The sequence below is a fragment of the Amblyomma maculatum genome, chromosome 4 (assembly GCF_055883805.1).
Source record: "Amblyomma maculatum isolate TAMU_Amacu chromosome 4, ASM5588380v1, whole genome shotgun sequence".
NCBI lineage: Eukaryota > Metazoa > Arthropoda > Arachnida > Ixodida > Ixodidae > Amblyomma > Amblyomma maculatum.
The window spans coordinates 186902196-186974284 of NC_139347.1; positions in this window are offsets into that span (position 1 = coordinate 186902196).

The window sequence follows — 72089 nt, forward strand, 5'->3', positions numbered from 1 at the left end:
GGTTGCCCTCAACTTAAGTAGAACTCTCTTGGTTAGCCTCCACGTTTCAGCCCCATAGGTGAGTACAGGCAAGATGCAACTGTTGTATACTTTCCTCTTGAGCGATACCGGTAAGCTGCTAGTCGTAATCTGCTAGTGCTTGCCAAATGCGCTCCATCCCGATCTTATTCTTGTTATTTCCTTTTCATTGTCCGGATCTGCGGTCACTACATGCCCTAAGTAGACATATTCGCCTACTACTTCCAGTAATTCGCTACCTAATGTAAACTGCTGTTCCTTCCCGAGGCTGTTGAACATTACCTTAGTCTTCTGCATATTGATTTTCGAGCCTACCTTTCTACTTTTCCTGTCTAGGTCATCAATCATTATTTGCAGTTCATCCCCCGAGTTGCTTAGCAAGGCAATGTCATCAACAAATCGCAGATTACTGAGGTATTCTCCATCTTCTCTTATCCCTAACTGCTCCCATTCCAAGTCTCTGAATACTTCCTCTAAACAAGCTGTGAATAGTACTGGGGAGATTGTGTCTCCTTGCCTAACACCTTTCTTTATGGCAATTTTGTTACTTTCCTTATGCAGAACTATGGTTGCTGTGCAGCCACTATATATATATCTTCCAGCACTTTCACGTACGGCACGTCTACCCCCTGATTTCGCAATGCCTGCATCACGGCTGAGGTTTCAATTGAGTCAAATGCTTTTTCGTAATCAATGAATGCCTTGTATAAGGGCTGGTTATATTCCGAGCATTTTTCTATCACCTGATTGATGGTATGGATATGATCGATAGTAGAGTACCATTTACGAAACCCTGCTTGATCCTTTGCTTGATTGCAGTCTAAGGTTGTCCTGATTCTATTAGCGATTACCTTAGTAAAAACCTTATACGTAACAGACAGTAAGCTGATTGGCCTGTAATTTTTAAGGTCCTTAGAGTCCCCTTTCTTGTGAATGAGGATAATGTTTGCATTCTTCCATGGTTCCGGTACCGTCGATGACACCAGGCACTGCGTATACAGGGTGGCCAGTTTTTCTAGCACAATCTCCCCCCCCCCCCCCGTCCTTCAGCAAATCTGTAGTTAGCTGATCCTCTCCAGCTGATTTCCCCCTTTTCATAGTTTCTAGTGCTTTCTTGACCTCGTCCTTCGTCACTGGTGGAACGTCTGACTGTTTTTCCCTACCGCCAATCTCATTACGGTCCTGACTGCTTTGGCTACTGTAGAGATCTGTATACAACTCCTCGGCTACTTTGACTATCTTGTCCGTATTAGTGATGACGTTGCCCGCCTTGTCCCTTATCGCATACATCTGGTTTTTGCCTATGCCCAATTTCTTCTTTATAGCTTTAAGGCTTCCCCCGTTCTTTACACCATGCTCAATTTTCTCCATGTTATACTTCCTTATATCGGCCACCTTGCTCTTATTGATTAGCTTTGATATCTCGGCCAATTCGATCTGGTCGGTTGGATTGGAAGCTTTCATACTCTGGCGTTTCTTAATCGAATCTTTCGTCTCCTTAGACAGCTTACCGGTATCCTCTCTAACTATCCTACCGCCTACTTCTACCGCGCACTCAGTAATGATATCTCTGAAATTATTGTTCCTTGCCTCTGGGGTAATGTCGCCATCCTCAGAGCTGAATACCTATTCTGTTACCGGGTTATGTGGAGAAATATGGGAGAGGCCTTCGCCCTGCACTGGGTATAATCAGGCTGGTGATGATGATGATGATGACCTATTCTGTAGCGATATCTTGAACTCTTTTGCCCTCCCCCTCACCGCTAATTCGTTGATGGGTTTCTTTCTTACTAATCTGTTGCGTTCCTTCTTCAGATTTAGGCTAATTCGGGACCTCACCATCCTGTGGTCACTGCATCGCACTTTCCCGATTACCTCTACTTGCATAATGGCGGGGGTTGAACACATTATGAAGTCGATTTCATTTTTAGTCTCTCCGTTAGGACTTTTCCATGTCCATTTCCAGTTCTTCGGTTTGCTGAAGAAGGTATTCATGATTCGTGAGTTATCACGCTCTGCAAAGTCAACTAGTAACTCCCCCCTGCTATTCCTTGAACCAATGCCATAGTCACCTACTGCGTTGTCTCCTGCCTGCTTTTTCCCTACCTTGGCATTGAAGTCGTCCATTAGTACAGTATACGGCCTCTTTACTTTTCGCATTGCCGATTCTACATCTTCGTAGAAGCTTTCAACTGCCTGGTCATCATAACTACATGTAGGTGCATAGGCCTGTACAACCTTCAGTTTATACCGCTTATTAAGCCTAATTACGATGCCTGCAACCCTCTCATTAATACTATAAAATTCATCTATATTATCCGCTATATACTTATTGACAAGGAAACCTACTCCTAGTTGTCGCCTCTCTGGTGAACCTCAATAACACAGTACATGCCCATCCTTCAGTACAGTATATGCCTCATTCGGCCTCCTAACCTCACTAAGCCCTATGACATCCCATTTCATGCCCTCTAGCTCCTCTAACATCACTGCTAAACTAGCTTCACTAGCTAGGGTTCTAGCATTAAACGTTGCCTGGATCAATTTCCAATGGGGGCCTGTCCAGCGGAGCCAGGCTTTCTTAGCACCCCGTGCCGCGTCACAGGTCTGACCGCCGCCGTGGTCAGTTGTTCCGCAGCCGCTGGTGACTGAGGGCCGGGGTTTTATGGAGCTTATCATAGGAGGTTGCGGCGAATTAGTGCACCAGGGTGGCCAACTCCTGTTATGGTGAGGGAATGCATTGCCGGAGATGTTCACCGGCATCAGGTCGCACCCCAAACCTGTTTATGCAATTCCATCGACACGCAGATTTTTTTTTTCATCCGGTGGAGAATGGCGCGGCACCGGGATTCGAACCCCGGTCCTCCTGCATGCGAGGCGGATGTTCTGCCGCTACGCCACCGCTGCACCTCCATAGGCTTGCAAATTCACATACATTACAATGGACCCTGAGTATCTTGCGCTTCAAATCTCTGGCGAAGCAACGATGCCGAGTTGGCAGACGTTGGTATGCGGATATCAGTTGGCTTGTCGTCTCCTAACTGTACAAATTTCCAGGGAGGGAGAACTGGCGCAGGTGGCTGAAGAATAATGTGTGACGTCGCTTACGCCCTCAGTGCTTGCGTGGATTGTGACAAAGAGGCCTTGAGTCTGCGAGCATCACTGAGCTGCTGCACCAGTTCATCAATCGTGTTGAGCTGCGCATTCTCTTGTAACGCAACGACCGGTGTGAGTCGTGGAAGGCATGTTATGGTCCTCATAGCTTCTTGATTTACGGCTTCAAGGCGATGCCATTGTGTTTTGGTAAGATCCTGGAACTGGGCCTAATAAACAAACGTGGCTGCAGAAGCGCCCTCAATAACTGGCGTGCAACCGACATGCCAGCACCCCCCTTTTAGGCGCAATTCTCCTTATCAAACTCAGTTTGAAGTACTTTCTTTTTTGCCTGAGAAAGCCAAGGAGCCACTGATCCTGACTGGTGAATTATTGAGCCCAGAATTCTTATTCTCGGACTTTCTTGTAGTAGGGTGCCTATTAGAAGGAGACGAAATGGATTTGAAGTAAGTTTACGGCATCGCCAGCGGTTGGCGACAGACGTGTATGTAGTTTTACACACAAAACATTGAAGTCCAGGGACTCCGGAAACGGGGGGGGGGGGCCAGGGGGGGCCCAGGGGATTTTTATTTATTTTTTATTTTATTTTATTGTTACCATCAATGTAAAACATTACAGAGGGGAGTGGGGATTGAAACAGGTTGTGCGCGAACTTTTTCCCGTGTACATTGTTCGCGTGTATACTTGTTAGAACTTTTTTGGTGTATTTCATACCAAATTAAGGATCCAGGTAGAACGAAAGGAAGAATATGGATTGCACGGTATGAAAAAGAACTGAACAAGGGTAAATGGTGTACGCCTCAGTCCGCAGATGAGCCAACGTTTCGACAAGTGGACTTGTCTTCGTCTGGGCATAGCGATCATCACTGGCAGGGGTTTAAATACGCTTTTGCTTCCGAAGAAGAAAACCTGCGAAGGGGAAAGTGGGTGTGAAGGAGTGGGGAGGAGAGGATGGTTGAGAAGAAAGTGGGTCATGAAGTGAAAGAAAAAAGAGAAAAACTAAAAATTATTCAGTATGTACTTATCAGCCTGGAACCAGGGATGCTGTGGCCTGCAAAAGAAGTAAAAGCGGCAGTACAAGGAAAAACTACAATACCGGGTAGGTGATTAGTCACCACTTAAGCAGGTTCGGTGCAGATACACCTTACAAAGGGACAGGCTATGCAAAGGGCCCTGATAAGGCATTTATCTAGGGGGACAATTTATAAAACTTTCTGCAAAGGTGTGTGTGTGTGTGGGGGGGGGGGGGGGGGGTACAAAGTCACAGGATAATAACAGCACTGGGAACCGCAACTAAAATTGAAAACAAAAATAATAATAAAAAATGTTTCAGGACAAATTCAATCAACAAGTGATAAGGAGGGAATGTGTTTAGAGGAACGTGTAAGATTATGCTATTGAGGAAGGGAATAGAGTGTACATGCGTTGTGAATAAAGTGTACAATTAAAGCTATGTGAGATTGTTTTCCCGAATAGTTATGATGCAGAGGGAATATACCTAAGGGATTCTAACATTCCCTTAAATATATTTATTCCTGCTGGTTCCAATGTTCTAAATTTATGAATTAGATATGCCTCTCTATATTTTCTGTCCCTTGCAGATTGAAAGCCTGACTGGAGAATATATAAGTTAATTTCTTCAAACTTATGGTCTTTCTGATTGAAATGCTGGGAAACTGTTTTCGGGAGGATTTTGCCTGCGTCTGCCCGATGTCCATTAAGCCGCATGTTCATTGGTTGTCCTGTCTCTCCGATGTACTGTTTATGACAGAAGGAGCACTCTAGAAGGTAGATAATGTTTGAAGATGTGCAGTTAAAGCCTGATTTTATATGAAAAGTGAAATCACTTCCATTGTTTTTAACCGTGGTGTCTTTTTGTATATGACGGCACGTCTTACATCTAGGTCGAGAGCAAGGGTGTGGTTGTGTAGGATGCTTGTTGTCGAGTTTAGAATGCACTAGAATATCTCTGAGGTTTGCGTTACGTTTGTATGTTACCCTTGGTGCCTCCGGAAATATTTTCTTGCGGCGTTCATGACACGTTAGCACGGATTGGTATTTCCGCAGAAAATTGTTTATGTTTGGAAGGGCATTGGAGTATTTAGTTACAAAAGAAGGCTGGCGTTCAGTGTTGGCCTTTGGTCGTTTCGTGAGCACATCGTTGCGGTTTAAAGTGCTCGCTTTTTCGAGGGCCGTATTAAGGGAATTACCGGGATATTTTCTCTGTATTAGTGTTGCTTTCAATGAATGTAGTTCGTTTAGGTAGTCACTATCATCGCTACATATTCTTCTAAGCCGTGTCGCCTGTCGTACAAATATTCCTTGTTTACAATGTCTCGGATGATGACTCGTAAAATTTAGGTATTGTTGCTTATCCGTTGGCTTTCTGTACAAAGAAGTTTTAAGTTTTCCATTTTCCACTGACACCGTGGTGTCGAGAAAGTTGACTTTTAATTGCGATGACTGACAAGTGAATTTAATGCTAGTGTGATGATTTTTTAAGATGCGAGACGAACGACTGAAGTGATTCTGATCCATGCTGCCATATCATGAAAATATTGTCAATATAGCGAAGGTATATAAGTGGCTTTTCCGGGAATGAATTTAGTATATTATATTCTATAACTCCCATGAATATATTCGCGTAAGTCGGCGCTAATGGAGTACCCATGCTGGTTCCAAATATCTGCAAATAATAGGATGAATCGAACTCGAAATAATTTAAAGTTGGGACTAGTTTAAGGAGCGAGAGATAAACTTCAGAGGCATGCGGATGGTGGTTGTTGATTAATACTTGGGAGAAGGCGTCGATACCTTCATTGATAGGAATATTAGTATAGAGTGCCGCGACGTCAAGTGCATTAGCAACTTTCACGTACAGTGCCGCCACCACGCGGCCGCTTCCGGTACCGCCCTTGGGGGGATACTCGGAGACCGGCTCGTGCTCCTCCAGCTTGCTGCTGCGTCTCCCGCGAAAATTTGTTACGTGGAGCTCGGTACTGCAGCTCCTGTAGTGTGTAACTGCTTTTTGAGTTGACTTAGGCTCACAGCCATGACAACAGATTAGTAATATAACTTCTAGTTTGGTGTGTTGGGCACGTATACGAGGGGAAAACATAAAGCATGAAAAGCATCGTGATAAATCCTGGCCGACGAAGAAACACCCCCTTAGTGACAGTATGAGCGGTGTAGCTATCTCATTTCTGGGGTTATGCATGGGTCTCGTTTTTCCTTGCCGCTCTAAACTCTGAGCAGAACCAAGTTTCGCAAGAAAAAAGAGAGACTGCGACTAAAGCTATGACGGTTTTCGGTGCGCGCATTTCTAATGTGAGAAGTTAGACTGACGTAAGTTGCGAGCATTACGTGATAACATTTTTGACTGCCGACCAATTCATGGCCCACACATGTTTGAGAAATTAAGTATGTTTGTTTCCTACTCGGTTGAGTAAATGCAGAGTTTGCAATCAGCAGCTGCCAGATGAACGCTAGATTAGGAGCTTGTATTGAACGTTGCGGAGCATACACTCGCACTCCATATTCGGACTGTTCTCAAAGCCAGCGCTCTAGCTATCTTGCTTTTCACGTAATTGTTCGCGAAAAACTGTCTGTGTCAGCACTGGGTCATCACATGCGAAAGTCAAAATCACTGCCTATTAGAGGTGCTGCAAAAAAAAAAAAAAAAAGAAGAAAACAGGTTGGTTAAAGTGATCGCAGTCGACCATTATTTGTACCGTGTAGTGATGTTTTGTGCACAAACAAGGTAGTACGTACTTCGATGCGACGGCGTATATTTTGAAGTGAAAGAAAAAATTTGGCCGCATAAAGTGCGGGGTTTTGGCCGCTCGGCATGCCTGTGCTACGCGCGTAAATACACAGCACTTCTTGAAATGCTGCAGTTCGCGAGTGCCCGTGATCCCTAGATAAAAGTAGAAAATTTTATCTATATTCATGTTTATGTTTCTCTGTAGCACTTAGTGGCGCGATTAGAGTCACCTGGGAACCTGTCGTACTTGCGCACAACACAGTCAGCAGTAGGATGTTTCACATACCCGACCAGTCACACTCGAGGGGTCCTTCGTATCGTACCCCTGCAACGCATGATAACAAAGGTCTTGCATACGCAGGCTGGCAATACCGTGCATACCTTCGCACCGCAGCCCAGCGGCCCAGCACGACGCACTTGAATCGTGACAGCCGGATCCCCTCAAGGGTAGCCATATTGGATTTCGAGTGGCGCCGCCTATAGCTCGTGAAAGTTGCGAATACTTTTCACACTGGACGTCGTGGCACTCTGCACTAATATTCCTAAGGTGTATCCTAAGGTGTATCTAAGGTGTAAGGTGTATCTGCACCAAACCCACCTAAGTGGTGACTAATCATCTACCTGGTACTGTGGGATTTTCCTGGTACTGCCGCTTATACTTCTTTTGCAGGCCACAGGATCTCTGGTTCCAGGTTGAGATACATACTTAAGATTATTATTCTTTTTTTATTTGTCAGTTGCGGTTCACTATGCGGTTATTATCCTGCGACTTTGTACTCCCCCCTCCCCCCTTCTTTTAACAATTGTCCCCCTAGATATATGCCTTATCAGGGCCCTTTGCATAGCCTGTCGCTTTGTAAGGTGTATCTGCACCAAAGCCGCTTAGGTGGTGACTAATCACCTACCCGGTATTGTAGTTTTTCCTTGTACTGCCGCTTTTACTTCTTTTGGAGACCACAGAATCCCTGGTTCCTGGTTGATAAGTACATACTGAAGATTTGTTTTTATTCTTTCACTTCATGACCCACTTTCTTCTCACCCATCCTTTCCTCCCCCCTCCTTCACACCCACTTTCCCCTTCCCAGCTTTTCAAGCAAAAGCGTATTTAAACCCCTGTCAGTGATAATCGCTCTGCCCAGACGAAGACAAGTTCACGTGTCGAAACGTTGGCGCATCTGCGAACTGAGGCGTACCCCATTTACCCTTGTTCAGTTCTATTTCATACCAAATTAAGGCCCTTTAAGTGTTTCGTTTCTTTGCCAAGCTCCATTCAATGGCGAATCGTATAGGTTAAAATATCGTGCGGGATTTTATACCCTGCGTTTGGCATACAGATAAGAAGAAGTTTGTTGAACAATTTATTTTGTTTTACTCAGTTTGTCTTCATAATTTTCGAGTTTTTTAGTGTATACGCTAATAGAAGAAAAAGCGAAAACGTTAGTAACAACAAACGATAAGAAAAATAGCAGCGGCAATCTTTATTATTTGTGTTTAATGCATCTTTGCGTTACCCACATTTTAGTTTAAGTGAGCTGTAAATTTCTTCCTGAGAAATCATATATGCAAACAGTGATAGCCACTGGATGTAATGTATACATGCATTACATCGTTTCCTCTTTAAAAAAAGAAAGGTATATGCGGTATATATGTAGCCAAACTGAACTAACTCAGATACCCGCGCGCCGCTCACCTTGGACTGTTATGATCTTACGTCTTGCGAATTCAACGCCTGTTTTAAGAATTGCAACGACTGTGATCCCGAGGAGTCAGTTGATAATTCACCCGAGCGATGGCAGCGATATGGCAAGACACTGGCCGCTTGCCCTTGATCGGCTGAACGAAGCGCCGGTATAAATAATATAATTGGTTCACAGGAAGGGAAAGGCGCAGTATCTGTCACAGTTGTGTCTGTGGGCACCTGAACCGCGCCGCGAGGAAAGGGATGAAGGTGGGAGTGAAAGTGGGAGTGAAAGTGGAAAGAGAGAAAGAGGAGCCGTAGTGGAGGGCTACGGAGTAATCTCGACCACCTGGGGATCTTTAACGTGCGCTGACATCGCACAGCACATGACGCCTCTTCGTTTCGCCTCCATCGAAACGCAGCCGCCGAGGTCGGGTTCGAACCCGGGTACTCCGGCACAGTAGTCGGGCGTCTTACCACTGCAGCACCCAGGCGGGGAAAATACAAAAACAATTCTTGGTTCCGATCTTCCGATCTAAAAAATTAGAGGGGCACGTAAGACCCCTTCCTTTCCACGACAGCATTCTCCACAAGGAAGTAGAGAACCATTTCAGCCTGGATGTACGGCGCCGTTACAAAAGAAAATAAAACTGCTAGTGACTGCAAAACGGCAATATTTATTCTCGTGTGCTCACATATGTGTCTGTAGTCCCCTGGAGAAAGCGGACAGCGGGGGGGGGGGGGGGGGGGGGGTAAGTATACTCTCAGATACTGCATATCTGAGAGTATACTTAAATGTAAAAAGAATTACAAATTTCCCCATTATCCATGGCTTACAAATAGTTTATTAAGTAGCATGCGTCGAAAAGAAAATCTGTTCAGAAAAACGAAGAAACAGCCTTTAAAGCTTCCTTGAAAGCCCGCTACAAAATATACTCCATTGTTCTGAGCAACTTACTTAAACACGCGAAAGGATCTTACTATGAACACGAACTGTGTAAAAGCGCTAACGACACTAAAAAGCAATGGAGACTCCTGAGCGAATTCCTCAATTTGCCCTGCTCTAACAATGCCCCTACTGAAATTAATTTCAATGGTCCTGCCTACACTAAGCCATTTGTCATCGCGAATGCTTTCAGTGACTTCTTTTCTGAGCCACATAACCGACTTCTACTTCCGCCGGAGATAGATTTAAAACGCACTAATCATCCTTTCTTTCTTTTTCCTGTCTCCCCTTGTGAAATCGATTTGATTATTTATAGCCTCAAGGGCACTAGTCCTGGACATGATAGCATATCCTCACGGCACGTGAAACTTGTTGCTAATCTAGCTTCTATACCACTTTGTCATATTATTAATCTCATCTTAAAGAAAGGCGTTTTTCCTGCTTGCCTTAAGATAGCGAAAGTCATTCCAGTCTTCAAAAAAGGTGACAGACAAACAATATCTAACTATCGTCACTATCTATTTTATCATCTCTTAGTAAGGTAATTGAAAAATTAATAGTCAGCCGCTTAGACAATTATCTAAATAAATTTAATATTATTACCCCTTGTCAGTTTGGTTTTAGGTCTGGCAGTTCAACTAACTTGGCTCTTATCTCTTTGACTGAATTTATTAAGCATGGCATTGACAATGGCGAATTTGTTGGTTCTGTGTTTTTAGATTTCAGAAAAGCTTTTGATACGATTAACCATTTGATTTTGCGACAGAAACTAGAATGTTATGGCATAGTAAGCCCTGTATCTCTCCTTCTGAAAAGCTACTTACAGGATCGTAAACAAAAAATTAATATTAATGGAACTACCTCTCTAGATAAAACAATTAACCAAGGTGTTCCTCAGGGATCTATTTTAGGACCTTTACTGTTCATATTATATATTAACGACCTTCCTACTTCTATTAGTCCAACTCACTGTGTTTTAAACGCGGACGATACTACCGTGTCATTATCTAACAGGTTCATTGATGATCTTACTATTGATTTGAATGCCGTTTTGAGTAACATAACAAAATGATGTCTTTATAACCACCTGGTTATTAACCCCACTAAAAGAAAGTTTTTAATCTTCACAAGTAGCCAGAAGATCCTTCCTTGCACTCCTACGTTAACCCTCTGTTCTTACACTATTCCAGCTTCCGATAACACTAGCTTTCTGGGCGTTATTCTTGATTCTGCACTTAAATTCTCAGCCCACATTACCCATCTGAAAAAAATATCTATGTTTGGCATCCGAGCTCTCATTAAAGCACGCCCATATTTTCCTTATTACATTCTCTTATCTCTGTATTATGCTTTCATTCACATTCGCCTCACTTACGGGATTGTCGTTTGGGGAAATACTTACAACTGCCATTTATCGTCTGCACAGCATATTCAAAATCAGGCCATCCGCATTATCACCTACAGCACTTTTTCCACTAGCGCTTGTCCCTTATTATATGAACATCATATCTTATCAGTCCACCAGCTCTTTCAGTATCACCTTGCATTCTTTAAGCTATTGAATGGCAGCTTGCATTTCCAGTTTGTTAACCCGTTACTACTTTCGAACTATAACTCTACAAGATTTGCAGCGAATAACAATTTACTACTCCCGAAAGTTCGTACTAATTATGGAACAATGACATCTTTTGCAACCATTTCATTTTGGAACTCATTGCCTTTAACACTGAAAACTTATATGTCCTTGCCCACATTTAAGAATAACTTGAAGGAATATTTGTTGAATTGCTGATGTTTTGTATTTTTTATGTCTGATACCTATGTTAGTGCCTTTGTTTTTGTGTAAGACTACTGATTCGCCTAATTCCTGTGTTAGTGCCTTTGTCTGTGTCAAAATACCCATTTGCCACGTTTTGTATATTATAAACCTTTCGCTAACTTTGCTGTTATTATTTATTTTTTTGTAGTGATCTATCAAGAGTCCCGGTACAGTCTTATGACTATGGGAATATGTTCAATCTAATAAACTTTCACTTTCACTTTCAAAGCGCGTTTCATATTTTCATTTTTGGTTTCATCGATCTATTACGTGCTCGCACATATAATCTCTAATCGTTTTTTAATTACGTAAAAGAAGAAAATAAATAAATAAGTAAATAAGTTTGCTACTTCTGAAGGCTGCCCTTTGTCATCTGCCTACCTTCTCTCCCGGTAGCGAAGCTGTCGGCCCCTTTCCTGATCCAGCAGGGCAAAGAAGCGATGTCTAAATTAGTGCTTGCATCTGCTTAACGATAAACATTCTTCATCAAATTTTCCTTTTGACGGAACAATGAAAGGCCAAGGGAAAAAAAATTGAGGCCTGGATGTACGGCACACATGTTACGGGTGCAAGTAAGCCGATCTTTCGACGCATCGAATTTCAAAATATCTTTATTTCAACTATAGCTTCGGTAAACAAAATATGACGAGCGTCTGCCAGTATCAATTTCATCTATGTTATATCCGCTGTTACCGGCGGCGCGAATGCAGGGACAAGGGGGGTGGGAAGGAAAAGAAGCGTAGTGACTCCGCGTAATGGAGAGGATGCATGGGGCTGCAGCTCGCCCATTGTGAGTCTTCGGCACAGACATCTCGACTCCCAAGCCCGGGCACCCTAGTGCCAGGGTCGTTAGCGCTTTCGAAGAGCAGAGCCTACTGAGATATCAACGGGATACTCCTCCATCTACAACCAGGACATCTTCCAAATGAACCTAACTACTACACCTGGCGCTAGAGCTTGCCCTCCGTGGAACTGGCGTGGCCGTGCATGGCGCATACTTTCTCCTGCAGCAGCCTATTGAAATTCTCGACCCTCAAATGTCTTGCACTGCTTGCTGATGTCGTCGTAGGTCGCGGCAGCTGGCCTGCTTGGCAGGACCAGGGACCAGATGGAGGGGCGCAGGGAGGCCGGAGGGGTTGTGTTTAAGTGTGTAAAACGTGAAATATTCTCCACCCCTAATTTTTTTTTATTTTACAGAACCCAAGTTCGGAGCCAGCTCTGCTCCTTCTTTACGGTGCATGAGGCGGGGCGTGGTGCAGCTATAATTAAAGGAACAGAGGCGCGAGGAAGGGAGGGGGGGGGAGATGACATGAAAGAAATGAGAAAGAAAGGGGGGGGGGGGGGTTAATCTATGATGAGTCACGGTGCCGTAAGTGCAGGGGTCTCCGCTGGCGTCTTTTTACTTTTCTGTGAAGGGGCCGGAAAGGAGCGAAGACCTTGTAAGTATACAGCAGGAAGGTTGCTATTGTCCGGTTGACAATGTTTACGATCACCTGTACATGCCATGATTCGAGAAGGCATCTTTTCCGATAATTGGTCTCGGTCTTCAGGATGCATGTTTCTTCGAAATTTATTCTATTGTCGGAATCTTGTGAATGTTGAGCTACGGGGTTGCGTTCTCTTGAGATGTTTCGTACATCATTCAAAGGTGTGAGGAGAGCGATGCCGTTTGCTTCGGAGGTGAAAGGCATCGAGGTACCCTACTACCTGCGGTCATCTGAAGACAGCAGCGGGATCGCTTCCTATGGCGAGACTAGTTGGAGGGAGAACTGTAAACTAGCTGCGGACTGCAGCTTTGGAACACTGCCGAACAGTCAGCCGGAGCAGAGTCGTCGCTATCGCTTGTTAAATGCCCTCTGTCCACCCTGCGGTCGAAAATATTTTCTTCCCCGGTGACTGTGAGACTTCGCCCCTAGAACGCAAGGCCGCTAAAATGTTTTTGAAAAGAGTAACTAATAACGTAGTTATCATCATCATCATCATCAGCCTGATTATACCCACTGCAGGGCGAAGGCCTCTCCCATTTTTCTCCACTTAACCCGGTTCTGTGCTAGCTGCATCCACTTGACCCCTGCGAACTTCTTAATCTCATCCGCCCACCTAACTTTCTGCCGCTCCCTACTACGCTTTCCTTCCCTTGGAATCCAGTTTGTTACCCTCAGCGACCATCGGTTATCCTCTCTTCGCACTACATGTCCTGCCCATGTCCATTTCTTCTTCTTAATTTCCACTAGAATGTCGGTAACTTGAGTTATTTCTCTGACCCACTCTGCACGCTTTCTATCTCTTAATGTTACCCCTACCATTTTTCGTTCCATAGCCCTCTGGCTTGTCCTCAACTTAAGTAGAACTCTCTTGGTTAGCCTCCACGTTTCAGCCCCATAGGTGAGTACAGGCAAGATGCAACTGTTGTATACTTTCCTCTTGAGCGATACCGGTAAGCTGCTAGTCGTAATCTGCTAGTGCTTGCCAAATGCGCTCCATCCCAATCTTATTCTTGTTATTTCCTTTTCATTGTCCGGATCTGCGGTTACTACCTGCCCTAAGTAGACATATTCGCCTACTACTTCCAGTAATTCGCTACCTAATGTAAACTGCTGTTCCTTCCCGAGGCTGTTGAACATTACCTTAGTCTTCTGCATATTGATTTTCAAGCCTACCTTTCTACTTTTTCTGTCTAGATCATCAATCATTATTTGCAGTTCATTCCCCGAGTTGCTTAGCAAGGCAATGTCATCAGCAAATCGCAGATTACTGAGGTATTCTCCATCTACCCTTATCCCTAACTGGTCCCATTCCACGTCTCTGAATACTTCCTCTGAACAAGCTGTGAATAGTACTGGGGAGTTTGTGTCTCCTTGCCTAACACCTTTCATTATGGGAATTTTGTTGCTTTCTTTATGCAGAACTGTGGTTGCTGTGCAGCCGCTATATATATCTTCCAGCACTTTCACGTAGGGCTCGTCTACCCCCTGATTTCGCAATGCCTGCATCACCGCCGAGATTTCAACTGAGTCAAATGCTTTTTCGTAATCAATGAATGCTATGTATAGGGGCTGGTTATATTCCGAGCATTTTTCTATCACCTGATTGATGGTATGGATATGATCGATAGTAGAGTACCGTTTCCGAAACCCTGCTTGATCCTTCCCTTACGGAAATCCCACATCTGCTCCAGATATGGAACATATGCTGCCAGATACAAATATATAAGCCAGCATATAGGACCTTATCTGGGCCAGATAAGGTCATATATGAGCAAAATGTTGCCCTTATATGGCTCAGATGTGGCCATATCATGCAACATATAATCCATATCTGAGCGGGCAACGGGACCTTATATGGCTTGATCAGGGACATATGTGGTATCCTCGCGACCTTATGTGGCCTGATAAAGGGCATATATGGCATCGTCATGACCTTATATCGACAGACCAGGGCCATATATGCCTGGCATCAACAGGACTTTATATAACCTCATCGAGGCCTTAATTATGTAGGCGCCATAGTGATTGTATATTAGCAATATATGGCTTTCGTCTACCTTCTGGCATCATATGGCAGCAATATTGGCATCATGCGGTCGAGCTTCAATTTTTCTACACTCAGCATGGGCGGCATGCTTAGTGTTAATTGTATCCAATTTAGAAAATAGCTACGACTCCTAATATGTCAAATATTCTGCAGATTTCTCTGCACTATAATTATTACAGCATGTGTTACTTAATCCAGGAGGGCGCTGGGTTATGGCTACATGCTCCTCTTTCCGTCTACTAACTCGCATTTTCATTTAAAATGCGGCGGCAGTCCGGTGCACAAACGCATGGTCGGTTAAGTTGAGCGATTCAAAATATCAAGAAATTATGGCAGTTCAATATACGGCCCCATCCGAGCTGTCTAGACGGTGACTCACCCTCAGAGACAGCTGGCGGTTGCTGTGTGGAGGGCCGCACTGGCTAGACAGTGACTCCTCCTCTCCCGCGTTCCCCTCTTCCCTCTCAAACAGCGGCGGCCCCTGCATCGCGGGCTCGCATTTCATCTCTCCTCCTCGCTGCCACACTCTATACCGCGTAGGCCGCGAGCTATCCGTTTTGAGTGCTTTCCCCTCCCCCTTTCAACTCCGTGCGCCTAAGCACTTGTCGCGTTCCTTTCGCGGTGGCAGACATCGGCGTTCGGTGCGGCTAGCGGGCGTGCTGCATGTTGTGTATGCTGGTGTGTGTGTGCCAGCGAATGTTCGCTATTAGCTGTGTGCATGTAACAAAAATGCGACAGCAAACCTACAAGAGCTTCAGTCTGACTGTCAGCACAGAGGAAATTACTGTGTCCCACTGCGGGTGGAAGCTGCCTCCCCATCCTTGGCAGCGAGAGTTATGTGAAGTTCTGACAACTTACGCCTCTGTGTTTGACCTTGCTCAAGGAGTCGTTTTTTCCGTGCCGCCGCATTCAAGTATGTCAGGATTAACACTGGTGATGCGCAAAACTGCTGATTATCACCAGCCGAGTGCAGATGAATTAACTAACAGGTCCAAGACATGTTGAAGAAAGGTGTAAAACTGGGTCCTGCAGTCCTTGGGTAACTCACACCAGCTCAGTAAAGAAGGTCAATTCATGTAGATTTTTTGTTGACTATCGTCGGTTAAACGTAGTTACGAAAAAGGATGTTTATCATTTTCCACGTATCGACAATGCCTTAGATTGTCTTCAATCCGCCTCTTATTAGATCTGCGGTCTGGCTATTGGCAGATACCGATGCATCCGTCGGACCGAGAAAAGACAGCCTTCAGACATCTAATGTTCTTTATAATTTAATGTAATGCCATTTGGACTGTAGAATGTACCAGCGATGTACGAACGATTTATAGACACAATTCTGCGTGGCTTAAAACGGGAGATATGATGTGCTACCTAGATGACGTCATCATCTATGGAAATATATTTTCGTAGCATAATCAGCAGCTTAGTCTTGAGCTGTTCTGTATTCGAAACGCCGGACTAATTTTGAACGCCAAAACATGTTACTTCAGTGAGCGGCAGACACTTGTGGACCAGGAGGGTATTCGGCCTGACCCCCCAAAAATTACTGCAATGCGTGACTTTCCAGAACCTCCAAACGTAAAACATTTAATGAGCTCTCTGCGTCTAAGTTCATATTTCCGCCGTTTCATTCAAGGATTCGCCCAAATTGCTCACCCACTCACTTCCCTCCTACAAAAAGACGCTCCGTTTGTATGGTCGGCGGAATGTGAGCCATCGTTCCAACAGATGAATTTTCTGCTCACGTCTGGTCCTGTTTTACGTCATTTCGATCCGGCTGCCACCACCAGTGTTTACAAAAATGCGAGCGGCGTGGGCATCAGCGCGGTTCTCGTCCAGTTCCAGAACCGTGTTATCGCATACGCAAGCCTCACTTTAACGAAAGCAAAGCGTAACTACACAGTTACATAAATGGAATGTCTCGCCGTCGTCTTTGCTGTTACCAAGTTCCGCCCCCTATTTGTACTATTCGTACGGCCGCCACTTGAACATAATCACTGACCATCATTCCCTGTATTGGCCTGCGCGACCCCTCCGGCCGCCTAGCTCGTTGGGAATTACGTCTTCAGGAATATAACTTTTCTGTGTCCTATAACAGTGGTCGCCGCAAAGCGCGCTACCATTTTTCCCAATTTCCTCTTCCATGTACGGCAGTCGGTGAAGATGATCTAGATGCCTGTGACCGAAACTTTACCAGACCACGTAAAGTACCGGCAAGAGCACTGTCAAAACCGCGTACTTACTCTGTTGTTTGAGAAGGCGCGCAAGACTTTATCTATATTCTTTGTTATTTGAGATGTTTTACTTTTCAAAAAGAACTACTCAACTAACGGTTCGCGTCTGCTGCTTGTCGTCCCGGCTCCTCTTCGCGGCGCTGTCCTACATGCAATGCATGACGACATCACTTCAGGTCATCTTGGCTTTGTCCGCACTCTGCGAGGGTCCAACAAAGTTTTTATTGGTAAAGCTTTTAAACCACAACGAAGCGCTATGTAGATAGCTGTGTACCTTGCCAACGTCTGAAGCGAAGCACCACGCCACCGGTCGGCCTTCTTCAACCTGTCAAGCCCTCTACATCGCCTTATGAAAAAAAATCGGAATTAATTTGATTAGTCGTTTTCCGAAGTCGTCTGACGGCCATTGATTATCGTAGCTATGGTTTATTTGACCCGGTATACAGAGACGTCTGCACTCGTTTCTGTCAAAGCAGCAGACGTGTCGAACTTTTTAATACCCTAAAGCCTTCTTCGCCGCTGTGCGCCCTAGGGATCATTGGTGATTTCGATCGACCGTTCACTGCAGATACTGTGGAAGAACTCTAGCGCCTTTGTGGCTCCGAATACCGTCATCTACTCCCTACCACCCTCATACAAACGGCCTTACCGAGTGCCTAAACCGGACTCTCATCAACATGATGTCCATGTATGTATGGTCAGATCACAAGAACTGGGACGCCTTCGTGCCATTTGTTACCTACAACACAGCTAAATATGAGGTGAAAATTAAAATGAAATGTTTTATTTGCCATCACATACAGATGGGGGGATTGTAGAAACACGCTGTCCTTGTACAGCTTGACGGGTCCACAATTCATTATTTCGGCAGAGTGGCAGCATCACCTATGCATACATACTCTTCATTAAAACACACATATATACTTAACATTATGCAAACTTAGTACTCATCAGTAAAAATGTAAACAAAACCAACAGCTGAATTCATTGCCACAAATGCAAAATAAAACAGCATGGTTATACAATACTACATCGAAACCAAATACATCTGCCGGAGGCCTTTGTAAGATGCCGTGCAGAGATCAAAACAGACCGAGTTATAATAATTTAAATGTGTTGGTATTGTGTACTTAAGGCACTGTTTTCCGTAATTTGAACGTGACGTCGCTACAGACCAATCCTCCAATTGTCTTGTAATGTAACTTTGAATTTTGTTCTGCAAAGTGGATAGGTTACGTAGATCGTTGATATTCTTGTAGGGTTCATGTTTATATATATGACTTAGGCGATACCTGCAGATATTGTAAGCGGGAATTACACCAGAGTCCGGTAAAAATGTTGAGGTCGCAGCAGTATAAGAAGCATTATATGTGTGTCGCCGATACTTTTTTCGTAACAGGTGAATGTGTTCTATATTAGTGGATGTTCTGTTTTGCTTTACTGACTATAGCTTAAGTGTGATTAAAACAGTGATTTATAGAGCAAAAGTTGCATGCGTGTGGGAAGGATATATCCTAAACGACCTATTGCACAGGTTATTTGACATATTTTGCTGACAACGTATGTCACTGACCATCCGCCTTTACGGTCAACAGAGGTGCGAAATCTCTTTACGGTTACCCATCGTGCGTCTATGAGGTTTTAGAACACATTTAAAAGCCGGCCGTTTAAGCCGTGAAGTACGTGTGTCGGCGTGTGATTGAGGAATAAGTTCAAGAAAGCCACTTTTTTTACAACAATCGATTATTTATAGATAGTAGACCAAATTGCACTGACTAATAGTAGAACATAATAAAAATATAAAACGCCACGGCACGATAGTGATAAAAAGCGACTTGGTAAATGACAAGAAAAAAAAACGACAATGAACAAAACCCTAATAAAGAAGACTATTGCCGCGAAACCTTCAAAAATGTATTTGTTGTTTTTTAACCGCCGCCGGCATACGGCCTTATCACTCTGAGTCTGGATCGCGTATCAGTTCCGTATTCTTTGTTTTTTTTTTTTTTTAATGCTCGATATCGCGAATCACACCTTTATCAGTTTCGTTGTAGCGCAAGATGCACCGAGATCTGTCCCGAAGATTCCGGCTACTCGTGTGTCTTTCTACAATGTTCCAGCCTGTGCTGGTAGCTGTTTGCGACGTTATCGATTGTTCTGAGCAGCCTTTAAATTGAGCGTTGACGAATGTGACGGGAATTCTTTGTTCGGCGATCGACGAGCACGTTTGTTGCTATCGCCGCCGCCGAGTTGCTTAGTTCTTTTGCGGGCGCAAGTCAGTCCAATAAAAAGTTTCTTCAGTGCAATCATCGACCCTTCATTTGTGTCATCGACCTTGTCACCACTACGTGACATCTGGTGGAGGTGCTGCCTTTGATCATTCAAGAGAAGACCCCAGCCTTGTTCCTGTTACCCTGGAGGAACAGCCATCAGGCCACCAAACCAGTCGTCGGCTTCAAGGGCTCCAACCTGAACACGGTCTGCTGCCGGACCCCATTCGATCTCGGAAGGCATCGACGCTGACAATGGCCCAGCCTACAGCACCGGTTGTTTCCGTTCAACCCCGTGAGCCCCCCTGCTTCTATGGACGACCGGACGAAGATGCAGAAGACTGGATGGACCTTTTCGACCGTGTGGCAGAATTCAACGGCTGGAACGACACCGCGAAACTCAAGCAAGTCCAATTTGTTCTTCAAGGACATGCCCGGGTTTGGTTCGAAAATCATAAGGCAGCTATGAAGGATTGGCAGATTTTCAAGGAAGCGTTTTTGACTGCCTTTTCAAACGTCGTCCGAAAGGAAAGAGCCCAGGCCCTCCTTCAGTCAAGACTTCAACTTCCTAACGAGCCTGTCCTGGCATACGTTGAGGATATGAAGCGCCCCTTTCGCCGCGCCGACCCTAACATGACCGAAGGGGAGAGTCAAATTTTTAATGCGAGGCATTAAAGAATCGGTTTATGCAAGTCTTGTCCGAAATCCGCCAAAAACTGTGGCGGAATTTGAAACGGAAGCGTCTGCCATCGGGAAGAAGTTGGACGCCCGGATGCGCCACTACGAGCGACCACTTCAGTGGACTACTCAAGCCACTATCCCAGCGCCGGGGTGGTGCAGTGGTAAGACGCCCGACTACTGTGCCGGAGTTCCCGGGTTCGAACCCGACCGCGGCGGCTGCGTTTCGATGGAGGCGAAACGAAGTGGCGTCCGTGTGCTGTGCGATGTCAGCGCACGTTAAAGATCCCCAGGTGGTCGAAATTACTCCGTAGCCCTCCACTACGGCTCCCCTTCCTCTCTTTCCACTTTCATTCCCACCTTCCTCCCTTCCCTTACGGCGCGGTTCGGGTGTCCGCAGAGCAAGTGTGACAGTTACTGCGCCTTTCCCTTCCTGTGAACCAATTTAACTTTTTATCTGCAAGCGGAGAGAACTTTCGGGACCTTATCCGGGAGATCGTGCGAGAGAAGATCCTCCGATCGATGCCATCATCGCAACAACCCCAGGTGGCAACGCTTGCGGACGTCGTCCGTGAAGAAGTCCAGCAGGCGCTGGGCGTTCCTCAAGCGACGGCTGCGACTGTTCCAGCACAAGAGGCAACAGCGATGAACTACGCTACTGCATTACGTCGCCCTGCGCCCCGACGTGATTACTTTCCGAGCCCTCGCCGCTACTGTCCTGTTCCTGAAAAGCGCCCCTTGGCCCCCACCCGCCAAGCCTACCAACGACCCCCAAACCCCAGGAAGTGCGACGCCTGGAGGACAGCAAAGAACCGGCCATTATGCTTCCACTGTGGTGAGGCCGGCCACATTCTGCGCCACTGCCCGTACCGACGAATCGGTCTCCGCGGATTTGCAATCGATGCTCCACGACCACGCCCAGGTGAACGACCGCAAGAAATCGACAACTATCTGCGTAGCGGTGAGACTGCGCCACCAAGCGGTCGGTTCAGGTCTCCACCGCCGTACAGGGCCCGCTTCGCGATGCCAGGCCGCAACTACGATGAAAGTGTGCGCGAAAGGTCTCCAAGCCCGCGCAAGGGAAACTAAATAGAGCAACCTTTGGAGGTGAGGTTGCTCAACGACGAAAAGACGAACATCCTCCGCCGCCGACGACCACTAACGACGACAACACGACCAGAGTGCAAGCCGGCACCGCCGCCCTGCGAAGTAACAACGGTATGCCCCGGCCATGACCTGCAGAAACGACGGAGCCGAGATCGAACACCAAGGCCCAAGTGCAATGCGAGGACGCGAACAAGTGACCTTGAAGTTGATGTCGACGATCGCTGAGTCACTGCCCAAGTAGACACTGGAGCTGACTATTCAGTCATCAGTGGACCGGTAGTCTCCCATCTCAGGAATGTTACAACCGCTTGGGATGGCCCGCTGATTCGCACCGCAGGTGGCAACCTGATTACTCCATCGGGACGATGTACTGCAAGAATAGCCGTAAATGGGCGTGCTTACCCCACCATCTTTGTGGTCTTGCAGCAGTGCTCATGCGACGTTATTTTAGGCATGGACTTCCTAAATGAACATAGGGCTATCATCGACCTGCGATCCAAGCTCATCAAGCTCTCTGCAGACAAAGCCATTCCTGCTACGACGACTTCGACGCAAAACATCGCTCTAAACGTCCTCGATGGAGAATTGACCGTGCCGCCCCGATCAAGCGTCGCAGTCTGCGTAGGTAGCGCAAACATTGAAACCGCTGAAGGCATCATCGAAGGAAATATTCAATTGCTCTTAAAACGAGGTGTCGGCATCGCAAGAGGCATCGCAAAATTCCGGAGAGGTCAAGCTCAGGTGCTGGTAACGAACTTCACCGAAGAATACCGGCATCTCAACAAAGGCACGACGATCGCTTTTCTCGACAAATTAGCGGACCTCAAAGATGTATTCGCCCTCCACGACCAAACGCTGGACGACGCACCGGACCAATTCCGTCAGCCCACATTTGACATCAACCCGTCATTGACCCACAGTTGGAAAGACCAGATTCTCAGTCTTCTTCGAAGCTACGGGGAGTGCTTCTCGTCATCATCGAAGGTACGACAAACACCACTGGCCAAGCACCGCATTATAACGGACGAACACGCCCGACCTCTGCGCCAAAGCCCTTATCGTGTATCGCCACGAGAACACCTGGCCATACGCGATCAAGTTGAGGAAACGCTGCGTGATGACGTAATCCAGCCATCGAAGAGCCCCTGGGCGGCACCAGTCGTATTGGTGAAGAACTTCGCACCCAGCAGGACTGCGCAACTCCTTGTAGTGCCTAAAAACCTCCAGCAGGAAATTCTGCAGGCGTTGCATGATGAGCCCACAGCAGGCCATCTCGGATTTGCACTCATGTTGCGTCGAATCCAGGAGAAATACTAGTGGTCGCGACTGCCTGCCAAAGTTGCCCACTACGTGAAAACATGTCGTGAGTGCCAACGACGCAAGACGCCGCCTATCAGACCTGCAGGACTACTAAACCCGATTCCGCCCCCAGACCTGCCCTTTCAACAAATTGGGATGGATCTCCTCGGCCCCTTTCCAGCTTCGTCTATGGGTAACAAGTGGATCATCGTGGCCACTGACTACTTTACCCGTTACGCCGAAGCAAAAGCACTACCAAATGGTACCGCGGCAGAAGTCGCAAAATTTTTTGTCGAACAAATTCTTTTGCGACACGCCCCCCCCCCCCCCCCCCCCCCCCAGAAGTGCTCATCACGGACAGGGGAACGGCGTTTACGGCAGAGTTGACGCAAGCCATCCTGCAATACAATTATACAAGCCATCAACGAACAACTGCGTACCATCCCTAGACCAATGGCCATATGGAGCGCCTGAACAAGACGATTGCGGATATGATCGTCATGTGCGTCGACGCTGCACACAAGACCTGGGACGCCATCTTGCCATACGTGATCTTCGCGTATAACACGGCAATCCAGGAGACGACCAGAGCGACCCCGTTCAAGCTTGTGCACGGCAGGGAGCCCACGACGACGCTCGATGCAATGCTGCCGCGCGTAACCAACGAGGACAACCTCGACGTCGCCGCCTACCTGCAGCGCGAAGAGGAAGCCCGACGACTTGCACGGCTGCGTATCAAAGACTAACAGCGCACCTACAGCCGACGATACAACTTACGACGATGCCACGCAGAGTACAACCCAGGAGACCAAGTGTGGATTTGGACACCAATTCGCCGTCGCGGACTAAGTGAAAAGTTGTTGCGTCGATACTTTGGGCCGCACAAAATCATTCGCCGCGTCGGTCCACTGGACTATGATGTCATTCCTGACGGAACGTCAGCATCACAACGGCGACGCGTTTGTTACTATTGCCGTTGCTATATTGCTATTGCTATTTGTGTCATCGACCTTGTAACCACTACGTGACACTATAATGGAAGTATTCCTGATATAATAAGTAGGGGCAAGAGTTACGCAGAAAACACAGCGTAAAATACTAAGTCAGATAAAGGTCTAAACAAAAGCGACAAAAATATTCTATTAACCAACAGTCTGTGGCAAAAAATAACTGTCCATTCTTTGGGATTTCAATGCACATCACGTCAGCTGGGGTTATCCCGCGAACTGTAGGAAAGGTCTCGTGCTGTGGACATTCGTACAGAACGAACAGTTATCCGTCCTTAATAATTTTTCTGACCCAACCCGCATCGGCTCCAGTGTCCAACGCAACACTATTCCGGACCTTTCCATCTGCAAAACGTCTTAGACGCAGCGTGGACGAACACCTGGGTCTTTCTCGGCAGTGACCACTATATCCTTCCTGTCCATCTCTTTCTCTCTTCCTAGCCTATCCTCCCGCCAGCGTCTGTGCCAGGTAGACGACTGGGATCGGTTCCGCCACTCATGGCAACATGCCCCCACCTCCATCTCAGACCTTTCTCAATGGACTGCCACCTTGCTCAAAGATGTTTCATCCGCCACCTCTACCGTGCCTACCCCTCCTCACTCCTCCACGGCTGACAGCCGCCTCCTTCACCTATGGGAGGCGCATCATTCCCTGCACCGCCGCTTGCTTTCACAAAAACACAACCGCTCACTACGCCCCCGCCTTGCCCGCCTGGGTATGGAAATTGAGGAGCACTGCTCATACCTCACCAGGCAGCAGTGGGGCCAGACCTGTGACTGCATGGCTGGTAACCTCGGGCTGAGGGATACGTGGGCGCTCCTACGTGTCCTCCTTGACCCGTCGCATGCCAACGCCACGCAACGCAGGGATGTGACGCGCCTCCTACAATCTTCACCGCTATCCGATTCTGATTTCCTTCTAGCACTCCGAGATCTATATCTCTGCCCTTCCCTTCCGTCGTCCCTCCCTTCCTACATCGGCACCATTAATTCTGCGCTTGATGCAGATATCACTTTGGGGGAGGTTTGTGCGGCGCTACATAAGCTCCGCACCACTTCCGCACCAGGAGCAGACCAAATTTCTAACAAGGCTCTCCGTAAACTAGACACATCATCCCTAGAGGCCATTCAGTTCAGTTCAGTCGTTCAGTCGTGTCCGACTCTTCGTGACCCTATGTACCATGTCACGCCATGCTTTCCGGTCTCTCACTATCTTCCTAACATCACATAACTTCATCTGCAGTGCCTCGAGGATGCCATCTAACCATCGCGTTCGCTGCCTACCCCTTCTCCGGCGACCCTCAACCTTTCCCAACATCAAATCTTTCTCCAGCGACTCCTCTCTTCTCATCAGTTGACCAGAGTAGCTGAGCTTTAACTTTAGAATTTGACCCTCCAATGAGCAGTCAGAGTTTACAGTCGACAATATCGACTGATTTGATCTTCTGGCAGTCCAAGAAACTCTCAAGAGTCTTCGCCAGCACCACAATTCAAACGCGTCAATCCTTCGGCGGTCAACCTTTTTCACAGTCCAACTCTCGCATCCATACATCACAACTGGAAAGACCATAGCACGAGTTATACGGATCTTGGTTGGCAGACTAATGTCTCTGCTCTTTACTAGGCGGTCAAGGCTAACCATTGATCTCTTTCCCAGAAGCAGGCATCTCCAATTCCATGGCTGCAGTCTCCTTCCGACGTAATCTTGGAGCCCAAGAATAGAAAATCTGTCACAGCTTCCACTTCTTGTCCATTGATGCTCCAGGACTTGATAGGGCAAGACGGCATGATCTTTGTCTTTTTAATGTTCAGTTTAAGCCCAAACTGCTCACTCTCTTCTTGTACGCGCATCAGAAATCTCTTGAGTTCCACTTCACTTTCTGCCATTAAAGTGGTATCATTCGCATATCTAAGGTTGTTGAAACGTTTTCCAGCAATCTTCACTCCAGCTGAGGACTCGTCCAGACCGGCCTTCCTCATGATGCACTCTGCATATAGGTTAAATAGGCAGGGCGACAGTATACAGCCTTGCCTCACCCCTTTCTCAACCGGAAACCAATCAGTAAGACCATGCCCAGTTCTGCCTGTGGCCTCTTGACCTTCATACAGGTTCCTGGGGAGACAGATGAAATGAATTGGAACTCCCATCTCTTGGAGAGCTTGCCCTAATCTGCTGTCATCTACGCAGCCAAACGCTTTCGTATAATCAATAAAGCAGAACTAGATGGGTTTCTGGAACTCTCTTGCTTTTTCCATGATCCAGCGAAAGTTGGCAATTTGGTCTCTAGTTCCTCTGCCCATGCGAAACCCAGCTTGCACGTCCGGGAGCTCCCGATCCACATACTGCTGCAGTCTACCTTGGAGGATATTCAACATCACCTTGCTAGCATGCGAAATAAGCGCGATCGTGCGGTAGTTGGAACAATCTTTGGCACTTACTTTCTTTGGAATGGGGATGTAAACTGACCTCCTCCAATCCTGTGGCCACTGCAGGGTTGTCCAAATCTTCTGACATAATCTATGCAGAATGTTAACAGCGTCATGGTTGAGGTTTTGAAGCACCTCAGCTGGAATGCCATCAATAACGCTAGCTTTGTTCTTAGCAAGGCTGTCTAAGGCCTATTCAACTTCACTCTTCAGGATGCCCGGCTCGAGATCAGTAATCACAACCGTCTTATGTTGGGTTTCCACATTCGTGTCCTTCTTGTACAGTTCTTCTGTGTATTCCTACCACCTCTTCTTTATCTCTGAGGCTTCAGTGAGGTAATTGCCTCGTTTGTTTATCACGCCCAGCTTAGCAGAGACGCTTCCTCTGATATCTTTGATTATCTTATACAGAGCTCTTGTGTTCCTTATTTGGCTGTTGTCCTAAACTGCTTGGCACTGTATGTTCAGGAAGGCATTCTTATCTCTCCTTGCTATTTTCTGAAAATCCGCATTGAGAACCTTGTATCTTTCTCTTTCCCCCATAACGTTTGCCATCCTCCTTTCTTCAGCTATTTGCAAAGCCTCTTCAGGTAATCAGTTTGCTTTCTTGAATTTCTTTTGCTTTGGAACTACCTTAGTAGCAACTTCTTGTATTATATCACGAACATCAGTCCACATCTCTTCGGGCTCTCTGTCTTCTAGATCTAATTCTTGAAATCGATTCCTCACTTCCACAGCATATTCTAATGGAATTTGATCCAGATCATACCTGAAAGGCCTTCTAGTTTTCTGCGTTTTCCTCAATCGAAGCTTAATTTTGGCAACAAGAAGCTGATGATCGGTGCCACAATCGGCCCCAGGCCTTGTTTTTACTGCTTGTATAGCGCTTCTCCATCTCTGCCGGCAAAGAATATAATCGATCTGATTCCTGTACAGACTGTCCGGTGAAGTTCATGTGTACAGGCGCCTCTTGTGTTGTTGAAAATGAGTATTTGCTATGGTCAGGTTGTTTTCTTGACAAAATTCTGCTAGCCTCTGCCCTGCTTCATTTGGCTTGCCAAGACCGAACTTGCCTATAATTCCGGATATTTCTTCACTCCCGACCTTAGCATTCCAGTCTCCTATGAGAAAAACGACGTCTGATGATGGGGTACGGTCTAAAAGGCATTGTAGGTCCGCATAAAATCTCACAACGTCAGCTTCTTCAGCAGTAGTGGTCAGTGCATAGACTTGGATAACTGTTATGTTGAAAGGGTGACCTTGGATCCGAAGTGAAATCATTCAGTCGTTTTTGGGGTTGTACCCTAGCACTGCTTTGCCCATTCTTCTGTTTACTATGAGAGCGACCCCATTCCTTCTCTTGGATTCGTGCCCACAATAAAAGACATAATGGTCGCCGGAGTTAAATTCTCCCATTCAGGTCCGCTTGAGCTCGCCGATGCCCGAGATACGGACCTCTTTAACAAACATTGGCACGAAGGCACTCTGCCTTCTGAGTGGACCCACGCTAAGGTAACCTTCATTCCCAAGCCTTGCAAACCCATAGACATTCAAAATCTCTATCCTATATCCCTCACCTCTTGTCTCGGTAAGCTCTTTGAGCACGTCGTTCTAGACCGCTTGCAGAGCTTCCTCGAGGCCAACCGTCTTTTCCCCGATTTGATGTTCGGCTTTCGCCCATCCCTCTCTACACAGGATGTCATGCTCCAACTCTCCGAAGAGGTCCTTCACACTCTTCACGCCAAGCGCACTCGCGCGATCATGGCACTGGACTTGACGAAAGCATTTGACAATGTCTTCCATACCGCCATCCTTGACGCCCTTTCTACCCTTAACGTGGGTTCCCGGATCCATGGTTACATCAAGGCTTTCCTTGCCCATCGCACGGCTAAGATCTCATTCGGCACCCTCTCCTCTCCCGCTTTCCCTCTTGGAAATCGAGGTACCCCCCGGGTCCTGTTCTCTCTCCCCTTCTCTTCAACATCACCCTTTAGCCTATGGCACGTGCTTCAGCTACCATTCCTAACCTTTCCCATGCTTTCTACGCTGATGATGTCACCCTCTGGGTGACTACCGGTAATCTTGGAGAGATGGAAGCCGCACTCCAGGCGGGCGCTAAAACGGTCGCCGATTATGCTCGCACGGTCGGGCTAGCTTCTTCCCCGTCCAAGTCCGAGCTCCTGCTCCTCCTGGCTCGAGGCATAGTACTAAACCTCATCTCCTAATCTTAATGTCAGTATCGACGGACATCCCATCCCTTCTGTCTCTTGCATCCGTATTCTCGGTCTCTTTCTCCAATCCAATGGCAAACACACTACTGTCCTTTCCCGCCTTACTACCACCGTGCAGCAGACGGTACGGCTGGTCCGACGGGTCGCTAACCGACATTACGGCATGCGCGAGCATGACCTCCGTCGTCTTGTTCAGGCCTTTGTGCTAAGCCGCCTTGTCTACTCCCTCCCCTACCTCTTTCTGTCTCGCGCCAAGGAAGACAAGGTCCACTGCCTCATCCGCCAAACCTATAAGTCGGCTCTCGGGCTTCCCACTTCCACCGCCACTTCTCGTCTACTGGCGATGCGCATCCACAATACTCTTTCAGAACTTGTGGAGGCCCATCGCGTGGCACAACTAGATCGTTTATCTCGCACCATCCCTGGCAGAGCCCTTCTTACTTCTCTTCGCTTGACCCCTGTCTCCCCTGTCTGTGTCAGCCATCCCTTGTCCAGCTCCCTCTTCTCCGTGCTCACTGTCAAGCCCCTTCCCAAGAACATGCACCCTGAGCATCATGCCGCTCGCCGATCTGTCCGCGCCTCCACCCTCTGGTGCCAGTACGATACACGGTCCGACGCCGTGTATGTTGATGCGGCCTCCTACCTCTCGCATCCCGCCTATGCCCTCGCCACTGTTTCTAATACACGAACCCCCCTCTCCGTCACCACTATCCATGCTCTCACTTCCACTGCCGCAGAGGAAGCAGCCATCGCCCTCGCCATTGCCTGCACACCAGCCCTTTTCATATTTAGCGACTCTAAGACCGCAGTCCGCAACTTTGCAAAGGGTAGGATCTCTTCCTCTGCGCTCAATATCCTTAAGCACTCCTCCCCCCCTTCCCGATCTATCCAACTCTTTTGGGTTCCGGCTCACGCGGGGCACCCTGGAAATGAGGCGGCAAATTCTGTCGCTCGCGAAATGACAGACCGAGCTGGCCCCCTCCACCCCGGGATGAACACGAAGACTCCCTCCTCACCTTCCATGACATCACCCTCCACTACCGCAACTCCCGATTATCCCTCCCACCCCCTCATAAGTCCCTATCTAAAATCGAACAGAATGCGTGGCGCCATTTACAGGCCCACACTTTCCTCTCCCCTGCACGCCTTGCCCTTATTCACCCCGGTGCCTTCTCGCCCAAATGCACACTTTGCGGCTCTCCCCGAGCAGACTATGCTCACATTCTTTACTCTTGTCCGGCGCACTTTCCCCCCCGTCTCCTGGCAAATAAACAGCCCGCAGCTGTGGGAGGCTGCTTCGGCCAGCTCGGAGCCGCATATTCAACAGCGGCTTACGACCCGAGCAGCGGAAGTCGCCGCCAGGCGTCACCTGGAGGCCACGACCAGCAGCCAGAAGGCCACCCACGAAACGCGGGCAATATAATTTTTTGTTTATTTTTTTGGCCTTCTTTGAATAACGTTTGTACCACCACCAGCAGTCACAGCGCGCACTATCTGGCGAGGTGAAATAGGCGGGTCATCAAGCCCGCCTGTTCGAAATACTCACACAGGCTCACGTATGTTCGCTCGCGGACGCGCGCACTGCCCGGCGGCCACAGGAGCACAGCTACGCTGTCCGGGATTACCCCCTGCGCTCTCTAAGCCGCCAGCAACTCACGTCGCGGTTCGGATAGCGCGGCGCAGTGCAGTAGAAGATGCTCGAGAGTTTCTACCGCGCCACAGCCGTCACACACGTCATTGGTGGCAAGTCCGTGGCGCATCCGTCTTTCCCCAGGCCACACACATCTAATGCGGGCACGGAGGATAATTGCGCGGTGCAGCCGAGTCAGCGAGCGGCCGCTGACACTGTGAACGCGCTCACCTCTTGCGATGCGTGGGTCGGGGTGCTGCGTCCGGAGGTGGTCGTCGATTACCGCACGCACGTCCTCCAAAGCGAGTTGCTCGTCGCTAGGAGGGAGTTCATGTGCTGCGGTCGCGAGCTCGTCGGCACGTTCGTTGCCCTCTATGCCGCAGTGCTCGGGGATCCACTGTGCCCGTATAGCGCAGGCGCGCTCCGCCAAGCGCTTGAGACGCACGCGAATCTGACACAGCAGCGGAGTTCCCCGGCCGGTGGTTCGGAGGCGGCTGAGGGCAGCGCGGGAGTCACATAGCACGGTACACCTGGGTGGCGGCGGAGTTCAAGCAGTAGATCCAAGCCTAGGCATAGGCCCAGCAGCTACGCCGTTGTGGAAGAACCCAGGAATGACAGATGCAGCTGTCTGTGCAGGTGCAGGGCGGGGATGGTAGCCGCCGCTGCTAGCGACGGCTACGGCCACGGAGCCGTCGGTGTAAACGAGGAGGTGGTGTTGGAGTTCCTCGTAGATGACTGCTCTGGTCAGCTGCTGCACTGCACAGAGCGGTGTGGTGAGTTTCCCTGCGATTCCGACAATCTCTTGCTGAACTTCCGTAGCAGCGGGCCAGGGCGACAAGAGGTCGTAGGGGGGCGTTGCATTGGTGAGCTGCTCGTACTCGAGCAGCGCCGCTCCCATGCGCGAGTGGCGATGATGTCGCAACCGATGTAGTAGCGGGCCGCCGTCCTCTGCGCTCTGTAGGCGATCGATGTGTCGGAACTCCCGCGCGTAGCCTGAATCGAAGTTGTAAAGGCCACGCACCTGCCTCGGCCAAAGTAGCTGCGCATTGAGAGTTCTGAGGAAGGCCGAGGCAAATGCGGAGCGCCTTGCGATGCTCGACCTGTAGCTTCCTCCAGCATGGTTTGCGCAGTGTGACGAGCGGTAGCGCGTAGAGTATTGCCTCCACAGCCGCGGAGTTGTAACGCAGCTTGCTGGGAGATGCTCTGACCTCGAGCAGTGAGCCTGTGTACGGCGGCGGTGGTTCTCTTCATCTGCAGGCAGGCCTTGATTTCCGCGGGTCGGAAGAAAAGGCGCTGGTTTATGTCCAACTCCAGGTACCGCACCGAACGTCGCCACGGCAGGAGGGTCCCGTCTAGTTTTAGCGGCGGTGATCGCTTGCGCGAGCTCGGAACACAGGCCATTGCGACGGACTTGTCTGCGCGGAGCGAGAGACCTAGGTCGTGGAAACAGTCGCTCACCGCAGTCGGAGCTGCCTGCAGGCACGCGCGCACCCGTTCTGTCTCGCCCGGCGGTCCCAGGCACCGCAGAGCAATGTCATCTGCATACATGGAGATGTACACATGATGCCAGCCGCCTGCAGTCAGGCAGCCCGGCACCACCGACATCGCTACATTGAACAGCAAAGGTGACAGGACAGAGCCCTGCGGCACGCCTAGCCCGACTGGGCGAAGCGCCGAGAGAGCACCCCCCACGCGAAAGCGCATGGAGCGTGCCTGGAAAAAGCTCCGAACGTATTGTAGCAAGCGTCCGCCCACGCCAGCCTTCTCAAGCGTCGCGAGAATGGGAGCGCCGCCGACGTTATCAAACGCGCTCGACGCGTCCAGCAGTAGAAGCAACGCAACCTGTATCACTGCCTTCGCGTGCTCGAGCGCGCTGAAAACATCGGAGATGGATTCCGCAGTGCGCCGCGCATTCCGCGAAAGCCCGTCTGCCGCTCATCAAACAAATCCGCCGCCGCAGCCTGCTCGTTAAGGTGACGTAAAACTATGTGTTCCATGAGCTTACCAGCCGCAGATGTTAGCGCCACTGGACGCTATCCCGCGAGCTGGGTTGGTGGGCGTCCTGGCTTGAGGATGGGGCAGACGACTGCCGTGCGCCAGTCCTCCGGGAGGGTCCCGCGTTCCAACACAAGGTTGATCTGCTGCAGGAGAACCAGCCGTTGATCTGCGTCCGGGTTGCGCAGCATCTGGTAAGTCATGTCCCCATCCGGCCCTGGCGCCGAGCGACGGTGGCAGCGCTGTAGAGCGTTGCTGAGCTCCGTCACTGTGAAGGGGGCATCCCAAGGGTCACCAGGGGTAGGAGCGCTGGCGCTGTCTCCGGGGCTCACTGGGGAAGTTTGGCTGCCTGCGTTCGCGGGGCTTTGCGGAGCAAAGCGGTCCGCAAACCGCTCAGCTACCTCCTCGTAGCTAAGGCCAATCGAGATGGCGAGAGCGGCCAGCGGCTGCGGGTTCGCTTGTGATGCGTCACAGGATGGTAAAGAGCCACCGCGAGCTAGTCCTCATCCATCTTCCTGCAGAGCGATGCCCACTGCCGGCGGTAAAGTTTATTGGAATGCCGCCTCGCTGCTACGTCCAGCCGAATGTATACTGTCCAGTAAGTTTGTCGGTCCGTCCGCTGCGCTCGTCACTCAGCTTTGTCGCGTTTTTGTCTCAGGTCGAGCAGCTTGTTTTCGGCCGTTGATAGCCCTACCCGAACCTCTACGCGTTACTCAAACATTTTCGCGCTCGAACCTGTTTCCGGGAACGTTCGGAGAAAGCCTTTATTGGCTCATACTGCCGTCGAAAAAAGCTCTCCGGGAGAGCGCAGCACCTGATCGGTCGACAGAGAAGGGACATCACCAGCCACCAAAATCTAAGCGACCAACCAGAAGTCTCATCTTGTCTAGCGTTCCTGCTATCTGCAATCCCACACTTGAAGGAGCGCCAAGGAACGCCACGCGACAGGAGCGATGGTGTACTGTCCGAACACCAACGGTGTTGGAAGAAAAGGTTGGTTGTAGAACTTTTAATTCCATCAGAAACGGGGAGTCATGCGCCCGCGGATTAGAGGCTGGCAGGTAGCCCTTGGCTTGTTGCGGCCTCCCGCCAGATGGACGGTGCGGTGCTGGATCGCAGCGTCCGCACTTCGCAACAGGGTATCCCAGGCTTCTCTACTTGTAATAATTTGTCCTATCCCTGGAGATTGTGGGCACTCCCAAATTATGTGGTCGAGGGTCCCTCTCGCCCCGCAGTGTTTCCAGAGATCATTGTCCCTAAGGTCTGGTAGCGCATGAAACGGCCAGACCGGGTTCATGAACTTATTAGTTTGTAGCTGCCTCCACGCGACAGCTTCTCTATTATTTAGTCTAACATCTGGCGGGGATACCAGTCTACGTCCCAATTTATAATGGTCGATAATTTCCCCGTAATTTTGCAGACGCTCGTTGTATGCCCAGTGTTCGGGGTGCTCGACGGCTACCCGGAAGTAGAGCTCGGGCCAGCTCGTGAGCCGCCTCGGCAGGGACGGCAGCGTGAGCGGGTGTCCAAATGAACTGAATTATCCTATTTATCGTTCTTTGGGTAAGGATTTTGGCTGCCTCCGGTGATATCCTACCCTTCCCAAAATTTTGAATGGCAGTTTTGCTGTCGCTAATTATGAACTTGGCTTCTGTTCCTACGCAAGCTAGCGCTATCGCAACTTCCTCCGCAGTCTCTGTGTTGCGGCCTCTGATGGCTGCCGCGGATACCGGTACCCCTCGGCCATCGGCTACCAAAGCTACCGCCGCACCTGTTTTGCCACTTGCCGCATCGACATAGACTACTTCCTTTGCTCCCATGTTTTAGAGCGCAGCTCTTTGGCGTCCATTCCTGGGTTTCGCGTCGGCGTTGTCGTCGGCCTCGTAACCAGCTCCGCCCCCCTTTCATCCCCCCAGCGCTAGCAGCGACCGACTGATATCGCTGGATGCCGCTGACGCCGCTAGAGAGTCAAGATAACGTGACTGCATAGAACACCGTCGCCGCCATGCAGAAAGAGGAGGGGAGGGTCCCCCCCCCCTGTTCCTGTGTGGCGGATAGGGTGCTCTTCAGTTGCCGACGCGCCGGTTATTTCACGTAGGCCCCGGCACGTCGACGAATACGTGACCACCTTCCCACGGCTAGACCTGGTTCTTGGCGCTGCGGAAGCGAGGGTATCACATTGTTTGCGTCGGCATCGGCGGCGTTGTCCGTGAAACCAACTCCGCAGCTGGGGTTGACTCACTATCGGCGTCAGCAGCATCAGTCAGTCGCTGCCTACTCTTTCCTCCTCCCTTTATCGCGTTGTCCGCTTGCTGTGCGCGCTTCTGCCCCCATCGTTTGCCGCTGGGTGTGCACGCCGCCCCCCTCCCCCCTCTTCCTGCGAGTCTCCGGTTGTCAAAGCGCCGGCTCGAACTTAATTCCTTTCTTCGCTCCTCCTCCAATGCAACCCCTGTGCGGTGGCAATCAGAGAGCCAGATCGGTGGCGGCGGATCTGTATATGTGCACCGCCCGAGCCGAAATTGCCGCTGCCGTTCGCCACTGCGAAATTATCTGCCAGTTCTTTCTGAGCCATGAGCGAGACGACCGGTAAAAGTCCTCCTTCTGCTGCTGCTGCTGCTGCTGCTAAACGAGCTGCCAGAGAAAAAAATTCTGTGATAGCGCATACATGTGTTGCTCGATTTCTTTGCCTCAATCTATCGAAAAGGTGAAACAGCTTATTTGCCGCGCTCAAATTTCGCATTAGGAAGTAACGTAATCGTCGGTAATTTTTTGAACCGTCGCTCTAGAGCTTCGGCTCGTTTGGCCCTTCTTTCGACATTAAATTCTGGATGCATATTACTAGGCATTCCGGATTTCACTATTAATTGTGACTTTTTTTTTAACTCCTCTGTCTGGGCTGAGGCCTACTTTTGCAAGGATTACCCTGCCCGTCTCGGTCGTGCTTAGTCTCTCTAATTGGGAGACTCGCACTGCCTCCGCAAATTCTGCCCACCTGTTATGCACCCCGAGTTCGAGCAGTCGTTCGCTCGAGGTACCCATGGGCAGTCCTAGCGCCTTCTTAACGCATCTTCGAATCAGGGAGTCTAACTTCTCTTTTTCGCCGGCCTTGATGTCCAGGTAGGGCGTGGCGTAACTGATTCTGCTTATTAGGTATGCCTGGAATAGTTTTAGTAAATTTCTCTCCTTGAGGCCTTTTCCTTTAGTGGCGACCCTACTCAAGAGCCCGAGGGTTTGCTTCGCGTAACTTTCAAATTTTTTTCAGGACCTCGCCGCTATGGCCGTGGGATTGAATGACCATTCCCAAAATCCTGATCTGATCTACTTTTGGCACCGGTTTGCCCTCCACCTGAATATGAAACTCCCCGCTATTCTTGCAGCGGAGGTACTTTGGGTTATAAACGAACAACTCAGATTTATGCGGGGAGCACGAAAGTCCCCTTTTAGCCGCGTAATCAACAATGATGTCAGTCGCTGCCTGCAGGCTTTCCTCCGTACTCGCATCGCTCCCATGGTTAATCCAGAGGTTAATATCGTCCGCATACATGCTAAAATTTAGCCCCTTGATTTGGTTGAGTTTACCCGGGAGGCCTCTCATTGCCACGTTGAATAGGAAAGGTGATAGCACTGGGCCCTGCGGTGTGCCTTTGCTCCTTAACTCTATCGTAGGAGATTCTAAATTTTGAAATGTCATGCAGGCTTTTCTGCCCGATAAGAAGTCTTATGTAGTTGTACGTTCTCTCCCCTACTCCGAGCACTTCGAGCCCTTCGAGGATAGCCTCGTGCCTGACATTGTCGAAGGCCTTGGTGAGGTCTAGGCCCAGGATCACTTTGGCGTCTCGCGAACGCGAGTCTATGATATCATGCTTTAGTCGGAGCATTACGTCCTGCGTGCACAAGTGTGGTCGGAAACCGACCATTTCGTGCGGCCACAGGTTGTTTTCTCCATGAAGCACGTTAATCTCGTCTGTATTACGTGCTCCAGCTGCTCCAGCAACTTCTCTACACATGAGGGTAGGGAAATCGATCTCAAATTTTCCAATTGCGGAGGTTTTCCCGGTTTAGGTATTAGTATTATGTTTTGCCATTTTTCACTGATCTGGCAACTGGCTCGTTTCCTAAAGTTTTCCAGTGAATTCCGTTAGAAGACTACTAAAGGGGCCCAAAACAGCCATAGCAATACAGTTTCCCTATGCCAAGTATGTGAAAGAATGTCGATGTAAGATAACCTTCCCGCAAAATTTGTTTAAATGCGGCATTTGGAAGCAGAGTTATTTGCAATCAAATTTTGAATATCTGCGCCTTCGCGGCTTTCCTCCTCTTTTCAACTTTTTAGCGCGCGCAAAGGCTGGCCCTCCTCCAAGGCCTCGCCCACTGACACGTCACAACTGACGCATCTGCGCTTTTACTTTTTTTGCTTAGCGCCGCTCGCCGCAACTTCCGTTTTGTCGCGCTTGCTTGCCGACGCGCCGCAGGGGGCCTCTTGTCGTCTGCTTCATCGTAATCGCCCGATCGCCCTTCGGCACGAACTCGCAAGTTTTGTTGCCACGCTATACATCCCTGGCGTTGACCTCACCTTTGATTTTGTGTTACGTCGTGTGCGCGACGGGTGCAGGACAGGTTTGGGCCAGACTGGTCGCTCTCTTGAATTCGCGAAGGCAGTTATCGAAGCGCTGAATTGTTGTTGACGGGACATGAGCGGGAGGTTGTTACAGTGTGCAGTCCCTGGCTGCGAAGGTATTGCTAGTGACGGGAGGAAAAAAATTCTGCATCAAGTGCTTCAAAACGCCAACCTCCGGAAACAGTGGCTACAGCTCATCGGATAGCCGGCATCGGTGAACAAAGCGTTTATCTACGTTTGCTTTACCAGGATATGTGGTTCGCGATTGGGGGATCCCAACAAGACTGAGTCTGCGTGAAGGAGCGGTACCAACGCTGTTTCTTCCAACCCTGCCGGTAAGTGTAAAATGTAAAGATTGTGATATTATATCTTTAGACGCGTTATCACAGTAGTGTGGATTTTTTTTTAACTCAGGCGATCTTGTTCGGCGTTGTGGCATGCATATAGCAAGATTTGTCATGATCACTGTGAACTACACTGCTCAAAATAAACCAGTGGCGAGCTTACGATGGGATTTTATTTTTTAATGTTACGCTAGTCGACCCGATGCACCAATGCACCCATATAGGCCGTATACTATCATCGTCGGGGCTCAGCAGCGGATTCTTCAACGGCGTGTACTTATGGGGGTCGAGTCTCTTCTCGGTACTCATTCGCCGAAGTCGCTTTTCGAGCTCGGGGTCCATAATATCCGTACCGCAGCAAGGGCATGAGATGTTAGCGAAAGACTAGAAATTCAGAATCGAGATCGCAGAGAGCGGTCTTCCGGGCGTTGCGGAGGGAAACACTCTCGTGCACCTTGCCCGAACCTTGAAACCTTCGTGTTTAGGCTCCTCTTGCGTTTGACTATACGATGCCCCTTCGTGAAAGATAACGATCGATTGTAAAGAAAAAAAAAAAGGAAGGGGATGAGGAGAAGGGGACTGCGTAGTTGTGCGCTGTGGTGTAGTTTGTCAGCCGTGGTTCGGCGTCAGCTGACTGTAACGGAGAACGCGCGCGCCGACAGGAAGTAAACAAACGCTGTTCGGTGCCCGATTATTATCGCAGCATGACTCCCGCCCTGTAGCATTTTTTTTTCTTTTTTTTTTACACCATGTGGTGTTTGTACAGAACACACTCTGAAATGTCGCGCGAATGGAGCCGCGTCCAAGTTCACCAACCGAGGCAGCCAGGAAAGAAACACGTGAAACCGAGATGGGCGTTGATAAGAAGAAAGAGAAGAAAGGAGGGACACTGTCAGGAATGAAGAGATGGAAACAGGAAAAAAAAAGTGCCAAGAGGCTTTACCCTTCAGCAATAAGGGGGGGGGGGGATCGCAAAATAAACGTTATCACTCGCGTGAACTGGGCGTGAACTGGCTTAGTCGCTCAAAGTTGTGCCTCTTTATCCCTAAGCGATCAGCTGCCGATCGGAAGTGTAAGAGTTGGTTTTGACAGGAGCATAGACAGGAGTTATACACAACCAGATTTTGCCTGCGGAAAAAGCGGGGGGGGGGGGGGAAAGATAAACCGCAACAAGGGAAGAGGACTTCTCCAAATGGCTCACCGACAGCAATAAGAGCAGGAGCCTTCTCCGGTTCCTAACGGAAAATAATTTGCACGGGTTCTTATAATATGCCTTATGGCAAGCTTGCGTAATAAAAAAAGAAAAAAACAGCGCGCGCATGCAGTAGTGCAACGATCGAGTGACACAGTTCGGCACAATGTTACAAGTGGCTCACAAATGCACATTTATTTTTGTCCCAGATTTTCCAGGAACAGCGGGTACAGATCATCAGCCAGCTGGATGGAATGGAATTGGACCTCGCAGGAGATGGGCGTTGCGACTCCCCGGGCTACAGCGCCAAGTACTGCACGTACAAGGATGTTATCATTCAGACTGACCATATTCTACAATGGGAACAGGTAAGAATAGGAGAGGTAAGGCAATGCTGCTATACGAAAATTGGCAAGCTGCAATTCCTATTAACTGTGTGAAGTGAGCTGCAGTGCCCAATAGTGCGAGCATGGGGCCTGGCCTCAACTGAACGAGTCCAAGTGCAGTCTTTAACAAAAGGCGCCAATTTCTGCATATTATTAGGAGAAATTTATTTCAGCCTCACCAAGAGTGCCCTTGGCAAGTGCTGCTTGCATGTCTATATATAAAAAGAATCAAATTAATCATTATATAATACAAACAATTGAATTACAAAATGTTTCATCGTTGCAAACCATTGGGGAAGAGGTACATTTGCTGACATATTATTATGTAATGAGGTTTTAATTTCATCTATCTACAAACTGCCACCCAGCTATCTGGACATATTGCAAGAGCAGCAAATCGCCCATGCAGCACTACTTTGATGCTTGGCGCGTTACTAAAGATGCATGCAGTTGCTTGCTTTAATAATTAGGGCGAATACATGGTAATAACATTATTCTATACTGCATTTACTAAGTTAAAAGCTGTGAGCAGGTCAAAGGGCTGTGAAGCAATAGAACCATGGATCCAGACAATCACAAGTCTATGTTGCTGCCCTAGGCCAGGGTAATGATGACCAGATCATCAGCATGTAGTGCAGCCTGTTGAACCACATATGCGATAAGCGTGATGGCCATGATAGACCATACAGCAAATGCCTGCATGAGCTTCTTGCAAACAGGCAATGGATAAGCAGAGGTAATCTGTTTTGTATAGGTTTTTTTTGTGCAAAGTTTTTTACCTTGATGTTGTTTGGAAGGTGCACGGCTCATACTTGCGGCATTTGTCAACCAATAATAAATTTAAGAGATAGGTAATGCAAATAGAAATTCACGGAAAAAACTTTTTACACATCCGCACATTACAGCAAGACATAGCAAAGAAAGAAACCCATAATGAAGTGAAGAAACAATGTAAATGTGATTGCCGAGACTGCGAGATTAATTTAATACTGAGGCAGCTTGGTTATAACGCCAGTAAGAAACACAAAAACAATGGGATGTTCTATACTTTCTTATACTGACAATTGTTTGGTCAACAACAACTCTTAGATTTCTTGTCACAGTAAAATAGCAGTACAAGACCAGGTGTCTTTTAACGAATATGTTGCTAAAACTGTTTTCAACTGCAATGCAGCTGCTGTAAGCAGGTTCAGCATCTATGATCGACTACAATACACACCAACACTACCAACTCATCAGTCAAATATATATATACTGTCGGCGCGTTGTTTTTCCTTCCGCTTTGCATTTGATGCTCTTTATTCCAATAATCAACATAAGAGAAATTCCTGTAAAGGTCAACAGTATAAACATAAAAAAAATGTTTGCCTTGCACTCGCAGACTGTTCGCTCCTTTAAATGCTATATATATATATATATATATATATATATATATATATATATATATATATATATATATATATATATATATATATATATATATATATAGCAGTACAGTGCCAGTACGCATTCCAACTTTTCTGCATTTTCATATGCAAACAATCAATCCTTGCATGAAGCATTTAATGTATGTTCATAATATTGTCATTGTAAAAGGAACAGAGGCCAGAGGAAATAGAACTCAGTAAAAAAAATATAATCTGAAGTTCATCTATGAAAGCCTGTGCTTCATTCGCGCCATATCCTTTTCCTCCTTTCGATTCTTCAACTTGCTAAGTAGCCCAACTAAGCAGATCGCGTTTAGTTAATGCTACAATAGCCACTACGACCAGCACTCCCCTTAGTACAGTGCTTGATCTGGAGCTGTCATGTTATCAGGCCAGGTAATATGAGACCTTACAATTACGACTCACATGAGTCAATTCTGACATCTGCCAAAAAAGGGCACTCACTAAGCCAAGTGAATCCCAACTCCTGCTCAAAGTATGCACCCAATGAGAAATTTTCCACAATCCTTCCATCCTGACATTAAATACTCTGCTGTAAAATTAGCTGAACCTATCTCGTGTCTTTCTCTTCGAATCTCAAGACTGCTGCCATGTCAAAGGTAGTTGTCATACATTTTGAGGAAACTGCGGTGCACACTTCTGACATTCTAAGAATGCTTCATATAATATCATAAAAACATATTTGCTGGCATGGTAGCACTAGCCATTCTATAATCCCCTTCCATAGAAAAAGTGAGACAGGAGGCTGCAGACTGCACAGGCCATCTAAGGGTCCTCATTGGAAGTCACTGCTCTTATGTTAGAATAGGCAGATGGGATGACATAAAGAACGAAGTTTAGGACAAGCATGAAGCGCAGGCTGAAAAAACACCTCGTCTCTCTTTTGTGTTCCTCATCTTAGTGCAGTCCCAAGACAAAGGCAGTTTTTAAAGGACTGGAAGTTATCAGCGCAAGTTTCCGACCCCTCTAGAACCATCTCGAATGTCCCGAGGCTAATGTATTGAAGCTGCAAGAATGATTAAGGTTCACTTGACCACTTCAACTAATGATGATCGCTAGAATACAACAGCAGGGAGAACACAGGTGATTCATGATATGATGTTGTATAGCCCATGTCATACGTTCATTTTGCTGCTTGGAGATCATTGCATCACATTCTTAATTCTAAAGGCGCTGAACACAGTAGCTAAATCAGAAGCAATTTCTGCTGCAGTGTTGTGAATATAATGCATAATGGTTCCTTATGGTAGCCTCTTCTGTATAATTTAGCTGGTAGGCAACAAGAAACACATTTTTTTTTCCAAAGTATGAAACATTAATTCATATTTACCTTCTTTATAGGTCACATCTGGCTGTAATTCCCTTTAATGAAAATTCCTCAAGGCTCCAGGCAAAGACAAAAAAAGGAGATGACCGCTGGAAAGTAAAGATGACAAAAGCAAGGAAAGGACATTTCAGTGTCGCTCCAGTGAAAGCGCAGCCTACGTTTTGTAAGTTCAAAGTTTGTTCTACTTATAATATTACACGAAAAACTAAGCGCACTGTTGTAATCTCGATGACTATTTCATGCAGCGTACGTCCACAAGCTCCTCCAAGATGTGGAGAAACGGTCTGAGGGCTCTTCGCACAGAGAGACAGCTGCAAGCACAGCTTCAGAGCGTCACTTTATGACGGATGCCTATGAAAGACCGTCAAAAGAACTGATTGCTGCTCACAGACACAGATTTGCTCTTCACAATGACTAGTCAATTACACAGTACAACTGTCAGTGTGCTTAACCTAAATGCTAAACAGACTGGCATCATTTTTTAAAATACTCAGCGCAACAAACATAGGACAAGCAAGTAGACGGGAACAGCGCTGACTATCAACTGCATGATTTATTGAAAGAACACTAATATATACAAAAATGCTCTGACAACCAAGTGCGCATGTTCGCAGATAAAACAACATTTCAAGTTTTATCTGCGAACATGCGCACTTGGTTGTCAGAGCATTTTTGTATATATTCGTGTTCTTTCAATAAATCATGCAGTTGATTAGTCAGCGCTGTTCCTGTCCACTCGCTTGTCCTATGTTTGTTGCGCTGTGTATTTAAAAAAAATGATGCACCAACTAGCTCAACTCACAGTTCTTTTGAGACTGGCATCAGTGCCGCAAAGCATTGGCCACTGTAGCCAAGAAAATTGTTTCAATATGTTTGCTGCGGCTGACAATAGCTGGAGCGCAGTTTCATATGACTTTTGTTGTCTGAGTGAGTGCAATCTTGTACCCATATCTCTGCGTTTTCCTTGTGGCTGCGGCTAAGCAAAAGTGCACACAAAACATGTTGCTGTTTGCTTATCGTGGCAACTACACATGGTGTGCGACCGCTCGCAGGCCTTTCAAGTATTATATCAAAGCAGCCGCTTGAAACAAAAGTAAAAAAGTCAGAGCAACTGTGGGTTCAAGGTGTGTAAGGCTAGATTGTGAATAATTATGCCAGTCAGAGTTTTTCAGCTTCTTGAGGCCAAACTAGAAGTAAATGGAAATTTCAAGTGAGCCGGCTTCACAAGTGACCATGTAACATCTCTCTTTTCATGGGCTTGCTGTTCCCCATCCGTTAAGCTACACAGCTTACAAGACAACAGTGTAATTATGCCGAATATTATTATGTGCGCGAAATAATACAGTGTTCTTAGCGGCAATTTAAACTGCTGAGCGACTCAATCAACTTCATTCAGATTTTTTTCCTACTGTCGACAGAAAAACAAAGGCTAAGGTAGGAACAAAAGGCTACTAATACAGTAGCTTGATGAAGTTTTTACCCCTGTTTGACATGGACGACAGACAGTCATATTTTTACAGTGATCTGCTAGCAAAAAAAACAAAAAGATCAGCAAGTAAAAGAAATGTGCAATATGGACAGGTGCTGTGTCGGAAACAAAGAGTGAGAAATGTACAGTCGAGCGCGATTTGAAGGTGATCGCGCGAGCGTCGACCAGCCAAGCACTCCAGGCACCTGGCGGCCGGTTTTGAAACATGAAAATTCATGATTTCGCAATCTTCTCTCCCTCGTTCGCTGTTCCATACAACAGACATCACCCCCGCGACAATCACACCATCTTTTCTCTTTATTCTAACCTGTCCACTTGTTGTGATAAAGTGTGCAATTTCAGATAATACCGAAGAATACGTCATGCGCACAACGATCACTGTCTGTTCGCAGAACCAAAAGAAAAAAAAAGGAAGTGGTGTCCCAGGAGGGAGTGACGCCTGCTGAAGGAACAGCAAAAAGAGTGAGGGAAGCTGGTATGATACCTCCCTCGCCTCGGCAGAGAATTCTGGGCCATGGCGCTGTTCATGTTCCCCGTCGACGCTCGCGTGATAACCTTCAAATCGCGCTCGACTGTACATGTATTTACATTCACTTGCCACTGACTCTTGTACAAGTATCTTTAACGCGCAGAACATAAAAGAAAGACATGGTGACAAAAAAAAATATTAAAGTGTCACATACATTCGAATGTACACCGGCTCAAGCATAAGAAACAACAAGGAGGTCAGTTATAAAACTAAGAAAGCACAGTTTTTCGCCGAGGAGAGCAATTCCTCTAGGAATAATCTCGAAATAAAGTCGTTTTCTTTGTTTCTTCGGTGCGTCCTCATCACTGCACGTCATGTGAAACCTGACAAGGGCCAGATACAGCATGCGTATCCTAATACTACATGTTTACCGCGGCGGCTTGTACCTCTCCGGTTCTACCGCTCAGTCGTTTGTAGTGAAACTGCGCACGGAGCTTTGATAGTACGGTAAACTTTATTTGCTCGTAGGAAGTTAGTTAAGGGTGCTTAATTCGTTGCTGCTGCGTACAATGCAAACCCGCAGTCTGTACCGGGATCGGGGCCGAAAGCCGCCAACGCCGACGCACGATTCCGCGGGTTCGCGCACGGCCGAGCCAGGTAGGCGCAGTTGTCTTAGGTAATTTACTATAAGGCAAATGTTTATAACCTACAAACTTACTACGAGACAAAATGCAACCTCCGTGAGTAGTTTCACGCAATCAAGTCAGCGGTTAAGACGGTAGGATTTTAATAGCCGCCACAGTAATGATGCATCACAGCAATGACTAACTTATTGCACCTGTGAAACCATCGCTTATCTGTGCGCTATGTTCAAGCTAGTAAACACATTACTTACCAGCGTATGTTGTCGCCTTGACTTGATCCGAGGTGCGTATTTTGGTTTGGTGGACACGGGAACGGAGCAGCGGTTGCCTCCGAAATTTTGCTGCACTACGTAAGGCGCAGTGGATTGGGGCCCGACATTTAAAGCACAGACTTAATGCTGTAAACCTGTAAGCCCACTTCGAAGTTCATTTCGCATGGGCGACACAAGAAACGAGAACATTCACAGGCGGAAAGTGCCCCGCAAGTACACTGCAAGGAAATGAAACGAGACCGCCGCTTGCGACCGCGCCGCGATTGCCGTGGTGCCTGCGCAAAGGGCAAAGCTGCGCGCGTGCGCGCGCGAGACCGGAAGTGTAGGAAAAAAAGCTTTGAAAAAATGTTTCTGTCTACAAAACATCCTAATTTTCTTTCCTGATATATAAAAGTTAAGCGTATTTCAATTTTTCTGGCATAAGCGATAGTTTAATGGCTGTGCGACGTCGCAAAGAAGCAGACCAATAGTCATTCGAAAACGCATGCACGTAGCAGCGTTGCACAGAGGAGGAGGACTGGCAAAAGTCCAAGGAAAGAACGCGCCAACTTTCGAATGCGATGGTGGGACCTGCACTGCGCGTAGACGTGTATTATTGCGTTCAAATGTGTATCGCAGCATAATCTAGCGACTGAGATAGTTTGTGAGGAGTGCTCGGGAGGTGTTTGTGGGCCCCTTTAATGCAAACGCTCAGAAATCGCATATTCCCGTTTCTGTTTCGAAATACCGCAGCTACTAAAACATATGCCACCGCAGACTTCTTCAGATAGCAGAATCCAGTTTGAACAAACCACTCTATGCCTGCTATGCCGTCTGTATGCACGATAGAGTTGTGTGAGTAATTTGGTTCTTTTTTTTTTTTTTGCTTTTAAACCTCTGTCGCGGTGTCCCAATGGTATAAGGGCGCTCGAGAGCTGATTTCGAGAACGGGGGATTCAATTACAACCGTTTCGAAAGGCGTTCCTCTGCTGTGGGATTTGACTGCACAATAAACAATCCCACGTGGTAAATGTGTTAATAATGAAAAAAAAGACACCAAAACCAGCTTCTGCAATCATCCGTCATAGCCAATGCCAATTCATGCGTTAAACCCGGGCCAATATGCATTTTTTTCTTGTTGTTGTTGAAGGCTTCTATGCATCCGTAAAAGTTTTAGTGAGCACATTTTTCTTTAGAGAAGTGCTCGAATGTTTGGGAAACATATTCCCTGCACCTAATTGTTACCCTAACGATTACATAATACACCTAGATCAATGTACTTTACTGGTAGCCTTGTTATAATCATAATCCCTTTTCGCCCAAGTGCTGTCTTCCGGCAAAACTCATTTCTGACAAGGGGAGTAAAACAGCTTCATGCAGGCTTAGATATCAGTGTTTAGTTCGGGAATAAATACATTTTTATAGTCACATGATAAGATGAGCTCCATTTTTTCTAAATCTTGTGCGAAGTAAAATATTAGGGTTGCTTCCAAAAGATGCCGGATATAACACTCTATATATTTCTAATCCGGCATCTGTTTTGGAAGCAACCCTAATATTTACTTCGCATAAGATTCATTCATTGCTAAATAATTAGTGATGAAGAAATTTTCAGCCTGTAAAACTGCTTCCCAGAACATGACAGTGCCCAGGCGCAGTTTACAACGATGTCTTCGCAGCGAGTAATTCGTAGCTTGCACTTTAACGTTACTGAAAATTAATCGCTGATTATTGTAAATTCTGTCAAGTGTGTAAAAGTTCTCTCACAGGGTGAAATTTGTTCGCATTGCAAAACAAAACAATTACACTACTAATTTACCGTTATATATTAACATCACACGCATCAGAAATCCCTTATACTTTCCTCGGTTTCAGGAAATCATTTACAGTTAGTGGCGCATGCATTAATACACTATCACATTCTATGACAATGGCCGCAAAAAGCATCTCGGCAAATTCAATCCACTCAGCGCTGTACACGTGAGCAATCGCTTTCCCGTGCAGCGAGGCTTCCTGTATAGTGTCGGCGTGATCTCATTTTTGGGGAATACTTGTGCGTGGTTGTCTGGGCCAGAGTTGATGTGCACTCAGTCTAAAGCAACTCGCCATGCAGTGCGCTGCCAATGCTACATTTAATCTGCTTAATCCTCGAGTGAAGTACGATTTAATGAACCAGGCTTTCTCGATTCAATCTAAATTACTGCTGGTCGGAGCACGAACCTTGTATCTGCGTGGGCTTGACACTACATTCGCAGGTCTCACTCGCATGAGACACGCGAAAACTGTTTAAAATTCGATAAAAAAAAACAAAGCTGTCATTAGGCAGGCCCAAGCATTAGGCGCGTGAGCGCGGTACAGCGCAAGAAACGTGCAAAGTAAACCTAGAAGACTGGTGGTTGCATGCTTTGTTTTCCTAAAATCCGCTCTTCTGCTGCATTGGCGAAATCCCTGCATTTTTTTCTGCAATATTGCAGAAATATTGCAGAACACACGTTTTAATCGCCAACAAACCCGCCGTAAACTCGGAAGCAGAGCTAAGCAGCGTGCGTTTCTGCGAGCGCCGCCGGCTGCCGATCCACACTACCGGAGTGACGGTGGCGCCACGTCTAGGTCGATCTCGCGGCGAATAGTCATCGGTGCGAGATAATGCTCCTTTCACGTTTACGGTGGCTGATAGCTGGTGCGCAGCTCGCTTTAACTGCTTTTTATAGCACCCTCGTTCCGTAGGCGTTTCTCCGCGTTTGCTCGCCTTGTGGCCTCGCACGCGCTGGGAACGCATTGCAGCTTTCTGACCTCGGGCACCCGAAAGCCCCGAAGGTGTGCGCGCTAAGCTGCCGCAGCTGCGCACTGCATAACTTCATGCGATAGCTTTAACGCTTATGCGACCTTAACACGGCTGTTCTAGCTCGTTTCAACGCGGTAGCGTTAAGGGCCCCGTGTCGCAGAAAAGTCAGTGTCGTCGTCGGCGACCGCCGTCCCACGTCGTCCGGCGTTGGCCAGGAGCGAAAAGTCCCAGAAGAATTATTAAACAAAAACTAGAAGGAAAAATCTCCGACCTGAGGAATCGAACGTGGGTCTCCGGAATGCGAGACGAGCACGCTAACCACTCCGCCACGATTATTTTCTCTTTGTTGCCTAATTTATTCTCAGAGTTTACACATGTAAAACATAACACACACACACACACACACACACACACACACACACACACACACACACACACACACACACACACACACACACACACACACACACGCGCGCGCGCGCGCGCAGACAGACAGACAGACAGAGCGAATATTACGCGACAAATGCACTACCTGGGTTAAAACCACGCTATTTGGGCTGCGTAATCCATTACAAATCAGTCATTTGCAGCAACACTTCCATTCTCGGAAGCCACACAGGCACTTCACTTTGTCTTGCGTCTTGAAAACTTCAATAACACTCGCAACGACTTCGAGAAAATACTGCCCCAACTGGATGGCTTCAATTGGACAAAGGCGCGTCTATTGATTGCGGTGTTGTCTCAGAAATGTTCATTAGAGAAGTGTACTGTGGCGTATAATAGTAATTTTGAGCATGTCAATTACAGAATTACAGAACACGCACTTAAGCGAGTGGCAAATTACTTTTCCGCTGTACTTCTTCTTCGCTTGGCGTGCACGTAGCGCCATCATGCGTGTGGCGCGCGGAATAAGATAGGCAGCGCATGGCCTTCAAGGTCTTCATCGCGCCGGCTTGGATCGGCAACGATGTTGCCGACGAACTACGACAGCAACTTGAAGCCCGCGCGTTTCGGCAAGGTGGCTGGCAGCGCTTCTACGCACCGGAAGGATTAATAAATAAAAATGAGTACAGCAAGTTGATCTATGTAGGAATTCAAAACAGATCCTCCCTTCTCAGTGCACGCCTCAGCCGAATTGTAAGCGAAGCAACGCTTGTAAGCGCGAACTGGAGCCGAAAGGTTCTCTCGCAGAGGCCGCTAGGGGAAGCGATGACGCCACCGCTAGGGCATGAAGCGTCGGAACATGAGCTCGCTCTTGAGACGTGTAAGCGGTTGCGTCTACTAGTGCCGGGCGCACTACGGTGTCTCTTGTGCTATCGCGTTCCATTCATAAAGGCGAAGCTTAAGCGTCCTCCAAATTTTTGCCTTGCTGCTTGCCTTTTTTTTTTTCTTGATTACGGCACAATACCTGTGACTTCCTGCGGAATTCACTTGCAAGCGAACGATACTGACCAGAACAGTTTTTTTTGTTAGATCCGCAGCACTCCCACGAAACTCACGATGCGCGCGAGCTGCGGTAGCAATAGCGCGCAATTTAGGATTCCCGCGGTAAAAGACTGCAACGCATGGCCCGGGCGTGGGATGCCGCCTTCGCGTTAAGAGCGGCAGAAACGCTTACGTAATGAGCGCGCGCGTACGCGGCGATCGGGCACCACTGAAAAAAAAAATATTGAAAGTGATGAGCACGTCAGCTATCGTTAGCAGCCGTAAAAATATCAATATCATTACCTTGCACCCGATGACTATCACTTCGCGGCGGTGACTGCAGTCCAGGCCCCACTTTCAGTCATTCACGTTAAGTCTGTGGGTAGCTGTACACTTCCTCTAGGCTGCTGACGCAAAATTGGAAGTAGGCTTTACTTGTTTTCCTGATTAGAAACGCGCCACCGCGCTGGACGCATTTTCATTTATCGGCAGACAAAAAAAAATGTAAGCACGTATACAAACGAACGAATGAAAGAGAGTTAGAGCCACACGGCAGAAAGCAATAAAATAAGCGCGGCTGTTATACCTAAGCATGGAAAAAGTTACATGTGCTGACTGCATTTCGTTACAAAATACCGTCACTATTTTCGTCAAGTGACTAATCGCCAACATTTTAATTTGAACTTGTCAGAGCCATCCGTTTATGATCTGTCTATTTCGATTGAAGGTGACGGCTTGGACGGAGATCCCTTCTTGGGCGACTTGGGGAAGAATTTTCCATCCTTGGACAAAGCCCTAATCGACTTCCTCTCTCGCATTGCCGATATCGCCCGAGTCGCTGTTGTCGACAAGTGTTCTTGCATCGACGTAGTTGTAGAGACTTGCGCGGTTTTCCCGATCGTCTTGGGCGGCGAAGAGCCCTGGCGATTTCGGCGCAGTCGGCGTAGCCTAGAAGTGTCCTCCATAACCTCTGCTAGGCGCGTGGTGTCGGTTGACGAAGGGACTGCAGCATAGTCACGAGAACTGACCTCTTGCTCAACTGACTGGTTCTGGCGTCGCGGAGACGCGTCCGAATGGCGTAGAATGGAGCGCACAGAACCGGACAGAATAGGTGAATCGTTACTGGCCAACGCTGCTTTCTCCTTCACCGGTTGGGTGCCTGGCTTGTGGGCGTCCGTTGGAGCCAGGATGGACAGTCGGCGACCGGACCTGCGCTCTGGGGGCGCACGTTCCCCGGATACCACAGTGCCATCGATGGCCGCCTCCGTCGAATGTCGTGATTGGCAGCCGCGCTCCGACTGTGCCTTCTGTGGACTCCTGTCAGCTCTGACCACGTGCGACTCGTAGGTGGCGTCGAGATCGACGTCCGACGCTACCACAGACGCTTCGCCGCTCGCACTACGGCCAGCAGTACGATGACGACTGGCAGTGCCCTCGAGGCTGTACGGGTCGTACAGTGGCGCCGCTTCCCAGCCCAAGAAGTCGAATATGCCGCCCGGCGGCTGGTGCTGTCCATGGCGCAGATGATCGGTACTGAAGTCGCCAGGGCTGACTGCGATGGTCGAGCTGGTTCGGGGGTCGGCGCCATACGGGATGCGCCGTCTAAAATGCGCCGAACCCAGCTTCACGTCTGACACATCCGCGCCTAGGCGGAGGGAGCCAGCGGAAGAATGGCCGTCGGCTGCACCTTCGACAACGATAGGCCGCTGCTCGACGCCCAATTTCCAGTAGAGGTGAGCGAAACGGTACAACACGTAGAACTGCGTGGCGCGCAGAGAGAAAAGCGAAATCAGGCTCTGTAAGTATACTGTCACTCGTAGTGTCATTCCTAGTCCAAAATAGCAGGATAGGACTGGCGGACATAAGCATGATGCAATGGATGGGAGTAAAACGAACTTAATGCTGATCAATATACCTTCCAACATACACTGTCGGGCGAAAGCCGGAGTAGAGTATTCATCAGTGTGCGCCAGATTAAAGTTTGGTCACTTTCCGAGTACCTTGGAGTAGGGATGAACCCGAGGCGAAATTTACCTCTCTAGTACCTCAATTAGAGTCGGGGTGGGAGAACCGGATTCGATCCCGCGTCCTTGGGAACAGTAGTCGAGCGCCGTAACCACTGCGCCACCCCGGTGGGGGGGGGGTTGAATAACCTGTGCTGGGGGCGGGGTGTGGAGGGGTAGAATGGATTCTTATCGGTTCATGATTCGCGAATGGAAGTTTAGAAACATGCGTTCAACGTGCAGTGGAACGCAGTCCGAGAACTGTATGTGGATGCTGCTCTATACGAGCATACATCGAACGCATCAGCAGCCGTGGTGGTGGGCTCCTCATACACACAAGTCTCCAGCATGTCCATCCCGCACTGTACTATCACAGAAGCGGAAGTGGCGGCGATCGTACTGGCCATTACCTACGGAGACGCGACCAATCGAGAGCTGCACGTAATCACCGACTCACAAGCGGCGTGTCGGCTCCTTCTTGTAGGCAGAATACCTAAAAAATTTGCTCGCTTCACAACTAACCCATTGGCTACAACCTCACAGCTCAAACATCAGATCACTTGGGTTCCGGGGCACTCTGGATTGGAAGGTAATCAGGTCGCGGATAGGCTAGCTCGAGGTCACACAAACCGAGCGGCCACCAATCCCGATCTCACAACCAGCATTCCTGTCCCAGCGACTTACGGCGCGCGACTTAAGTACCTACGGGAACAACGTAGGATTTATCCCCCTCCACACAAGGGTCTAAATGCACAAGAAATGCGGGAATGGAGACAGCTCCAAACCAACACATACCCCAACCTACATCAATACAACATAATGTTCCCAGAACACTACACAGACATATGCCCTTGGTGCAACGACCAGCCCACCGCCTACCACGTCACATGGGGGTGCAAAGGCCCCAAACCTCCACACACAAACATGCACCATTCGGAGGCGCAGTGGGAGGCCACTCTGCAATGCTATGATCTAGAGACCCAGCGTAGGCTGGTAACTCAGGCAAGAGCGGCAGCCCAGGCCAGTGGGGTCTTGAAATGAAGACTCCACTCACTGCCCCCCCCCCTTTTTTTTCTTTTTTCATTTCTCTTTTCTTTTTGTTTTTGAAATAAAGTTTTCTCTCTCTCTCTCTCTCTCAACATTATCCCCAAGCTCTTTGACGTAGCGTTTACGATTGGCATCGACTTTCTGCACTGTTAAAGAATTAGATGGGAGGTCCGTGTCTGAACGGGCTTCCGCCATCTTTTTTGCTTGAGGTTCCCTTTGACAGGGAGAAAGGTAGAATTGAAAGAGAAGAGAGAGAAAGGTGTGCAGTAGTGGAGAGCTGCCCACGAATTTCGATAACCTTGGGATGTTTAACGTGCGCTCAGATGCCTCTACGTTTCTCCTCCATGGAAACGCGGCGGCCGCGGTCGGGTTCGAACCCTGGAATAGCCGCGCGTATTAACCACTTAGCGGCTGCTGTGGGCTAATGATTTTCAGCTTCGGTAACGAGTCGGGATTTTATAATAATACCAATTGCTTCACAGGAAAAGGCACTGTATCTGTCACATTGTTCCGCGGAAGCCTGACCTGCGCCGTAAGGGAAGGGAGGGAGGTGGGAGTGAAAGTTGAAAGTTAAGGGCTAACGAATAATTGTGACCACCTGGGGATTTTTAGGTTCCGTTTGGTTTGTTGGGTTTAACGTCCCAAAGCGACTTAGACTATGACAGACGCCGTAGTGCAGGACTCCGGAAATTTTGACCACCTGGGGTTCTTTAACGTGCACAGACATCGTACAGCACACGGGCGCCTTGCTTTTCGCCTCCATCGAAAAGCTACCGCCGAGGCCGGGATTCGATCCCGCGTCATTGGAAACAGTAGTCGAGCGCCGTAACCACTGCGCCACCCCGGCGGGGTAAGGGAAGGGAGGGAGGTGGGAGTGAAAGTTGGAAGTGAAGGGCTAACGAGTAATTGTGACCACCTGGGGATTTTTAACACTGTTGTTGCGACTCAAGGAAGAATGAAAAGAAAATTCAGGGGCCTGCTACTCGCTCTGTAGCTGAGCCGCCTCCGCTGCCTCGGGAGAAGAAAGAAAAAGGACGAGGAGAAAGACGCGCGTCGCAACAGCCGTCGTCCACCACCGAAACGGTGGCGGGTGCAATGACGGCCTACAACAAAGTATGGTGGCAGGCTAGCCCCCGCCGCAAGGAGGAGGTGGTGAAGGGTGGGTGATCCTGGCCCTGATAGGGCTTGGACAGGTAGGTCACCGCCGCTCGCGGCGGTGGTTAGCCTGCCATCGAGTTTTATCTGTTGTAGGCCGTCATTGCACCCGCCACATTCTCAGTGGTGGACGACGGCTGCGTCTTGCGGGCGCATCTTTCTCTTCTTCTTTTTCTTTCTTATCTGTTTTCTCTTCTGTCCGCACGATGCAGCGGAGGTGGTTCAGGTACAGAGCCAGTAACAGGCCCGTTCATTTTCTTTTCCTTCTTCCTATAGCCACAACAACAACAACACGCCGCAAAAGGCAGTGACGTACAAGTCCCAGACCCGTAGGGCCAGGATCAACCACCAACCGGATATTTAACGTGCGCTGACATCGCACAGCGCATGGACGCCTCCTTGTTTCATCTCCATCGAAAGCAGCCGCCGTCGGTCGGGATCAAACCGAGGATTTGATCCCCCGTCTTCGCATTCGGTAACCGAGCGCCCTATCCACTGGGCTACCGTGGCGGGTTGTAGACATGTAAGTTAGCGACTAAGACTGTCTGTCTCATACTGGAATCTCTCCAGTACAGTGCGCCGAGAGAACTGCAGAAGTCCATCATATAATGATCTGGCCACTTCAGCGACGCATGCAGCGTCATACGAAACTCAACAATGTGTTGCATGTGCTGCGTCGCACCTCATACCAAACTGTATGCTTTGCAGAGGCTCTATCTCGAGTACGCTGCAGTGTATTGCGTTGCCGGGCAAAGCCGCCCAGTAATTCAGCTGGACGCCAAACTTCTTTGGCGAACGCCTCCTTCACAAAATTTGGATACTTCTCTGCAAAGCAACAATGCACTGGAGGCGAGCCGTGCTAAAGGGAGAGAAGCGACGTGTTTCAACATGAGCTGAGCGTCTAGACAGCACGGCGCCGTGGCCCTGGCGGTGGACCCCCTCTCGTCCCGCGGCATATTTGAAGCAAGGGCGTGCGAAAGTGCTGCCGTCGGATTGGACCATTTGAGCGTCAACGGTTTCTCGATTACGGAGACTCAAGTGCTTCTGTTCGAGACTCCGAGTGCGAGTTCGTCACTAGCATCCATCGGGAGCAGTTCGCCTTTGAGAGAGCGGACGTGGCGGAATCTCCCCGGCCGTCGCTGCGCGAGAACAGTCGCGTATGGCTATGTTAGCTTTCGGTCCCAGAGCCGAACTCGTTGTGTAAATGCCTGTAAATAGTGTATAAAGCTTTTTCTTCATCTCACCAACGCCGACTCGGATTCATCGCTACCGCCCAGGGAGCTGACAACCCTCGTTCACGAAACGGGTGACGAGGGCTAAGCAACCAACCCCTTGGCACAACCCTGTTGACGGTGGGCTACTGTGTGATAACCCCACCGGTACAAGAGTATTCGACAGATGTACGCCGATACCGCATCTATCTATCCGCTCCCTTATCTAGCGACGTACATACAGGTGTAGTAAAAGCATTCGAGGACACTTTGGCGACTGAAGTCATGAAAGGTGAAAGCCTGGGTGCTGCATTCTGCTACGCGACTGTTGCATATGAACGATGAATGCTGCTACGAGTAAAGCGACAGACTACTCTCACATTCTGCGAGTGCATTTATTCAGTGAATTATGCTTGGCAGCGATGAGATCGCGCTCCTTGTAATTTCGCATTTCTACGTTTGCTGTTGTGTGGTCTATTTTACATGGGTGTGCGGCAATAATTAGTAACCAATTAGGTAACTGCACCAATCTTATTAATTAGTAAATACTAAATAATTAGTCATTATAGCGTACTTAGTGATAATTTAGTTTTAGTCATTGATTAGTATTTTGTGCTTAGTAGTTGTGAATTAAATGATTGTTATTTATAAATTGACCATTGATTGCCATATGGCCATATAAGGCACGCTTTCGCGCAAACTGTGGTGGTGCTCTGTAATTGGTCGAGCCCTCCATGACGTCATTCCGTCTCGACCAATCGGAGCCGCCGAAAAAGCGTTGACACTTTTGCTGACGACAGTGATGAGGTAATAACGGCTTTTGCCTTAAAAGTTTCCAGGACGCAGGTTCTGCTTCTGGTCGGCACATTCTGGCACTTTGTATCCCATTATAGCAATCAATTATCTCGGAGGTTATAATAATGCTCCTTCTACCCTGCACAGATAATTTCAGACTTGGGGCTGTCGTAGCTGTCTCACTATACGGCTCTGAAGAAGACCGTGTGGCCCGAGAACTTTTGACTACCCTTGTACGTACGTGTATGCATCCCCCATATTCCCTGCCCTCCTTGCAGTTGAGATCACGTGGAAGCACCATCTATAGACCCTATTCGCTATCAGGTTTAGCTGGCGGCAGTTGGGACAACGCTGTATAGTGGAGACGCCATAACGTTGGGCGGTTCCAAACTAAAAGCACACAATAGTTTCCGACGCGTCGGCGCCAGTCTACAGACGTCCTCCCTGCTGCGCGCCGTTCATTTGTAGGCGACTTGAGACGCCGTTTGCAACTCCATCCAACCAGAACTGGGATTTCACCGACGCTGTGCCATAATTCGCCGTAGGCCGGCTCTCTCTCTCTATATATATTTATTAGCCCTCCGAAATTGCTTTGTGCTTGTGCCCCGCCGGGGTGGTGCAGTGGTAAGACGCCCGACTACTGTGCCGGAGCACCCGGGTTCGAACCCGACCTCGGCGGCTGCGTTTCGATGGAGGCGAAACGAAGAGGCGTCGTGTGCTGTGCGATGTCAGCTCACGTTAAAGATCCCCAGGTGGTCGAAATAACTCCGTAGCCCTCCACTACGGCTCCTCTTTCTCTCTTTCCACTTTCACTCCCATCTTCCTCCCTTCCCTCACGGCGCGGTTGCGGTGTCCACAGAAAACAAGTGAGGCAGTTACCGCGCCTTTTCCTTTCTGTAAATCAATCTAAAAAAATTGCTTTGTGCTTGTCATGGTTGCCAGTAAAGCTGCAATGACGTCACGTGAATAAGCTCTATAGACATTGTTGGGAAAGGAAAACCGCTGGCAGCTGGTGCTCTACGATGAAAGAGCGCTCCACGAGAGAGCCTATGGGTGCCTATATTCGTTACACAAGCTGGTTTCAGCACTACGAAAGGTAGGGACCCCCCGTGCCAATCGCGATGGCGCACAATACAAGATTTCGTTCCTACGTGCATGTTGACCACGGTATAGAAAGGTGGCGGAAGCTCAATCATGCTGCGCGCGTCCGCCATTCTGATGACTCGGGTTGCCGTTACCTTCCATAGTGCTGCAAACAGCTTGTGAGGGGGAATGCAGTAGCCCGCGTGGGCCTGCCAGAAAAATACAAAAATAAAAGTTATAAAACCGCCAACTAGGGAGGGCTGGGAGACAGCCCTGTCCAGCTCTGACCTGGAGGCCCAGCGTGCCCTGGTCCAGAGAGCTCGGGTAGCGGCGGCGGCCAATGACATCCCGGAATAGGGTCGGCCACTCAGCTCCACTACCATACGCACCTCCCTTCCCAAACCATTTCATTGTCAACAAATTTTTTCTCGCACCCCTCCTCTCCAGCGCAGGCTCATCGAGACACGCTATGTTTTCATCTTTCGGTGGCACCCCGCATGTCCCCATCCCCGTTTCCCTCGTGAAGCATTATTGACTAGTTTTATCATTTAATATGCGCCCTAATCTATCCACCATGATGGCATTATGGTCTAATATGACGGTATTTTATTTTTAAGGCGAAAACATTTCTAGGCTCACGGAACGAAATCCTGTGCGCGAGATATGTCATATTCCACGAGATTCAAATAGATAAGTTCTTGTCTCCAATGTGCCAACAGCGAGGAGGGTAATCTAGCCTGCAAATGTAACGATTTTTGTGCAGTTTAAACCCACTTTTCCACCGTTCATTCGAACCGTTACCTATATCTTACAGTACGATATCTGAGGTATTTTCAAAGCAGCAAATGTAATTTTTTTCTTCCAAGCCGTCCTTCTCCGGTCTGAACAGCGCCCCGCCGGGGTGGTGCAGTGGTAAGACGCCCGACTACTGTGCCGGAGTTCCCGGGTTCGAACCCGACCACGGCGGCTGCGTTTCGATGGAGGCGAAACGAAGTGGCGTCCGTGTGCTGTGCGATGTCAGCGCACGTTAAAGATCCCCAGGCGGTCGAAATTACTCCGTAGCCCTCCACTACGGCTCCCATTTCTCTCTATCCACTTTCACTCCCACCTTCCTCCCTTCCCTTACGGCGCGGTTCAGGTGTCCACAGAGCAAGTGTGACAGATACTGCGCCTTTCCCTTCCTATGAACCAACCAACCAACCAACCGGTCTGAACAGCAGAGGGGGTAATGCTGTTAATGCTTCCTGCCACGTGATACCACTCCTCTGGGAGGTCGGCAGCGCAGCGCGGAGCGATCGGACGCGTGGCGTACTGGCTCCGTGGATTTTCGGCTGGAACCGCAGAAATCTGGATCTGACTCCTGCGAAACTTGCGCATCTGCATCCGTGAAGGCAGCGCGATCCTGGAGACACCGATCATATCCAGGTACGCTCAATTTTCGGCCATTTAGAGCAAATCTGCGCATAACCACGTAGCGGATGAGCTAAGCCTAACGGCTGCGGCTCCCCCGCCGCTGGTTGCGGAGACGCCCGCTGGCCACCCAATCAACATGGCTCAGCACGAACAACGCGGCTACGACCCCACGACTCTGTCGTGGTTGTCTGTCCCTATAAGCCAGCCAGAGGACGGCCAATCCACCATTTCGGCGGAACAAGCTGCCCTTTTTCAAGTCGTCGAGAACCGGCGACTTCGCCGGCAAAACGCACGAGGAGCGGCCAAGTCAAAGACTCCTCTGAACAATGCAGACACGGGAGACGCTCGTGCTCCGTCTTCGAAAACTCAACAAAATTCATCCCCACTCTCCAAGTGGACGCCGAAACCAACCGTCAGGATGAATTCTGACGACTACGTGATCGTGACCAAGCCAAGTACTACGGTCGACCTCAAGACAGCGTTTCAACAGGGGGAGCTCGGCGCTGCCATTTCTCAATACATTGGTAGGCAGCACATGAACGCCATCACCATTTCTCCCAATTGGGAACAAAACATCATCGTCTGTGGCATGCAGAACGCCGAGGTAGTTCAGAAGCTGCTCACGGACTTCAAAGTTAACACCAGCAAAGGACCGCTCCCGCTTCACGGACACCTCAAGCTCACCGGTGATGTGTGTCGCGGAGTGATTACTGTGCACAACCTAGAAACCAGTGACTCTTTGAAACATAGTGTGCAGTGGCGTGGTGGAGAACTCGTCCATGTGCGCAAGCTGGGGAACTCCAACGTAGCTGTGCTCACTTTCGCGGGACGTAACGTTCCGCGGCACGTACACTACAACGCAGAACTGACTCCCGTAAGGGGTTACAAGAAGACTGTGCCAGCGTGCTACCGTTGTGGCACCCTGGGTCACCGGGCGGACAATTGTCCCACTCCAGTGAATGAAAGATGCGGACTTTGTGGCCAAAACGTGGGGGCTGGTACTGAGGGGATGGCCCCCACGAATGCAATCCAGTGTGTATAATCTGCGGGGGACCGCACCTCACCAGCTCCCGCGAATGCACGGGGAAATTCATCAGGCCTCAACAGCCAAGGCCCAAGACATCGGGCCCCCCCGCCAAACAGAAACGCCAACAGGAGACGCAAAACCGCGGCGGAACGCCACCAAATAGCAAGACAGCGGGATCAACTGGATCAACGCCACCACCCGGAGACGCAGAGTTCCCAGCTCTAAAGCCTCCTCCTGGCGGCGCCGCCTGCAAACAATCCAAGGTAGGCAGCTGGGCAAGGGTCGCCTCCTCTTCTTCTTCCCCTCCCCCCCTCACCAGCACCGCTGAGACGCAGGAACTTAAACGCGAGCTCGCCCTTTTGCGAGCTCAAAACGATAAACTAGCCAGTGAGCTTAACTCGCTGAAAAATAAAATCACTACGCCACCCTCCTCTAGCGACGAGGATGAAAACATAACAGACGGAGATTCCTAATAATATGGAGAGTCGCTTCGGAACCCTGGAGACTCGGGTCACCGCGATTGAAACGCAGTTGGCTGATCGTCCCAAAATTATCCATGACACAATAGCGCGTCAGCTGGACAATGTCATCACACAGGTGACACAAGCTGTAACTCACATTATCCAAAAATGGATACAGGAAAATCCTCGCGTTCTTAAACGCATGGGTGCAATGAGGGACGTTAACCGACCTTCAAAATTTAACAGAGTCATTCCCGATGAGTCTGACCTTTCTGAAGACTCCTGCATGTCTGCGCCGGGCACTAGCGGACTGGGAGGTCTTAACAACGTAATCCCACCCTCCGTATGCGAACATGGCCCCCAGCCCTAAGTCGAGAGCCAGAACAACTCAGCCGCTTACACTAACGCAATGGAATTGCAGAGGTCTCAAGAACAGCAAGAAGCGGGATGAACTCCGCCTCTACCTTGAGACCTCTGAATTCCTCGTTGCCGCGGTTGCCCTTCAGGAACCCGGCGCAGGCGTCAAGCTCACAAACTACACTACATTTCAACACAACCCGCAGACATGTATACTTGTTCACAAGCAATATACTGCACAGGAAGTCACACTCCCCACAACACCACCGTTCGCGTACACGATGGTGTCAGTACTGCCCCTAAGGCGGTCTGACCCACCTGTACACATTCTAAACATTTATTGTTCCCCGAAACTTAAAAATGTTACGTTAAGCGAAATTTTCACGCAAGCTATGCAGGTAGCGGGAAAGGACCCACTTCTGATTGTCGGTGATTTTAATGCTCACAGCAGGCTCTGGGGGTATCCCCGGGAGAACACACGTGGAAGGAAGCTTGCGGAACTTCTCTCTACACTCGGACTCACCCTCCACACCGACCCCACCAACCCAACACGTGTAGGAAATTCGATTCAACGCGACACTTGCCCGGACCTCACATTTACACGCAACATACGCCATGCCGACTGGCTGAACACAGCGGAAACTCTTGGTAGTGATCACTGTATAATCTACACAACCATCTACACGCGTCCACTGAAACGCCCACAAACACAAGCTTGTGTCCCGAACTGGACAAAATTCCGCACCTCTCTGTCTATCGTAGACCCCCTCCAGTCGGGATATGACACCTGGTACAAATCACTCACGTCCGCACTGAAACAACACGAAAGGCAGATACAGCTCACGGAAACGCAAACGGACGTAGACAACCACCTCCTACATCTTTGGGAGGCCCGCCGCAGCCTCACCAAAAGATGGAAAAAACAGAAACATAACAAACGCCTCAAAAAACGCATCCTCGAACTCACACATCAAGCCGCGGAATATGCTGCTCAGCTAGCCGACACTAACTGGGTAGACAGGTGCAACACGGCTGCGCGCCAGATGTCTGGTCGTAATACGTGGCGCCTATTCCGCGCGCTCATCGATCCAACACAAACACGCACGGAAACCCAACGCCACTTACATAAAGTCATGCACAACTTTACAGGAACGGCAACACAGCTAGCGCACACACTCAGGGATCGATACCTGTGCACCACCAAGGACCCCCGGGCGGTCGCCTACTCGTATGCAGGCAAAGAGAACACGGAGCTGGACACTCCGTTCCAGCTCCACGACCTCCGGGCGGCCTTAAGCAAGATGAAACGCGGCACTGCACCCGGGCGCGACAAGGTTACGGTCAAGCTTTTGGCCAACCTTCCCGAAGCAGCATATGTCGTGCTTCTCAAATACATCAATAGTATTTGGGACGGAGACACTCCTCTCCCTCTCGATTGGAAGTCGGCTCTCGTCACCTTTATCCCGAAAACCGGCAAACCTATTGATGTGGAGAACCTTCGCCCCGTCTCTCTCACGTCTTGTGTCGGCAAGCTGATGGAGACAATGGTGCGCGACAGACTCTCCGAATTTCTCGAAACACAGCACATTTTCGCGGACACCATGTTCGGTTTCCGCCCTCAAAAATCAGCACAGGATATACTCCTTCAGCTCCACCACGACATATTAGCTCCTGTCGAATGCCCCCACAATGACAAGGTGGTCCTGGCCTTGGACCTTAAAGGCGCATTTGACAATGTGAAGCACGAAGTAATCCTCGATCACCTCAGTCACACCAACTGTGGTAACAAAACTTTCAATTACATAAAACAATTCCTTACAGACCGCCAAGCCTACATACGCATACAAGATGCGGAACACGGGCCATACACCATCGGCTCGAGGGGAACACCTCAAGGCGCTGTCTTGTCTCCCCTCCTCTTCAATTTAGCCATGCTTCATCTTCTCTCCAAATTCGCTTCTCTTCCCGGGATTCATCACGCACTTTACGGGGATGATATCACAATCTGGGCAACGCAAGGTAACCTGGGCCACATGGAGTCCTGCCTGCAGGCAGCGGCGACCGTAGTCGACGACTACGCGACCTACTGCGGACTCCAGTGCGTCCCAGCTAAATCTGAATTTGTGCACGTACGTCCATCCCCTCGAGACACAACTCAGCTTCGCATCAGTCTCCCCTCGGGACCGATCCGGGAGGCCAAAGAGATCCGCGTCCATGGCCTCTTCATACACCATCAACGCAGAGTTGACACCACTCTGGCCAAACTTCGCATGGTGGGAGACCAGGTGGGCCGTATGGTCCGCCGGGTCTCCAACAAGCGGGGCGGATTACGAAGCAAGGATGCACTGCGGCTTGCCCATGCTTTTGTAACGAGCAGAATCCTCTACTCGACACCCTACTTGTACCTGCGTAAACACGATGAGGATGAATTGGAGGCCATCCACCGGAAAGTCATCAAGCGGGCTCTCGACCTTCCGGTCAGCATGTCCAACCAGAGACTTCTGGCTCTGGGCGTGGTGAACACGTTCCGGGAGCTACGAGAAGCCCACTTACTAAGCCAATACACGCGTCTTACACAGACCACGTCCGGTCGCCGCCTCTTGGACCGGCTACACATCAAACACGATTACCACATTGAGGAAAGGGTGAGAGTGCCAGAACTCTGGAGACGCGCCCTCCAGGTCCGACCCCTTCCCCGCAACATGTCCAAAGAAGACCATAACGGTCGTCGCCAGGCGCGCGCGGAAGCGTTGGAGCGATACTATGGTCACCAGCAACACGTGTATTATGTGGATGTTGCCGGCCCTTACCATGGGGGGTGGTATACGGCTGCAGTCGTACACAACACAAACACGGTTAACGGGCTAACTTTCAAAGCCTACAGCACAACTCACGCGGAGGAGATTGCTATCGCTCTGGCTCTCAGTATTCCCAATTCGAAACACATCATCACCGACTCGCGAGGGGCCTGTCGGAATTATAGGCTGGGATGGGCTCCCCCGCTTGCCCGGCGTATATTGCAATCTAGCTGCCGATACATAGACCCAACTCCGCATAATCTCATTTGGGCACCCGGTCACCAGGGACTCAGGGGAAACGAACAGGCCGATCAGGCCGCCCGCGCACTCTCTCCCCGGGCTATCTCCTTGTCCTTGGAAGCCTACTCCCAATCAGACAATCTGGCCCTTACATTCAAAGACATCACCGATTACTACAAGAAGGAGCACAGGCGCTACCCGGCCCCTTGTAAGGGACTGGATCGCGCTGACGAGCGCCTCCTCATCAAAATTTTTACCAATACAGTACTGTGCCCGGCGGTGCTTAAACACTTCAACCCGTCCTTTGATGGTGCGTGCCAGTACTGTGGGAAGGTGGCTGACACCTTTCACATGGTCTGGGCGTGCCAGTCAAACCCGTCCATTCCCCCCAACCCCAATCCAACTAGAGAGGACTGGGAGGCGGCCCTGCTCGGCTGTCAAGACCTCAAGGCTCAAAAGGCCTTGGTTCAATGGACGCGGGCGGCGTTGCTTGCCAATGGGGCCCCGGAATAGGGGCTCCACCTAGTATTGTGAGGGGGAGACCGATACGTCTCTAACCCAAACACCTCTGTAAACATTTAATTGTTATTTATAAATGTTTTAACCACCACCACCACAGCAGAGGGTAAATCTGAATCCGTAAAAATATCTTTCAGACAGTTTCTCCGAATGGGGCGCTTGGTCGTGCATCGGCAGTACGGTGGCTTGCGGGATTGAAACTGCTATATTGCCTTTTCTAGGATAAATCTTTTTTTTGTTTTTTTTTTGTACATAGCCTGCTGTACATGAACAAGACAGAATGCGTGAGGAGTAGATTATTCGAAAAAGAAAAAGGGTTTTTAGACGGAAACCCGTGACTAGTTATGTCCTCTCTTGATATGTGTTTTTGCACTTTCCCTCTAAAAGGGACCAGACTTGATTTTTGTCGAGTTAATGTAAATGTATCTTGTGATGAAGAAAACCACTGAAAGCGAGTGGGTTACCAAGACACCTGACAAAGTAAGCCCCTGATTGCTACACTTTCTGAATATTGTTGCCCCGGGCATGCTCAATTACTACTACTCTCAGAAGGAAGCTGGAGAATTTGCCGCCTATGTTGCTTATTCGGAACTTTCCGCTCTTGCTTTACAATCGTCGGACGGGGCAAATGCGTGAAGGATTGATGAAAAGTAAAGTTATAATCGTAAAGCGCACAGAAAGCAAGTATCTAGGAAGGCGACAGACAAGCTTTCATTGCCGTTAAAATCATTTAGCTGAGCAAGAAAAATTGAGAAATCCAAAGATTTCAGCGCAGACACACACGCGTGCCGAATTTTGCCCGTACCAACGGCCTGTGGCGCCAACATAAGGAAGCCCTTTTTCTTACCTTCCGCCATCTCTTTTATACTGAAATGGGTAAGGGGATTACCTACTGGCATCATTAGAATGAACTTAGTAAGGTAGGGTGAGAAAATTCGAAGGGGGCGGGTGGGTGCGGGTGGTAGTCTGAGTGCCTTTGTGAACTGCACAAAATGCAGCGACGAGAGCTTCAGATACACACTTCGTAGCTAAAGCCTCTATTTAATGCGGCCATTTTACCGGGAAACGCTTTCTTCACCAGATTACTGAAGAAATCCTCGCTAAATTTAGGTGTTGCCTGGCAGCTTAGATCCTTACCTCTCCTTGGAGCCATCATTTCAGCTAAAAGCGCAAGTTCGCAGAGCGCCGGCTAAAATGACGAAAATATGACGAACAAAGAGGTGGAAAAGGAAAAAGTCGCGGGAACGTCTTTACCAACAATTTCTCACCTCGCCTGAGGCATAGCTTGACAGCTGCAAAAACATGACACGTTTTCGAGTTTATACTTGCCAGGATATGTGACTCAGGTCTTGTCGACAAAGCAGGAGACTTCTGATAGCATTGCGCAGAAAGTAGCTCGGAACGAGGATTTTCGTTTGTGTATGCGTACTGGAGGGCAGAAAAGGCGAATCATCGCGGCTGAAGTTACATTGCACCTAGCCACTGATGACCATCGCAAACACTTTATAAATAAAAACTTATAAAAAATATGTCACTGCTATTCGGATATTATATTACAACATGCATGCTATACGCAGGATCTAGAGAACGTCCCTGTCACTATCTCAAACTAGCCTGAAACCTTCTTGAGAGAGCTCCTGTCGCTATCTCGAAATGTTCTTAAAACAGCTCTTATGCACTGACTATACTTTCGTTACACTGCAAAAAGACGTTCACGCGAAGTCCCAAGGAATCGAAATTTTGACTATCGCAAGTGAGTAAATTGTAGCGGGGTATGCTACGCATATCAGAATGTAAAGACTGTTCTCAAGGCAAAGAGCTTCTTGGCAGAATACCACAAAATATGACAGATTTTAACGGAATTAAATTCGCTTCGCAACTGCAACACTCTCTTATACCATTGTCTTGACTGAACACCAAATTCTAAATTCTCAAAAATTCGGACGATAGCGGTAGTCGTCGAAACCACCCACCGAACCATTGCACGCAGTGCTGCCGAACGGGCGAGTGGGACCCAAAATGGCGCAGAGAGCAGTGTCTCCACCCTGAAAGCGGAGGCGAAAGCATCGAGGCACCCTAGTCCAAACGCACTTGCCGGAGAAAGTGTGACAGATATTGTGCCTTTCCTTTCTTCTAAACCAATTGTAATTATATGTAACACTGCAACGAACTCCGATAAGGGAGAAATGATAGGAGCACTTTCACCATTCTCTTCTTAAAAGATAAGAGACCTTCAACACCTGACGGCTTCATTTTCTTTGGGAGAAAATAAATGGCAGAGAAATCACTGGCTGGTATTTGCAATCCTACACGGTAAAAAAAAAAATGTATACGGCGGAAGCGTGGTTTTATGAGAATTTGAATTTAATTACGGCGCCGATGATGACGTTTGGGCAGGGAATAAAAGGCGAAGCCTGAAGAGTTGTTTTGTGCGCTTGACCAAAGAAGCAGCACCCCGCGATTGCATTGTTTCTTTCACTTTAAAAGGGACAAAATAAAATCTTTGCCACTCAGTGTTTCCGAGCTACAGCTCACTAAAAATTGCCGCTTAGGGAGACTGTATATATCCAATTCCTAGTAGAATATGTCGGTAGAAAATGAGAGGAACGAGTTCACCTTTTTTTCGCGAACAGTTTTTCCTCCGAGGGGAGGTTCTTGTGAGACTTATAGTCGGTTTGTAAGTAGTGTGATAAAAGGAATGTAGCGCATAGAGGCTGCTCATAAAGGCAGTGCCAGCTGTATATGCAAAATGAATTTCTCCTTTTCTACTTCGCTTCTTTGAGCGGAAATGCTTGCGCGGCACAGGCTTTTCAACACGTTATCTGTCTTAACTGTGATAGTACAGGGCTATAGGTTTTGAGTACACCAACATGTTAGAAGTAGCCACGGTCCTCAACGCAGTTGCTTTTACGTGTTTGTTTTGTTTTTTTGCCTTCAAACTTACTTATCAGCACTAACCTTGGCCGCTTCGATAGCAAGTCGGACTGTAGTGTTCAGCACGAACCGTTCCGCCTGCGTACAAGAAGATTAGTTTCGTTAGCGAAAGAGTTTTTTTTTTTTTTTTCATTGCTGGCTTATCGTGTTCTATAGCTTTATTACAGAAAATCCACATGCACTGAGACCACACTACGATAAGTTGCACATATATAATGTGTGGGAGCTACCTGCGTTCTCTTCGTTAAGGATTAACAGAAACATTTGAAGCAAAGCTTCCAAACGTGAATACGTGGTAAACTTATTTAGTGATTTTGGAACATAATATAGGAGGACTATACTTAGGGAGGCATCAAACTCACGCTCCCGCTCGTATTGTAGTTGTAGACCAAATCGGGGCCAAGACTCGCTGGTGAGGTGGTGACGGACCAGACGATGAAAACGAGCAACGCACGCCTTGGTTTCTGGTAAAGAATTGAGAAAACGGCGAGCAAAGCGTGGATGCCACATTTCGTTGCAACGCGTATCCCGACGTGCACATAATCGAGCGAAAGACTTTGTTGTAGATTCGAGAAATCAAAAAGAAAGTTGTTTCTAGGGAAGAGACACAAGAAATGGTTCACAACATGGGCGCTGTTGTTGAGCACCACTCCTTGAGCAATATGCCAAAGCGCTGTTTCTTATTATGCTCTGCTTAGCTTTCGAACCGTTCGGTTTCCGTCTTCTATGCGAACGGCAGAATTCTTATAATTGGCTAGCACACGTTTGCTATGTAGGTACTTTTTTTTTTGTGATGGAGGAGTTCTGTGCGTTGTTCTTGAACGGTCCCTGTTAAAGATCAACGCACAGAATTCCTCCATCACACAAACAAACAGTCTGTTGAAGGCTCTTGCCTGCACAAGAAGCTACGCGCAAGACGAAATTAAAGCGACAGAATTGTGGTGCCTCGGGCTCGCATAATGTAGTTAAACACTAGAAGTGGCTTCGCTTACTGCAGTGTTTGGGCAGCTTAGTAACACGGAACACTACGCAATATAATCTAGACAGACGTCCTATCAGGAGGTCAAGGACAGCTGTTGCCAACTGCTGCTCTTAAATAAGTTTTATCCTTTTGTTGTGCGTGGTCGCTGTTACACACGCCGGACTTCACTTAGCCGTTAGTTTATCCCCGAAGAGCAACACTGACAGGAGAAAATAATAAAATGATGATCGCAGAATTTAGACCTGTGCTAACTTAAGCACAGTTCCAAAGTTTGAATTTCTAGTAACCACAAGCTTCTCTGATAAACCCAGAGAGAGGACAAGCATCGAGGTAGTGTAGTCGAAGAAAGCGCACTTCCATGGTTTACTCATTACTCAGGCCAGCATACAGAGACATGCGGAGCCAGGCAAATATATATTATTGGGATAATTTTTGAACTGGGCTGATGCGTGATTGCAACTTTGTCGGGAGAAATATATGTGGGTGTTAACTTCGCTCTTAAGTACTTTAGTTTTACTTTTAATCCCATTTTGGTTCTCTCCGGTATATTAATTTTTCTAATGGTCTAAATTACATTGATTTCATTGCTTTGAAGGTTCGTGCAATTTCGCCAACCGCTCTCTTCGTCTATTGCCTTAACGTCGCTGAAGCCTGTCACTGTGTCCTGTCTTTACGAGTCTGTCATCTTTCGCTATGTGGCATCAACTAGCCAAAAGTACTAGCTTACTTCTTTTCCCCTCCATGCTGCTGAGGTGCACGTAGAGTGCCTAGATTCTCACGCGCTCAAGGCAGACACCATGCAGGGATTAACCAACGAATTGATACTCCGGATTAGAGGGGACACTTAAGCACCGCTTTTAAGAACAGTGGGCGATAGTGTTAATGGAGCCCGTCTGCGGCTCCCGTTGCGTATCTTCATTCGCGCAATACATTTTCCCACTCGCTGTCATCTCGAAAATAATTACCAAGTAAGCACTCGTAAGCACCGACATTATGTGAGCGACTACGTGCAACAGATTCAGCTGCCATCTCAACCTCCTGCTCAAAGTAACTGCCCTTGCTGGCAGATCCTGTGCACTCGACCTTGTCGTGAGAACGTTGGTCATGAGGCCTCGTGACGTCTAACAAGACGACCAGGCGGTGTACGGCAATGTCATCCGCCATCTACCACATGCCAGAGACGTGCCCGTTATTTTCCGCGTACAAAGGCGACAACTAGGGCAGCGGGTTTTTGGCAAACGAAACCTTCAACAACGCCACGTTAAACAATTGCCTCGTTTCATGGTAGCAGTGGCGCCGTCTGTGGCCGGTGCGTGAAATCATTTGCGCAAGCTGCAGCGGGCATGCCGAGAGCACCATGTTCAAATGGATCAATGTCGTTTTATAGGCAGAAGTCTGCATACTCACTCAGTACACTCCCATCGGCTCACTCACTCACAGCCGTGAGTGCGATTTACTTCATTATTTAAGAATATGTGAGTGAGTGTTAGTGTGAGTGCAACTGAGTTGTGGTTGAGTAGGTATGTATTGTGAGCGTACATGAGTGGATGTTGCTGTAAACGAGGATGAGTATTAGTGAGTGGATGTGTGTTTGAGCGGGCAAAAAGGTGGATGCGAGTAAGAAGATGTGAGTGGGAGTAGGTATGAGTGCGAGGGAACGGAGGTGAGTTTTGAGGAGAATTAGTGCGAGTGAGTGAATGTGAATGTGAGGGAACGCCGGCGAGTGGATGTAAGTGTAAGGAACGTAAGTTTTAATGCTAGCGAGTGGATTCGAATGCGAGTGAGTGGATGAGCGGGAACGGGCATGGGTGTGAGTGTGCATGAGTGGATGTTGCTGTGAACAGAGATGAGTAAGAGCAAGTGGATGTGAGTTTGAGCGGACAAGAGTGTGAATGCGAGTGAGTAGATGTGAGTACGAGTATCGATGAGTGTGAGAAAATGGAGGTGAGTTTGAGGGAGAATGAGTGCGAGCGAGTAGATGTGAATGGGATGTAACGCCAGCGAGTGGATGTAAGTGCAAGGTAACGTAAATGTGAATGCTAGCGAGTGGATTTGAGTGCGAGTGAGTGGATGAGTGTGAGCGGGCATTAGTATGAGCGTGCATGCGGGGATGTTGCTGTGAACGGGTATGAGTATGAGTGAGTGGATGTGAGTTTGAGAGGTGCAAGAGAGTGAATGCGGGTGAGTAGATGTGAGTGCGAGTAGGCATGAGTGCGAGGGAATGGAGGCGCGTTTGAGAGCGAATGAGTGCGAGTGAGTGGATATGAATGTGAGGGAACGCCAGCGAATGGATGTTAAATGTAAGGCAATGTAAGTGTGAATGCTGGAGAGTGGATGTAAGTGCGAGTGAGCGGATGAGTGTGAGTGGGTATGAGTGTGTGAGTGCGAGTAAGTAGTGGTGAGTCAGTGTGAGTGAGTCCCTCCGAATGGGGCCGACCTATGTTTATGGGTTGCCTGTAGAGGGTGTATTCAAGCAGCAACTATAAAACTATAAAGCGTGAAGGAGGAACAACTACGTAGCAGTGCTGAACAAGTGCTATGCAACGTGTACTCTGGCAGCGACGGGGAGAAAGCTTTTCACGAAAAACGGCTTTTTTTTCCAAAAATATAAGCTGTACCAGACAGCATAGAAATTTATATCAAACGCATAGAGCTCAAGTCAAACCTTCGCAACACCATAGAGGACAGGTTAATTACTCGGCATGCAGTTGTATTTCGCGCGCGAGTTTGCCCATGGCGGCTTCTGCATCGAGCCCTAGACTACAGTACTGACCGTAACTCCGCTGGTACAGAAAGATGATCGCAGCAGAAGTTTGAATTCCATCAATATTGTCACACGAAGTAATGTATTTAAAAGAGCTCCTTTTATTTGAAACTGTGCAATTGCAGCCAAATATGACCACTGCTTGATCCGTTCCATCGGTAGCCAACTGTAGTAGCTTCTAAAGAGAATTGAGCACGTCGACAAGAGTTTCTATTCCGCAATGATTTCAAACCAAGAGCATGGGCAGTTTTGCTAATGTTCCCCATGATGCAATATTAGACGCCCCCGAGAAAGGAAGCTGTTCACGGAAAACGCTTCCTTTAGGTTGTCAGTTTGCTCTTCTTGGTTTGTAAACGGTGTCATGTTATTCAGGTTAGGGAACGGCGCTTACCTTCAGGCGCGCAACCAGACTTCGGCGGCGGGAGTGGAGTTTTTGCTTCAGCGATGTCGTAGTGGGCTTGTCCATCTAGCAGGCAAACGAACAAATCACAATAACTGAGGTAATTCCTTTGTAAAACTTCGACCACAAGCAAGACCGTTAATTTTGTGCATAATTCAAGGGAAGACTTTTCTCTTTGAAGGCAGGATTTGCCATCGCCGTTAATGACACAGGCAAACTTTGTGAGGCTGACATGTTTCATAGCTGTTAAAATTAACATTTCGATCCTACTTTTAACTTACGTCCCATACTCCTATAATGGTTATGATGTCCACAAACACACTGAAGGCGCTTTCGAACGTCTTCACGGCCCGGATGTAGCCCATGTGTCCTGAAACCGGAAGACACATGTTAGAAAACACTTCGTGGCTTAATCTCAAGACCAACCCATCACTTATGGTCTAGAAAAACAGTTTGCGAAGCGCTAGTGTTTCTTGAGTTCGAGCAAAATAAAATTTTCTGTTGTAAGCAGTTTCTGCATTGTGTGGGGTTGGGTTATGTATCCTGTAGTCAGGTGTTCATAAGCTATAATACTGCTCTTTCTTTCAGAGCATAGAGTGAGAGCGCGTTCAATATAGCTTCTAACATCTACACCAAAACCTGGGCAACATTAGCAACGGAAACGTCGAAATAGAGCTGGATGCTCTTGAAATTTAGAACTTGTAACAAACTATCAAGCGAGCCGTCATAGTTCATTGTAGTCCGAGTAAGTTAGACTTTTGGCAGTAAAAGGCCGAAAGAAAGCAACTCAATAGTAATCTCGCACTATTCTATACTTGTACTATTAATTTACAGAGCCTATCATTGACTGCTGTAGTCAGTTACTATTGAGATGAAGTAATTAAAAATGTTTGCTGATTTTGTGCAATATGTACATTAATGCTGCTGATATGGTATTTTAGCCCCAATAAAGACATCTAAGGTATTAATATGTAAGTTTCTTCGAAGAACTAAAATAAAATTTTACACTTGCGGGCATGCCACTGCTATGTTGTTTCTTTTTCGGATGCTATATCTCTGGAGCATAATACAAAATAACATATTTTTGGCACCGTATAATAGTGTTAAGAACCAATATTATTCACAATGATTCTAAATAATGTTCTTCTGGCCGTGCACAATATTTCTACATACGTTTATGGGTGCGTCTTGTAAACCTGTAATTAGTTGGCTGGTTGTTGCCTCACCTGTTTCCTTGCTGTTCAACGTGCCTTCAGGAGGAAAAATGTGCACCAGGAAGGTCACGAAGCTGTTCACCTGTGCGAGGAAGGCCCATGACTGATATATTCAAGCTGAAAAACATTCTCATAGCACTGCTCAGTATGGATAAACCTGCAAGCTAAAGCGAACGTTCTTTTTAGTGTGCTCAAGATATGCAAGAGTCAAATCTAAATACCGCTTGGAGTCTATGCACAAATATCAAACTGGAGGCACGGTACACTAGCAACCAGCATTCTCGGATGCGCTATTTCATTGCTTTGTGTTTATGGCTTCACTACAACGTGGATAACCACACGTTAAGAGCTAGAGGTTGAACTAGGCATCATATACATGTTATCCAACCCGAAGGGCGGTGCTGTTTGGGGAAATTACCTGGAGAATAACCAGCTCCTGCTAATCACTACTCCTATGCAACGTTGGAGTGATTGTCATAACTGGAGCCACGTCGAGAGCGTTAGCTGCTCCTGGGAGTCAATATAAAATTTCAGGCGCACACAAAGTACCCAGCTGTTGTCTTTAACCATGACGGTAAGCTTGAGACTTAGCGCCAAAAAGATAGGTGGCCGAAAAAAAGCTTTCACGCCGCCCCCTGCTGCACTGGCTCACTAGAAGTATTACTTTGAATGAATTGTCGGGTGCTAACTATACTGCAAAACAACACCTACTAGTTCTCGGGGTAACATTTCCCCAGACACGTATAAACGCAAGCGCGCATGCATGTCTTCACGCTCAGCGATTAGGGACAAATTGCATGATGTGAGTAACGACAACTGATTTCCTAAATGAAGGTCTAGGTGATGTAGGCTGAAGGCCGACTGTCACAGCGATTATAGAGCTCTACAGCATGACTTCTAAAGAGCGTCGCACTCTGTCGCCTGTGTTTGAGAACAAGAGAGCGTAAGATGCTAAACAAGAATATGATTTGTAGGCTGCAACCGCGAAAACATCTCGATGCTGCAAGGTTGGGAGGAGGGGGGGGGGGGGAGGGGGTCATCTTCGTATGTTTCAGAGACACGTCAGTAGTCCTTGCGATGAGGCACTTGCACCATGCATCATGCACCATGCATCAGTGACAGCGACTGTGAGGAAGTTGGGTCAGGCACAGCGACATTTATCTAGAAAATTGAGGTAACTGGTTGGCTGCTATTTAAGTAGAGCAAGAGGACGCCTTCGCTGGCTTTACTTTCTATTTTAAGCGCTTGAGCAACATCGACAGCAGGGCTTTGAGTGACGGCGGCGTGCATCCTAGGCCGTGTCCCGTCCACAGCTGTGGCTGTATGAGCTTCCAAATCCAACGCCTTTCCTTGGGCAGCGAAGTGAAAATGATAACCTCTACCGCTCTTCAACGCCCGACGCAATGACTCCGACCAAATGCAGTCCGGAACCCATTGACAGAGAATGCACATTCGAAGAGCGCATTTACCGGTCCAGGCATCCCTAATGGATCGCGTCCAGCTTTGCAATAGCACTGGGCTGCACGCAAGCGCTGGAATTTCAGGCTACGGGATGGAT